Raw genomic sequence first — 72,089 nt, 5'->3', positions numbered from 1 at the left:
GAGTTACAGACAGAGAGAGGGAGAGAAAGAGAGAGAGGTCTTCCATCTGCTGGTTCACTCTTCAAATGGCTGCAATGGCCAGAGCTAGGCTGATCCAATGCCAGGAGCCAGGAGCTTCCTCCGGGTACCCCACGCAGGGGCCCAAGCACTTGGCCCATCTTCTACTGCTTTCCCAGGCCATTAGCAGAGAGCTGGATTGGAAGTGGAGAAGCCAGGACAAGAACCAGCACCCATATGGGATACCAGCAACACAGGCAGAGGCTTAGCCTACTACACCACAGAGCCAGCCCCAGTTATATTCTTAGAATTGTATCTATGAATTACACTAAATTTGTTCTCTTTGTCCTAATATCACATTAACATGAGAACTGATGAGAATTGCCTTGCTATAATTATTATGCACTTGTGGTGATCCTGAGAATCTAACGTATTAATAAACTCCTTTAAAAAAAGGAAACAAAAAATAAGATCAGACATTTTGCATTTTGTCAGAAAAAAAAAAAAAAACATTTAAAAGGAAGGCCCAAATCTTGAAGCAAAGAAGAAAAAGCAGAGCAGATTTGAAAGCCACTTTAAATATTGTAGGCATGGTTTCCTCTAATGGGTAGTGTTATGGTTCCTCCCTGCTGTGTCCTATTATCCTTAAGACAAAGACTTCCCCAACTCCCACACAGGCCTAAAGTGGTTCTCCACCCACGGGCTCATGAAAGTTTATAAAATTATGTAGTGTTGGGTTATCACCCAAAACATAAAAGAAATACACCAGTGAATACTGATATAAGTAAGTGAACGCATGAGTACATTGGGAGGAGAGACAAACCTTCCCTAGGGGAGAACTCCAACTAACATCCCTTTGAGAGGAAGAGAGTAATCTCCCTCCTCCAGCTGCCTACAGGCTGGACTTGGTGACTTGCTTCCACGGAGTCAGGTGTGGAAAGGGAAGATAGTGACATTAAATTAGACCCCGGAAGACACCACTGACACCAAATGATTGAAGCCAGCTGCAGAGTGATGGGCCAGGTCGATATCCTGTACCCCTGATATGATGTACTTCCATCATGTACTTTTCCAAAATCCATGCTCCCAGTTTAATCACTAAACCACACAGAAAACCCATATTCAGGTACAGTCTGTAAAACACCAGTTTTTAACCAGTACTCCTAAAAACTGTCACGTTTCTGAGAAACAAAGAAGGATGGCTGAGTAATCTTGGATGATTAAACGGGTGATCCTAGGTCGGGATCTTGGAGTAGAAAAGGAACACTAATGACAACACTGGCAAAAATCAAATAAGGTTATAGAATTTACTTAGCAGCAGCTTACCAATGTTAGTTTCTTAGTTATGACAAACACACCATAGCTGTTAGGGGTAGCTGGGTGAGGCATGTACCTGAAATCTCTGAACCACCTTTGCCACATTTCCATCAATCTAAAATTATTCCAAAATACTATTAATTACTAAATGCAGGGTAGGATCTCAGAATTAGCCTTTCATGTTTCATAATAATGAAATGAAGCACACTGAATAGACTATATAATATGTTATATATACAGTAATTATGATGGGTTATATTGAAGAGGAAGTGCCAGGTAGAGAGCTGGAGAACCAGAGAGAGAAGACAGGCTGTGATGTCACACAGCGATCCCATGGTCTGGTGTCTGTTTCTATGGAGTGAGGAGGAAGTTGGAGTGTTTTCCCAGTGTTCCCCACATGTCACAGGTTGGGCACAGCACCATGGATCGCGCTCTCCCGGGACTTCCTGTCTGCCTCATGCAGGTGGAGAACCATTCAGAATCACTCCTGGCCTTGGTGGACAACCATCAGCACGCCCGGATAGGGAAGAAATGAGGAGGGCAGAGCACCCACAGGTCTGCCCTGGCAACACTTAATCACCAGGGACCAGAATTGCTTTGTGACTGTCCATACCTAGAACTTAAGACAGGGTGCTTGTTGTGATGCAATGGGTTATGCCATTGCTCGGGACACCTGCATCCCACATCAGAGTGCTGGGTCGAGTGTCTCAGCTACTTGGTTTCAGATCCAGCTTCCTGTTAGTGCACCTGGGAAGGCTAACAGATGATGAGCCAAAAACTTGGGACCCTGCCACCCGAGTGAGATACCTGGATGGAATTCAGGGCTCCTGGCTTTGCCTGGCCCAGCCCTGGCTGTTGTGACCATTTGGGAAGCGAAACAGAAGACGGAAGATAACTCAAGCCAGCTGGCAGAAGTCAAAGCAAAAATCCAGGGGAGGGTGAGGACTTGGAAGGCAGAGGGCCTGTTATGATGGCAGGACACAGAGCGATTGCAATAGGAGGTTTACACTGATTGGAAGAAGCAACAGAGCTTGGAACCTGGTTTCTCTCATAGTGCTGGCTAATTAGGCCTGTGCTCTCTAAGGAGGTCCCTAACTCCATGACACCTCTGCTTGCTCAAAAAAACTGCATTATAATCTCTTTAACCTCTGTATGTCTCTGGCATGCTAGGATCCTACGTTGCTGAGGGCAATTGGAAACTCATATTTCTAAATAGAGTGCTGAACCATTCTCACCAAAAATAAATAAATAAACCAAAAAACCCACAAGCTGCCAGCAGGGTTTTAGGCCAGGAGTCCTGGGAACAGATTCCCTTACACACTTGCACGGTGCCCTCAGATGGGAAATGTGCTGAAAGTATTACGGCTAACACGAAAGGGCCAATGCTTGGAAGCTATTTCCTTCATTAAAATCAGAGCTCATTTCAGACATTGTTATACGAACATGACAACTCCACCCAACTGCCATGTCCACAAATGCCAAGAACAGGTTGAAGGGGAGACCCATCCAAGGCTAAAGCAGTCCAGGCACCAGGCAACCCTTTAACTTGTTATTTATTTATTTTTTTGACAGGCGGAGTGGACAGTGAGAGACACAGAGAGACAGAGAGAAAGGTCTTCCTTTTGCCGTTGGTTCACCCTCCAATGGCTGCTGCAGTCGGCGCGCTGTGGCTGCCTCACCATGATGATCTGAAGCCAGGAGCCAGGTGCTTCTGCTGGTCTCCCATGGACTTGGGCCATCCTCCACTGCCTTCCCGGGGCCACAGCAGAGAGCTGGCCCGGAAGAGGGGCAACTGGGACAGAATCTGGCGCCCCGACCGGGACTAGAACCTGGTGTGCCGGCGCCATAGGCCGAGGATTAGCCTATTGAGCCGCGGGGCCGGCCACAACCCTTTAACTTGTGCACCCAAGGCTAAAGCAGTCCAGGCAGAACCTCTAGCTTGGGCCTATCATAGAGACCACTGCACCTGGGGCCAGGAGCTGCCCATCAATGGCAGGGATGCACCAGACAAGACACGGTGACGAGAGTCCAGCACCTGGGTCCTCTACAGAATCCACCAGCTCACAAAGCATGAGTAGAGGGCATCCCTCCATTCAGAGCCGGCACAAAGTCCACCGTCCTGGGTTTCCAAGGAGCTCAGGGAGACGCTGCAGATCCTGACTACTGTCTCACGCTGAGACTTGCTTGAGTGGGTGGGAGGGTGGAATCGCCAGTGTTAGGCATAAACACTGACCAATTCCCTTTCCTGCTCAGACTTTAGTTGACGTGGTCTTGCACTTCTGTCACAAATCAAGTGGTAATTGCAAATGATCGCAGTGTTTACCGGTTTATGAGATCTGAGATTGTTTTTGCCCATTGGAATGGGTCACACTTGGAACCCTTGTCCCACATATGTGAGGCTATAGGGAAAGATGATCTTCTGTGTCTACCATAAAAAGGGGATGGTTTTCTGCACTGCAAGTGAACACAAAACTCAGGAATGGAAACTAACAGCTCAGGGCCAGCACTGTTAATAAATAAATAAATAAATTAATTAATTAATAAAAATAAATCTTTTAAAAAAACTAACAGCTCATCTGTTGTACGGAGAAGTTATATATATATTTTATCTTTATTTGACAGATAGAGTCAGACAGTGAGAGAGAGACAGAGAGAAAGGTCTTCCTTCCATGGGTTCACTCCCCAAATGGCCTCCATGGCTGGCACTGCGCCGATCCGAAGCCAGGAGCCAGGTGCCTCCTCCCAGCCTCCCATGCTGGTGCAGGGGCCCAAGCACTTAGGCCATCCTCCACTGCCCTCCCGGGCCACAGAAGAGAGCTAGACTGGAAGAGGAGCAGCCGGTACTAGAACCCAGCGCCCATATGGGATACCGACACTGCAGGTGGAGGATTAACCTAGTGAGTCACGGTGCTGGCCCTGAAGAAGTTATCTAAGAGCAGGGAGAAGAGAGGCCTCATCTATTCCTTTCTATTTTTTTAAGATTTATTTATTTATTTGAGAGGCAGAGTTATAAACAGAAAGAGGGAGAGACACAGAGAGAGAGAAGTCTTGAATCCGCTGGTTCACTCCCCAAATGGCTGCAATTGCCAGAGCCCTGCCGATCCGAAGCCAGGAGCCAGGAGCTTCTTCCGGGTCTCCCACATGGGTGCAGGGGCCCAAGGACTTGGACCATCTTCTACTGCTTTCCCAGGCCATAGCAGAAAGCTGGATTGGAAGAGGAGAAGCCAGGATTAGAAGTGGCACCCATATGGGATGCCGGCGCTTCAGGCCAGGGCTTTAACCTGCTGTGCCACAGCACCGGCCAGATCCATTGTCTTCTTTATCCGGGAGCTCTCCCCTCCCTGAGTGTCCCGTGCACCCCAGTGCACCATGACAGGCTGCTCACTGGGAGGAGTTTGCTGGTGGGCACTCGGTGGCAGACCCCACTGGAGCCCCGCTTCCCCTTTAAAGCCAATTTATTTGAGAGGCAGAGAGACAGAGAAAGGCAGACAGACAGGCAGAGAGCTCCCCTTGGCTAGCTGATTCCCCAAGTGCCTGCAATGACCAGCGCTGGACAGGCTGAAGCTGGGAGCTGGGAACTGAACTCAGGTCTCCCATAGAGATGATGATTTGAGTCCACGTCACTGCTGCCTGCCGGACTGTGCTTTAGCAGGAAGCTGCAATCAGGAACCAGACCAGGAAGTAAACCCAGGCACTCCAATGTAGAACATGCATACTTTAACTGCTGGGCTAAACACTTGCTTCAATGTGGGTGGTCCAAGTGCCGCTGGAGCACCGTCAGATCTAATCCTCACCACCGCCAGCCCCTACGTGGCAGAAATGACTGGATCGCAGTATGGTGTGCCCAAGCCACAAAGCGCTGGGTGATAGAACCAGAATCCTCACCTCTTTAAGTTGAAGAGTTGATGGGAAAGACTCTTCTACTTTGGAATCTGGGTTAAGATATGATGGGCTCTCATCAAAGAATTAGAAATTCGGTGGGGCTGGCTCTGTGGCGTAGTGGGTAAAGCTCCCATCTGTACTGCCCGCATCCCGTATGGGTGCTGGTTCTAGTCCCAGATGCTCAACTTCCAATCCAGCTCTCTGCTATGGCCTGGGAAAGCAGTAGAGCATGGCCCAAGTCCTTGGACTCCTGCACCCATGTGGGAGACCTGGAAGAAGCTCCTGACTCTTGGCTTCAGACCAGCAGATGGAAGATCTCTCTTTCTCTGCCTCTGCCTCTCTGTAACTCTGCCTTTCAAATGAATAAATAAATCTTAAAAAAAATAAAGACATGCAGAATTGACTTATGAGCCCTCAGTGGTTTGGACAGGTAGGTAATCCAGTGAGCTTGATAGTAAATTCAGGACAAAGCCCCTGCTAGGCACTGTTGCAGACACAGGGAAGAATTAGACTTCCATAGTACAGGTAGGTCCTTTTGCTTCTACCACCATTTTCTTCTAGGGTTAATTATGATGATATTATACATGGCTGTAAATTTGCATCAACTCCTTCACTCATAAATATGATGGAGAATTAAAGGGAGAGGTATTTGGGATCTGAAAAAGATGCATTGTTAAAGGCAACAAACATGTACATAAATAGCACAATCTTTCAGGAGACTCACAAAGGACAACATATTATCTATGGCTTGTCCATCACCTGCCAGCCAAACACACTCCACCCAGTATCCAAGTCATCCATTCCAATAGGCAAACATTTTTTTCAAACCCATTGCTGGTCTTAATTATGAGGATTTATGGATAGCAAGGAAGAATTACATTTCCTTCAGCAAAGTTTTTATGATGAAGGAGGTTTACTATTGTTCCAGTGTGTAACTAATCAAGAAAGCCAGTTAACCAGAACTCCATACACTCCAGCACAGTCACAAGATGCCTGTAAACACACACACACATACACACACACACACAGAGAGAGAGAGAGAGAGAGAGAGAAGCATGGGACATAAAATCCATTCCAGGATCAAGGATTCTATGAGTCTATTGCCCTTATTGTTTTCAAGCATAAGTACTTCTGGATCTCAAATATAAAAATATTATTCAAATTCTACAGTGGATAAGAAATCCATAGAACTTGTAGCTTACGGCAAAGAGTCCTTCCAGCCGCTGTAGCACCTGACACACACGAAAGACAAACTCGAAGGGCGTTCTTGCTTGCCTTCAAGCTGTTCAAGTGATGTTAGCAGACAGTTGACCGATGATGTATGTTCAAGATCACAGAAGAAAATAGGTGAGGATTTTGTGCCATTCTACTGAAGGTCCTTCCAAATTGGCCCACTAAAATCCTGCTCTGTGTCTTTAGAACTGACCACATATCTCCAAGACTGGAAAGTTTACTTTCGAGGGGAGACATCCAGTTCACACAGAAGCGTAGAGTTTTCTTCCCTCACTTTGCTTCTAGTTGTTTACTTTCTCTAATTTGTAGAAGACAGTCTATCTGCCTCCCTTTCCTACAGGAGTGAGTGGACAATCTTAGAAAGAAGCATGTTTCTAATGCATGGCGTTAAATCAGGAAGAGAGAAAAGAAATAGTGAAAAGTGTTTGCACTGCCATGAATTAGACAGGTAAAGCAATTACAGTCTGGCAAAGCAAAACACCCCATCATTGATTTCTCATCATCTGTTGGAAAGCTGCAAACAGAACCAGTGTTTCTTTGGGAAAAAGAAAAGAAAACATTATTTTAAAAAATGCAACATAGGTCAACTATTAGAATTAACTTGGTAGTATCAATGATTTTGTGAGTGTCTGGGCATGCCCAAATGCATCAAATTGTGTATCTTAAAAACATGGAGTTATTTGATATGTCAATTATACTTCATGAGATGGTACAAAGACCTAGACAAGTGGACACACTTATATTTGGAGAAGACTTGGCTTGAGTCATTTGGCAGTAAGCAGATGACAGGCGGGACATTTGTAATCCACCTGCTGTGTGTGGCTGCAGCTGATCCTGTTCTCAGGGTCTTCTCGTTTCAGCCGCACAGTAGCCTGTGAGTTCAGTATATTGGTGCCTCTTTCATAAGTGAGGAAGTCACAACATGCTGCTACCTTCCTACCACCAGCCCCTGTGTCTCTTCCTTACTTCCCTCTCTGGTCACTGGATTGTTCTGCCAAGTAGGGCAGGCGGAGAGTGCTGGAGAATTAATGGCTCTGCAGAGTTGTCCTCCAACCAATGGCAATGGAGGTAGTGGATAAATCATCCAGTTCCCTCTTGTCTCAGATGAGACAGCTCCAAATCGTGGGTTCAGCCTGGCCCTTCCCTCTCCAGCCAATACTTCTTGGCATCATCTCCCAAATAAACTGTGTGTTTGTTAAGCTATGTCTCAGGGCTGGCTTCTGGGGAAACTAGAAGACCATGCTCCTGCCCTTCTAGAAGAAGCAAAGACTTGTCCCAGCTCACAGAGTCTTTATGTCACCTGCAGTGGTAGCATGGGGACTCTAACTAGTATTCTGCCACTTCTCTTCCACAAGGATCTGTAGGCATAGAGCCCAGCACAGCTGCTGTCTTTTTCCAAGGCGTCATTTTTCCAAGGCGGCTGTGTTCAAATCCTTCAACTCCTTGTAGCTGTAAAAGCAGAGTGTGGCTTTTACCTTGGCCTGGAGAAGAAAGCAAGCCAAGGTAGAAATCTGCAAGGGAAAGAAGAGAATAGAAATACAAAGGGCTTAGCTTGGAGCCCTTCGCGTTTCTCCATGCCTGTCTCCCTGAGCTGTAGAGGTGAGTGTGAAAATGTGCCAGGGGCAAGACGGGGGTGGTGCCGGCAAAGTTTTCTTTCTTATCTCCATGCAAATAATTTTCCTTTTATGCCTGAAAAACAGAACTTGGCGTGAGCGCGGCTGATCTGTTCCTCTCAAGTATTGCCAGTGCTGAGCAGCAATGCCAGTCTTCTCTCGCCTCTCTGGGGGATTGGTTCCTGTATCCCCTTGGCTAGCAGAGTCTTCAGATGCTCGCATCCCTGTGGAAAATGTCATAGTATTTGCATAAAACCCACACATATCCTCCCGTATGTTTTAAATCATCTCTGCATCACTCATAATACCTATTACAATGCGAACACTATGGAAGTAGTTGCTGTTCTATGTTGTTTAGGGAATAATTATAAGAAAATAGTCTATACATGTTTGCTAGAAATGCACTTTTGAGAATGTTTTTGATCTGCAGTTGGTGGATATGTGGCTGTGGAGGACTGTCTGCATAAATCAAGGGCAGCTATGAAACCCCAGCACTCCATCCTCTGGTTGTGGAACCCTTTGTGTGGATTTCAATGAGAAAGTTGGCGATCTTTGAGCTAAATCCCCAGTGCAGTACTCACTGGACCTGGTACACCACCATACTGTAGCTCAGTAGGAGGCAACCGGCATGGACTCAAGAATCACTTAGGAAGAAGAATTCTAGCAAATGTGATGGGGAGATATGGAGGGAAAGTGAATTGACTGTAAAGACAGACTTATAAACCCCACAGTTCAGATGTGAGCAGATATCCGTCCAACGGGTGAACTGACAAAAAGAATCTAAGTGTAAATTGAAAGTCATAAAATCTTGGGTTGGCAGCTGTCAAAAGGCAAGGATTCAAGGGAACACTTGTTCTCTGCCCTGTGGATATGGAGGATACAGTTGGCTGTGACGTGGTTCATCTAGATGCAGTGAGTCTCGAAAAGCAACCATTTATAGACATAGCATTACTTGATTTAGTCTATTCTGGGCCAACTTAATTTCATAGTCTTTATATGCAGAGTTACAGAGAAAGAGGGAAGAGACAGAGAAAGAAAGAGGTCTTCTCTTTGCTGGCTCACTCCCTAGATGGCAACTACGGCCAGTGTTGGGCAAGTCCAAAACCAGGATCCAGGAGCTTCATCTGGGTCTCCCCCATGATTGGCAGGGGTCCAAACACTTGGGCCATCTTTCACTGCTTTTACTAGGCCAGCAGCAGAGAGCTGGATCAGAAATGGAGCAGCTGGGACACAAGCCAGTGCCCATATGGAATACCAGCATTACAGGTTGAGGCTTTACTCACTATGCCCCAACGCTGGCCCCAAATTTCATATTTTTATATAAATGAGAATATGTATTAATTACTGAAAACGCAAGAAGTTTGAGATGAGAAATTTCAAAGCATCAATAATTGTGCTCTTGGGAATAACTTTGAGTTGTTCATGTCTTCAATTTCCCAATGCTTCCATGTGGATGAGACCAAGCTATGTGTGTCTTGCTTTTGTCTCTCATTATGAACATGCTTAGTTCTTCCCTGGATGTTAAGGACCTGTACACATGTCATACTAGGACACACAGAGAGAATACAAATGCTACAAGGCCCCAACCCTCTGGGAGCTTCCAGGATGGCTGGGGAGGACTGTCAACCCCTCTAGCATGAAGACAGACCTGTGTAATGAGAGCACAGCATGGGAGGAGGATGTTCCAGAAAGATGTACACAAGACCAAATATCCAAGCAGCCAAGCCTCAAAGAATGAGGAAGAGCAGGCATTGGGGGGGTGGGAGCAGAGTGCTTCCCACAGGGGACATCACATCTCCATGATAGAGTGTGCTTCCCAAACACAGCTGCCACCATATTTCCCATCCTGCTCTCTGTTTACTGTGGCTCTGACACTCATTTCACTGAGAGACAGGGTCTCCGTCTTCCCTACCTCTCAAACTGCAAGGGATTGCATATGTATTTTGGCCATGAGTGTGGCAGAGGTGACTGAGGCTAGATCATTAAACACAGTTCAGCTTCCATCTTGCTACTCATGAACAGAGCCTGGAGAAGCCATGAAACCATCCTACTGCCTTGAGGCCACCATGTTGGAAGGAAGCCCAGGTGATCCAGGGTGGAGGGACTGCATGGAGCAGAGATGACATGAAGCACAGAGAAAGAGCTTCTTGCCCAGCCCACAGCTGTTCTCGACTCCTAAGCCCCTCAAATTTTCCAGCTCTAGCTGTCCACAAGCAGACAAGAGATTCTGAGCCAGAAAGGCCTGCACAGCTCTTTCCAAAATTTAGAACCAGATGAGCAAGACTAAAATGATTGTTGTTGTTGAAATCCGTAGATCTAGGGGTGATAAGATAACATGTGGAGAGACATAGGGCACCCTGACCCAGCCACAGCCCCCTGGAATCACCCTCTGGCCTTCCTTCTTCAGCACAAGTGGTCTGGGGAGACATGAGCTTGAGTGAGGGGCCAACTATAGGTGTATGACCCCATGCTGACACATCTCGGCTGATGTTCTAGAACTTTCAGCACTACTCAAGTAGAGAAGGAAGCCTGAGACAAAGGCAGAGTAAATCGTGGTATACCATGGCATGCAGAGCTAGTACTGGCTTCCTTCTACAGGAACCACAAGTTATGGGTTGCTAGGAAAGGAATGATGGGCATGGTGCATCTTGGGAAGGAGGCCATGCTCTCACAGGATGGCTGGAGGCCACACACCAACTTTTCTCTGGGGTGCATTGGACTTTTCACTCGCTCTAGACCTTCCATAAGGATTCGAGCCATGGAGGCCACTTGTACATTTGAAATGACATGTGGTCTTTTGTTAAATCATAAAACAATCTTTGCTAGTTTTTAGACACTCCTTGAAGTACACGACAAATAGTAAGAAATAAAACATGGTCCTTAATCCCACAACCCATTCTAACCATTTTTGCATACTTTTTTACAGCCTCTTTTGGTGTTTATATACATGAGGGGGGAAATCAAACAGTTCACCAAAATGCACATTGTTTTTCTGAAAAGGATTTATTTATTTAATTATTTATTTATTTTTAAGGCAGATGTCAGAAAGAGAAGTGACAGAGAGAGGGAGAGACAAAGAAAGAGAGCTCTTGCATCTGCTATTTCACTCCCCAAATGTCTGCAACATCTGGGACTGGCCAGGCTGAAGTCAGGAACCAGGAACTCCATCTGGGTCTTCCACATGGGTGACAGGGGCCAAAACTCTTGGGCCATCTTTTGCTGCCTCACAGGTACGTTAGCAGGAAGTGGATGGGAAATGTAGACCAGCCAGGACTCAAACCAGGCACACCGATTTGGGATGCAGGCACCCCAAACAGCAACACCACTCTATACACCACGACACCCACCCTCACCTTATCTTTAATTCCATTTTTCCATGAACACTTAAGATCCCTGTACAGTGATCCAATTCTGTTTAGAGCAATGAATGGTCTGTACCCAATTATAAAACATCTTATGTAACATGATAGGATATTCTCAGAAAATATATACAGTGAACTAGGACTACTTATTTGACAAATTGCTTTGCAAACTAAGACGCATATAACTTAAAATTTTCCATTTTTGTCATTTCACATTAAATCATAAGCACTGGTATAGAGTGAGATCATGGAGGAACGGAGCATGGGAACTTGGCCAGTAAATCCCTGATTTGAAGTCTGCTCATGCCTCTCTGGCATCCTGAGTTTGTTCAGTTGTGAGACACGATGGTCCTGCTTTACCCTGGGCTAGTTAGGATGAAAACTGAAAATCCAAGGGATCCTGAGTTTTTCCTGATTGCTGTTTAAAACAACTTCAAATTAAAGAGGCCTGGGTAATGAGAGTGAACTCACAGTCATCATCACTCACCTAAACCCCAAAACTGAAAGGGGGCTGGAGTCAAGATTTGTAGGCTTGTAGGATGTCGAGGGGGCAGCTTGTGCTATTCAGGAAGCAGAGTGCAGCAGGAGAAACCTACGGAGGAGGAACTTACAGACCTGAGAGCCATGGAGAACGCAGCTCTGCAATGGAGTTTCTTGATGTGGGGAGTACTGCTCTGCCCTCACTATGCCTGGCACCATGCCCACACCCAGGGTGAATGCCAAAGCCTGTGTGGGACGGGGCCTCCCGAGCAGGCTACGAGGAGTGCACATCTCCAGGGAAAGCCACTGAATTCCACTTCAACCCAGGGTTGCCACTTTGGCTCTGGTCCAAACACCAGCAGAGAAAACATCCATAAATCAGATGCCACAATTAAATTTTTCATATTTTGGAGGAGGGCTGGATTGGATTTATCTAAGCAAACCAGCATGTGGAATAATTTAAGGAGGTGGCGTAAGCAATACCAGAGAGCCTGCAATCTTCAGAATACTGGAGATGCTCTGTGTATAGACACTGTGTTGTTTGTAGATCACTCTTGCTTACTGGTGTGTGTGTGTGCCCCAGAAGGATTCTTGCTGCCGTGTGGTGGATGGATTCCTGGAAATTGGATATGACCAAAAGATGCAAAGCCACACCATCGGAGCTGAATTCTGCAACTTTCCATCAAATTTAATCAAGTGCAAGGATTCCAAGTTTTCTCTGTGTGACTGCCTTGAAATATAACTGTAGATGTTCAGATTTAGGAGTCCATTTTTTAGGGATGTGTTGACAGTGGCGTCATTCCTTGTACCCCTGTACTCGCTTAAGGATAGGCTTACCTAAGATGTATGGCATGGAGGGGGGGTGTGTGTGTGCTGTAAGTAGTAGGTTAAGCCTCTGCCTGAGATGCCGGCATCTCATATGGATGCTAGTTTGTGTCCCAGTTGTTCCTCTTCCAATCCAGCTCTTTGCTTTTAGCCTGAAAAGTAGTGAAGATGGCCCAAGCGCTTGGGTTCCGGCACCCATATAGGAGACCCAGAAGATGCCCCTGTCTCCCGGTTTTGGATTGGCCCAGCTCCGGCCAGTATGGCCATTTGGGGAGTGAACCAGCAGCTGGAAGACCTCTCTCTCTGTCTGTTCTTCTCTTTCTCTCTGACTCTCAAATAAATAAATAAATCTTTAAAAAAAAGAATTATGGCTTGGACTTGGTCCTCCCAGAAGCACACCATGATATGTGACTGACAGGGGTGGGGTTGGGGATGTAGTTTATTTGACAGGTGCTCTCAGGGAGCCTTGTGAGATAAAGGACAGTGGAGGGGAGTCGTAGGCATCCAGCCAGTCCTAACTGTGCCTTTGGAGTTTGGTACCAGTAGGGAAGCCGTCACAGGACACGAGTGATCTCTCCGAAGGGTGGGGTGGGCTCTCGAAAGATTTTCACCATCAGCTCCCATTCTCGTTGCCTGGGGCTGAGTCAATGCTACCTGCGTGGATACCTAGTGCTCTATGTCCATCCTGTACCCCATGTCCTTTAGTGGAACAAAAGGCTTTTGTTGTTTTTCTGCCTCTGTTCTTACAGCAATTCAATCATGCCCAGGCAGTCATGTAGGGCTCTCTGGGGGTTGCAAGAGTACTTCTAGAATTTCAAGATATCCCCTTCCCCGAAGTTTTCTTGGTGTAAGAAATAACAGAGAAATAATCAAACTCAGACTCAAAGCTTGGAATGATTTTCTTGCAACAGAAAGAGTTCAAACCAGAAGGATGGCATCCGCCATGGACAAATAGCTTCACTGCATTCCTGAAATCTGAAATCAATTGCACAGGCAGAGGACAGGAAGTGTGATGTGGCAGGACCTTGGACTTGAGCCAACCGTGACCTAAACAGAGGTCTCTGTGGGCTGCTGTAGATGATTCTATCTAAAGAAAGGAACTGGCCACCTGAGCTGATTTTTGTTTTTAAGATTTATTCATTTATTTCCTTATTTATTTATTTGAAAAGAACCAGTGGGTTAGAGATGGAGAGGAAAGCACTTCCATCCACTGATTCATTCCTTAAATACCCCCAAAAGCAGGGTCTGGACCAGGCCTAAGCCAGGAGCCAGAAATTACCTCCAGGTCTCACACATGGGTGGCAGGAAGCCAAGCACCTGGGCCATCTTCTGCTGCTTTCCCAGGTGCATTAGCAGTGAGCTGAACTGGAAGTGGAGCAGCCGGGACTTGAACCGACACTCCAGTATGGGATTCCAGGGTCAAAAGCATCAGCTTAACGCACTGCACCACAGCACCCACCTTACCTGGGCATGTCTTGTTAAGGAACTAAGGAGCTAATGCACTCATCTCGCTAAGCACTGAACAGTCAAGATGCTGGAAGGGGGTGCCATTTGCAAGGCAGGTGGACCAAATAAGCTAGTGTGCAGTCTAAGAAACAAGAGGACATAAAGAATTACCAAAGAGGTAGAAAAATCTTTTTTTTTTTCCCTTGGGAAAAAAAGAGCAATATTCCTGGGAGTTCTAAAAAGTTCTGATATTGGAACAGCTGCCCTGTGACGAATGGTGGCCAGGGGCTTCATGTAGCTGCAGAAGGCAAATAAGGATGAGCTGGGAGGCCACACAGGTGTGGGATTAGCAGGAGAGAGGCTCTAACTCTCAGAGCTGCAACATAGAAAGTGTGAGTGTGGTGTCACTAAGCTTCTTCCTCCGGCTCCCCAAGGGTCGTGCTGGACACTGGGTGAGCTGCTCTTCTCCCTCACTGGTGTCTGAGCACTCACTGGAAGTCAAGGCCACAGAGGTCCCTGCAGAGGTGTTTATCCTACAGGTGATAGAGGGGTGCAAATCCAGGGCCCTGTGTGCCCAGAGGAAGTGTCCCAGGATTTCAGTGAGGCATCCTCATGGCTGTGACAGGGAACAATCCCAGATGTCTGCATTCTAGCTGCTGAAAATATTTCCTCAAATTCCCAACATCCCATCAGTGATGTGTCGCATTCTGCCAAAGTGCCATGGAGCCGAGATGTACCTGGGCCTTGGTTGGCAGTAGGTACTGGTGATACCAGGTGAGGTGGGCTTGTTATCAGTGCATGGAATGAAAAGTCCATGCAAGAATGGGCCTGGGCTTCAACAGTTGGGACCCATAACTGCAGTGGGTGGAGGGCCACAGAGCTTCCTACCCTGCAAGATTCCATCATAAGAACAAGAGAACCTTGAACTGGGGCGAACACGGATTCTTGGTCTCCCAACCCCACTGCATCCTACCAAAGAGGGACCCAGATGATATCTTTTCAGTTGAGTTTTTTCAGCTGTGGTCTATTTGGTAAACACACCTACAAGACATACCCAAGCGTGGTAAGGTGTAGAAGTAAAGCTAAAACCCACAAGCCCACCACCCACTGTAAGGACTGGATGTTCTACCTGAGCCCTCCCCAGAGTAGCCACTGCCCTGGAGTCCATTACACTGGTGGCTTCCAGCGCTTTTGCTCTTAGAAAAAGTGCTGCAGTGAACCTTCTTGAATGAATGTCCCAGGGTCATCAGAATGCTTGTCCAGGTCAGAACTGCTCTGTGGCAGGGCATGTGCAGCTTACCTTACTAGATAATGCCAAATTTATACTCCGACTCATCATTTATAACTGTTGCGTATTGCTCTCCAGCCTTGCCAGTACTGGGTGTGATGAAATATCTTAACTATTTGCCAACACACTAATATGCATGCAATTGCATTTACTCTTGGCTCTCTCTGGTAACTGATAAGCTTCTGTTTTGTTCTCTCTCTCTCTCTCCCCCCCCCCCCAAATCCCTCCTTTCCTCCCTCCCTCCTTTGACCTTTGTTTCCATTTACCTGTGTGGCATATGTTTTCACTTTCTCTTGATGAAGAGAAATTCTCAGTTTGAATGCACCTGCATGCGTCAGTATTTCCCGTGTAGCTCATATTTTTGTACCTACTTTTCTAAATAGTTCTTTCATTTATCAGAGAGAGAAGGAGATCCTATTTGCTGACTCACTCTCCAAATGTCTTTGTTGGACAAGACCAAAACCAGGAACCAGGAACTCAATCCAAGTCTCCCACAAGGTGGCAGGAACCCTATTACTTGAGCCATCACCAATGCTAGGATCCACATTAGCAGGAAGTTGGAGTCACAAACCAGAGCTGGGGATCAAAGCCCAAGTATTCCAATATGAGACAGGAGCATCTTAACTGCTAGGCTAAGTGCTCACCTTATATTTTTTATTTTAACAAAGAAATATTTCCTGACTCTGAAGTTCCAAAGGTACATTCTCATATGTACTCAGAAGCCTGCAGCATTTTACTTGCTATATTGAGGTTTAATCCACTAAGATGTGCGGTGTGAAGCAGGAACACACACTCGCTGTCTGTATGGACATGCAGTTGTCCAAGACTCTTCATGAAATACACAGGTGTGTGTGGGTCAGAGCTTTCTCTCTCCATCTGTCCCATGGGTTGATTTCCCTTTCTCTCTATGCTGACATGCAGCTCCTGCCACCATAGCTTCAGACTATTTTGATATCTGGGAAGGCAACTGTCTCCCCCACTTAGTTCTCCATTTTCACGGGGTTGACCTCAGCACTTGCAGCTGTTAAAACACAAGGTCCGGGCCTCCTGTGAGCAGCAAACTTTCCACGTCAGCTGATGGCTTTTGCACTTGTTTTTCTCCTGGGACTTCTGCTCTCACTTCATTCCTGGCATCAGAGTGTTTCCCTACTTTCTAGAAGGGCTGCCATGCATTTAAAAGTGTGCTGTACAAGATTTTTCCAGCATGTATGCACTGTTTATTACAGGCACTTGAAGTCTAATCTTGGTAGAAATCTCACTTGATTCCTAATTCCCCACTACCAGGAGATAGATATTCTTGGAGAATTCTTTTGGAAAAACATAATTCTGCTTCTCTTATAAGGGGCCTGGTGATGCGTGGTACAATGCGTGTTACATGAGTTCTAGTTGATGCTGAGAGTGCAGTGGCACCTAAAGGCGGTTCTTGAGTTGTTGGTTCTTGTTTTTTGATCACATCTCCAGACCTAGGATCAGCCCAAGCTTGGAGGAAGGTAGATGATTCTCCCAGTACTAAGTGTTTAATGCCATCTCCGTGTACTGCCTTAGCAAGAGAAAATGGTTAGATGTCCCCTTACGCTTATCCATGCAATCATGTCCACTGGCGTCTCCACTTGTCTAGTCTACTGCTTAGGGAGTAAGAGCAGCAATTTGCATACACGTGAGGTGACCTCCGCTGTTGCCATGAGACTTGTCACCAGTGTGCCCGAGCACATGCGTAGCCAATGCAGTCAGGTGATCACCAGTGACCACAGCATCTGGGTCAGCATTGGGGAATGTGTAAGAACATGTATCACGGTTGAACTGTAACTCAAGAGGCACCCCATCACCTGCCAGGAACTCACCAACAATACCCAGAACGTCGAAGTTTCAAATCTGGTAGGAGCCTTGTGATCAGATCAGTCTCAGCTGACAATTGCTGTAGATTCTCATGATCTCTTTCTAGATCCAAAACACTGGTTTGCATAGACAATGAAGGCCTTCTGGGGACTTAAAGTGCCAACCTGGTTCCACACTGAACAATCTGCCAAGGCCAGAACACCTGCTCAGAGACCTAACCCGAGACTCCCTGGGTCCCTGGGAGATTGTTGCCTTATGGGCTTTCTCTACCTTGTTGGAAACTGATAAGAAAACTTCCTTAAATAGTTGTATAGCCTTCCATCCTGGAAATATTCCTCTGCAAATATGCTATGCTAATTTATTTTCCTCTGTACAGCTTCCCATGCAATGATGGATTGAGGTCATTTGATAATAATAAGCATTGCTTTCTTGTGGTCTTTTTTTTCCTCTTGTTGGAAATGTTTAATCTTCCAAATGAATCTCTGCTTTATAGAGTTGTGAGGTTAATAATCTAGGAACACTCTTCTGAATGCTTATAAAATGAAATGCCTGTGCATTTTTTAGTTTCCTACAATTGGTGTCTTGAAGCCAGTGTTGACAGTGGCTATAGCTTCAAGGTCAACCCTCTCTCAGAGCTGGGACTAGTCCAGTTCACTATATGAAGGGTCTTTAGACAGTTCATGGAAAATGCATATTATGAAAAAATTTCCAAATCTCAGTTTGCACCACAATAACCTTAACTTTTGATTCAATTTTTCATGAACTTTTTGAAGTCCCCTCCTACTAAGAGGTGCAAGACACCGGCCAATGCCCAAGGACGACTCTCAACTTTTCTCCTTGAGGGATCACACATCCAAAGGGCCTTGCTTCGGCTCTTCTGGTACTGCTGAAAATAATGATCTTGTGTAAGTCAACAAATGCTGCTATATATGTCACATCCTCATTAACCTTTTCCATTACCTCAAGGCCTCTTTGTAAACTGACAAAACCCAACAGGGAGATGAAGGCACTGACACCTTTATTCTCGCCAGCTGAGGACATTCTTGAGTTTCTGACTCAAAGCTACTCCTCTGCAGCAACCAGTCAAAGATGTCCCAAATCCAAGCTCAAATGCACTGATCCAGCTCAGCATGTCCATGGGTTTGAATTCATGGCTGTATTCCTTCAGCACCACGACTGTGGAGGAGTCTTAGTGCCACAGGATTCAAAGATAATGCTCTTAAAAAAAAAAAAAAGATGTGTTTATTGATTTGAGAGGCAGAGCTACAGAAAGAGAGAGGGAGAGACAGAGAGATCTTCCATCTGCTCGTTCACTCCCAAAGGGCCTCTACAGCTGGAGCTGGGTCAATCTGAAGCCAGGAGCTTCTTCCAGGTCTTCCATGCAGGTGCAGGGGCCCAAACACTTGGGCCATCTTCCACTGCCTTCCCAGGCCATTAGCTGAGAGTTGGATTGGAAGAGGAGAAGCTGGGACTTGAACTGGCACCCATATGGGATGCCGGAGCTGCAGGGGGAGGCCTAACCTACTACACCACTGTACTGGCCCTGGATACCATGCTCTTAATCAGCATCTCTTCAATGTATTCTTGCAAGCTTTGGATTTTAGGCAATGGTGTCCTCTTAGACTTCTCTGGCAAAGGTTGTTGTGAGTCTCCCTTGTCTGGCAGCCTCCGCCTGCATGGTACTAATTATGGGAGCTGGAGATTATGTCATGCCTTTGTTAATAGCCCTGGGTTAAATTTCCTTAATTACCCTTGGAGGATGTCATCTTCTTGTATTTTCTGCTGTGGCCCTACCTGATACAGGTGTCTTCCAGCATGGCAAGACAATGAATCTTCCCTATTGCAAACAGACACTCTAGACACGATTTTTCTCCTTTGCTAGTGATGCTTCTTCCAGCATCAATATCTGTGAATTTGCAGCATACCTAATTCACTGCCGTGGGGTACCACACAGTGTTGCTTTGGATGAAGGACTTTAATTTATAATGAGACAGGTGGGAAGGGCTCCATTATTCCCATGTGGCCCCAACACTACAAAGAAGTTAGCCTGAAAGAATCCTAGAATGGCCTATCACAGACCATTTTAGCAACAGCTGTGTCTTCAAGAACTTGACAGTAGAGAAGTGTTACCCCAGAAGATGCCTTTTGCTCCGAACCATAGGGCAACAAATAGCCTGAATTCATGGCTGGGAACCAAGGAATGGATCCTCTCATTACTTCTGCTAATAATCTACTCACAGAATTCTTGTTTCAATCCAGAAACTTTGAATCTATTGCTTCAGGGCTTCAGAATTCAAAGGAGGAATGCTTCAACCAGGAGACATGATGGCTCCGTTGAATCAGAGGCTGTTGCTCGAGTCTCTTCTAGTCACAAAAACAATGAGGAAATCGGTGTTTCCTTTTACAAACTGGGATGTGTATCCCTGTCAGCAGCAGGAGTGGAGGAGGGGTGTGCCTGGAACCCATGGGGTATGGGGGACTCCTCATCTTAGTGCCCCCGTATCTATCAGAAAAAATCAAACAGATGACACCAACCCAAACTGTCAGGAGCACTAATCTCCCAGCCCCTATAGGGTGAAATTTTGGATTACCACAGAGACAGCTGATGAACAAAAGGAGCATGGAATGGTCAGTGACAGGAAGAAGTTCTAAGTGTGAATTCTAGTCTGGTGGCCAGGACTGGAAACACGTGTTAGAGGGGAAATGCCAATTTTCTTCTCTGCATTCCTGCATTTGGTTTGCAAGGTCATCAGTGCTGTGTCATACTTGGAGTCATGGCTTGGGCACCAGACATCGTGGTCTCCCCCAAAATTCACAACCCCACTGAGCATAAGAAAAGCATGAGATAAATCCAAATAAAGGGATATTCTACAAAATCTCTGACCAGCCTTCCTCAATATCAAGGTCAACACAAACAAAGGCAGTCTAAGAAAATGTCACAGTACAGGGGAGACAAATGAGAGATGATGACTAAATGTACCACGGTGTCCTGAGATCCTGGACAGAAAGAGGATACTGGGGGAAAGCTAATGAAATCTGAATAAAATATGGAGTTTAATTAATAACAGCACATTGAAATTGGCTCACTGTAACAAATGTGCCATTCTAATATAAGGTGTTAATAATTGATTGAGCAGATTTGGAGTGGATGGAACTCTCTGTTATGTCTTTATAACTTTTCCACAAACCTAAAACTATTCTAAAATAAAAGGGGAGAAAGTCACTCTTGTTCAAGGATGGTACATATGCAAGGACATGTCTTAAACATATTTGCATGTTTGCTTATTTTGAAAATGGAATAACAATGACCCTAGACATAAAATGCAAAATAATGAAGCCATCAATTAATTGATTCTTGAAAGCAGAAGGGCATTGCATGGGACAGCAATGACGCTGCGTATGCTTGAACAAAGCCCTCTCATCAACTCAACTCTTTGTACCAAGGAGTGGAACTTTTGGGTGCAAGGGGAGAAGAGCTTAGAGATTTTCACCCTACCCCGTCCCCTACTTGAGTGGTGCTAACTCCTTTCTTCATAATGATTTGAGCATTGAAATGGAAGTAAATAAAACTGCATCAGTTTTGAATCTCCTTGTGCCAGCAAAAAACACCATGCAGGGTAACAGTAACACCTCTGCTAACCACTGTCTTCGACTCTAACTAAGCATTCCCACTTTTCACACCGCTGATAGCTATAGCCATTCAGGGTGAGCTTAGGAGTGGGAAGAGTGAAGGGAGAGAGCGTTGACTTCCAGAAGGAGTCCCTATGAGTAACAGTCCCTGTTGGATCCAGTACAGAGCAATCATAAATAGGTCATCCCTTCAAGTTCAATGTCCAGACTCTCAGGACCATGTACACATACGCAGTAAATCACTTTTTCTGAAAGCTTAGAGCTATAAAACACACAGTCTTTGCATAACTGATGTTCATTTTTAGTTGCATTTCTTTCTGATGAAAATTGGCTCAAAAGAATAAGTCTCTTATTTTCTTAATTCCACCTCAATTTGACCCTTACATTTTCTGGTTGTTTTGTGATTGCAACTTATGAAACAAGAAATGACCTTTGCAAAGAAAGGGTTATGTGGTAATTGGGCTTTGTTTCAAACTTTAAAAATAAACAGTTGTAAGCTAAAACCCAATTCTCAAATGAAGCTCTCAGAAAATATTGAGTAATTTTTAAAACATTCTGTTTCTTAAACGCCTTTTAAGCTATACAGGAAGTATAGAGAATTCCCAGAAACCTGTTCCTTACCTGCACAGTTTCTGCTATTAAGATGCTACCTGCGGGGTTGGTGGTGTGTCGTAGCCGGTAAAGCCGCCACCTGCAGTGCAGGCATCCCATATGGGTGACAGTTTGAGTCCCGGCTGCTCCACTTCCTATCCAGCTCTCTGCTACGGCCTGAGAAAGCAGAAGATGGTCCAAGTCCTTGGGCCCCTGCACCCTCATGGGAAACCTGGAGGAGGCTCCTGGCTCTTGGCTTCGGATCAGCACAGCTCCAGCCGTTGTGGCCAATTCAGGAGCGAACCAGCTGGTGGAAGAACTTTTTCTCTCTCTCTCTGCCTCTCCTTCTCTCTCTGTGTAACTCTTTCTTGTACAGGTGCTGATTTGAGTCCTGACTGCTCCACTTCTGATCCAGCTCTCTGCTAATATGGCCCAAGTACTCAGCTCCTTGAACTAATATGGGAGACCCAGAAGAAGCTCCTGGCTCCTGGCTCCAAGCTGGCCCAATCTCAGCTGTTTTGACCATCTGAGGAAGTGAACTAGTGGATAGAAGATTCTCATTCTCTCTCTCTCTCTCTCTCTCTCTCTCTCTCTCTCTCTGTAATTCTGATGTCCAGATAAATAAATCTTTTTTAAAAAAGTTACTGTAAAACTATGGTGATCAATAATATTGGTGAAATAGTCAGACAGATCAATGGAACAGAGCAAACACAGAAATACACCCACCAAATAGAGTCAACTGATCTTTGCAAAGAAGTAAAGACAAGTCAATGGAGAAAAAGTAACCTTCTCAAGAAAATGGTAGACCTGGCCGGTGCCGCGGCTCACTAGGCTAATCCTCCACCTTGCGGCGCCGGCACACCGGGTTCTAGTCCCGGTTGGGGCGCCAGATTCTGTCCCCGTTGCCCCTCTTCCAGGCCAGCTCTCTGTTGTGGCCAGGGAGTGCAGTGGAGGATGGCCCAAGTCCTAGGGCCCTGCACCCCATGGGAGACCAGGAGAAGTACCTGGCTCCTGCCATCGGATCAGTGCGGTATGCCGGCTGCAGCGCGCTGGCCACGGCGGCCATTGGAGGGTGAACCAATGGCAAAGGAAGACCTTTCTCTCTGTCTCTCTCTCTCACTGTCCACTCTGCCTGTCAAAAAAAATAAAATAAAAAAAAGAAAACCTGAACATGGCAGGCAAAGCTTAAAACTTCTAGACAATAACAAAGGGGATGATCTTAATCACCTATTCCTGATAACTATAATGTTAGTCAGACCTATGTGTGATGCTATAATAACAATACCAAAGAATACTATATGAAAGATAAAAATGATAAACTGGACTTCATTCAAATTAAAAGCTGTGAACAACATTGCTAAAAGAATAAGACCATCCCAAACTGAAAGAATACAATTGCAAGGGAATATCTGATAAAGGGCTGTTATCCAAAATATACAAAGAACTCTTTTTTTAAAGATTTATTTATTTATTTATTTGAAAGACAGAGTTACAGAGAGAGGGGAGAGAAAGAGATCTTCAATCCACTGGTTCACTCCCCAGATGGCTGCAACAGCCAGGACTAGACCAGGTCAAAGCCAGGAGCTTCGTCTGGGTCTCCCATGTGAGTGCAGGGGTCCAGCCATCTTCTGCTGCCTTCCTAGGTTTGTTGGCAGGGAGCGGGATCAAAAGTGGAGCAGCCAGGACTCAAGCTGGTACTCATATGGGCTGCCTGCAATGCAGGCACAATTTAACCAGCCACACCACAGCACCAGCCCCCACAAAGAACTCTTAAGCTCAACAACAAGAAAAAATTTCAACTAAAAGTTGGGTCGGGGATGATGTTGTGAGGCAGCAGGTTAACAACTGCTTGCAATACTGATATCCCATATTGAAATGCAGCTCAAGTCCTGGCTGCTCTGCTTCCAATTCAACTTCCTGCTAACATTCCTGGAAAGGCAGTGGATGCTGGTCTCCAGTACCTGGGTCCCTGCCACCCATGTGGGAGATGTAGATGGAGTTCCTAGCTCCTGGTTCAGCCCCCGCTATTGTGTTCATTTAGGGGGAGTGAATCAGGTTTTAAGATCTTCATCTATTTCTCTCTCTCTCTCTCCCTCTCTCTCTCTCTCTCTCTCTCTCTCTCTCTCTCTCTCTAACTTAGCCTTTCTAATAAATAAGTAAATCATTAAAAAAAAAATGGGTCCTAGAGCTGAACAGAGATGCTTCACTAAAATGATACACAGAAGACAAATAAGCATGTTTGTCTTCTGCAGATGCTTTGACATCATAGGTCACTGGGAAATTACAAATTGAAAAAGTCAGTGAGATACTGCATGCCTCACTTATTAGAATGGCTAACATCCCAGATGTTGATGGGACCAAATACTGGCAAGGATGGGGAGTAATAGGAACGTTCATCTGCTGTTAGAGGTGCAAAATAGTACATTTTGTAAAATAGCCAGTTTGATGGTTTCTTCCAAAGCTAAACCTAGGCTTACCACACCATTCAGCAATCATGCACCTGTGTCGTTAGCCAATAAGCTGAAATCTTTACAGCCACAAAAAAGTGAAACCTGTAAATGAATATTTATGGTACCTTCGTTTTAATCATCAGAACTTGGAAGTAAGCAAGACGTCCTTTAGCTGGTGTGTGGATAAACAAACTATGGTGCATACTATGACATATGCATTCCATAAAATGGAATATTATTAAACGATAAATGGAAATGAGCTATCAAGCCATCAGAAGACATGGAAGTCTTCAATGGTTATTTCTACGTCCAAGAAACCAGTCTCAAAGGGCTACCACCTATAGGGCTCGAACTCAGAAACATTCAGGGAAAAAACCGGAGACAGTTAAAAAAAAAAACACGCAGTGATTTCTGGCACTGCTGGGAAGGGGGTAGGGGTGAACAGGTGGCACACAGGGAGGATTCAAAGCAGTGAAACTGACCTACAGGAGACTGTAATGAGGAAGCATTACACGGTTTTTCAGATTCATAGACTAGTGCAACACACAGAGGGAAGCTGAATGCAAACCACAGGCTCTGGTGAGCAAGAACCTATCAATACTGACTCACCCATTGTTATTACACCACACTAAGGCAAGATGGTAGCAATAGGGGATACTCGCATGAGGTCAGGAGGGGTGCATGGGAACATCACAGTGAAAGTCCTGGCCAATGCAATAAGACAGTAAAATGATATTAAAAGTGTAGGATTGGAGGGAAGAATAAGAATATATTTGTCCACAGATGACATAATCATGATGATTGCTGCAGAAAGCCCCAGATAATCACAAAATAAGCAGCCAAAAAATAATAATAAACTCTCAGAACTAAGACTCATGAGTATAGCAAGGTTTCAAGCTACAAGGTCAAAAGCCGTATGATAAATTCTCTCGGTTTTTCTTTGTTGGACTTACATCTATTTTTTTTTTTTTTACTTCACTGGACCCAGAAGCCTAGGTTGGTGCAGGACTTCCTTTTCCCTTCAAGGTTTTCAATATTCACTCCTCTCTCATCTTGATTGATGGTTGCTGAAAAAAATCTGATGCACTTCTTTCCCTTGTTCCTTTGGAGGAAGGGGTGCCTAAATAGCGCCACAGTTTTTGGATGGTCTATTCTTTCTAGAAATTGCCTTCAGTCTCACGGACTGAAGCCCATCCCAAGGGCTTATCTGTGGTATCTTTCCCTTTTGTTACAGTATTTCCATGTGTAGCATTTCCTGTCCACCCTCTGCTCATGGTTCCATCTCTGCCTGTCTTGCCCACTCGTCCTCACGGGTTGCTCACTTTTTATCACATCTCTTGGCATTGTAGTACAGTTACCTTAAATTCCTCATCTGGTAACTCCAAAATCTGCTATGGTTGAGTCTGGCTCTAATGATTATTCTGCTTCTTCAGACTATGATTTTTGTTTGTTTTGTTGTGTTTGGTTGTTTTTTTTTTTTTTCTGTCTTTTGATATGCCTTGTAAATTTTTGTGGAATGCAAACAAGATGTATTGAGTAAAAGCAACAGAGAGAAATAGACCTTTAGTGTGAGGGATTATTGATTATTTATTCATTTATCTAGCTAGAAGTTAGGCTGTGCTTCTATTTGCTGTAAATGTGGGGTGTCCAAGACTAAACTATCTTCTATTCTCTTTGTTTTGTCTTCCCTGAAGTAACTGAATAATTACTAGAGAGTGAGCATTTCCTTTTGAGGGCTCCAGCCTACAGAGGGTGCAGGCTTTTATGTGTTTATTAGGCGGAGGGGGGGGGAATGGAGAGAGGGAAGAGAGAGAGAGAGAGAGAGAGAGAGAGAGAGAGAGAGAGAGACTCCCAGCCACTGGTTCACTCCCTAAATGTCCAAACACCTGGGGCTGGGACTGAACCAGTTTGGACTCAGGAATCTGGAGCTCATTCAACCTGCTGCCTCCCAGGGTTTGCATTGGCAGGAAGCTTGAATCAGGACCAAAACCAGTGCTTGAACACCGGCATTCTGCTGTGAGATGTGGGTAGTCTAACTGACATCTTAACCATGAGGTCTAAAGCCTGCTCTATCTTTTTCTTGATATGAAAAATGGAGTGATGATTCCAAGCTCTTCACATGTCTGACCAGGAGGCATGTTCTTTTTAAGACAGGAAACCAAAATGAAAAACTCCTTTCACATTACTCATCCTTGCATAATCATTACATCCTCTGTGCATGGAAATCTGCGATGAATGTAAACAAATTACTGAGCAGTGAGATGGAGAAATTTGGGATAATTGGGTACACATTGCATCAATTTAGAATAAAATTAAATAGGAGATGATGCCTGAATTTTAGAAGATTAATGGCAGCAGAGAGAGGAGAGCTCAATTTCAATGGCCCCTGTGCCATCCCAAATATGAAATATCAGCCCTTCTCAACTTGGCGCGCAGGGAACAGACAATGGAAAAGAAGCTGCTTGAACAAGAAGGCAGCGCTGCAGCCACGTAGGCGCCCTGGCCTCTCACAGGCTTGTCTAGCTCCTAAGCAAACTGTGATACTGAATTTTAGTTTACATTTATTTTCATTGGGGCTGGTGTTGTGGCAAACTGGGTTAAGCCACTGCCACCTTTGGCACTGGCATCCCATAAGAGCATCGATCCGAGTCCCCACTGTTCCGCTTCCCATCCAGCTCCCTGTTAATGCACCTGGGAAGACAGTGGAAGATGGCCCAAGTGCTTGGGACCCTGACACCCATGTAGGAGACCAGGATGGAGTTCCAGGCTCCTAACTTCAGCCATTGCGGTGTGGCCATTTGAAGAGTGAATCAGCAGATGGAAGATCTCTCTCTCTCTCTCCCTTTCTATAATTCTGCATTTCAATTAAATAGATAAATCCTGGGCCAGCACTGTGGCATAGTGGTTTAAGCCTCCTCCTCTTCCTGTCGTGCCAGCGTCCCATGTGGGTGCTGGTTGGTGTCCCAGCTGCTCCTCTTCTGATCCAGCTGCCTACTAATGCACCTGGGAAAGCAGTGGAAGATGACCCAAGTGCTTGGGCCTCTGTACCCACGTGGGAGACCCGGAGGAAGTTCCTGGGTTTGGATTGGCCCAGGATTGTGGCCATTTGGGGAGTGAACCAGCAGATGGAAGACCTTTCTCTTTCTCTCTCTATCTCTACTCTCTACCTGTAACTCTGCCTTTCAAATAAACAAATAAATCTCTCTTCTTCTTCTTCTTTTTTTTTTTTTTACAAATTTGCTTCTGTTATGTATTTTTTAAAATTTATTTATTTATTTGAAAGGCAGAGTTACAGAGAGGCATCAGCAGAGGCAGAGAGAGAGAGAGAGAGAGAGAGAGAGAGAAAGAGAAAGGTCTTCCATCCACTGGTTCACTCCCCAGATGACTGCAACAGCCAGAGCTGCACTGATCTGAAGCCAGGAGCCAGGAGCTTCTTCCAGGTCTCCCATGTGGGTGCAGGGACCCAAGGACTTGGGCCATCTTCTGTCGCTTTCCCAGGCCACAGCAGAGAGCTGGATCAGAAGTGGAGCAGCTGGGACTCAAACAGGCACCCACATGGGCTGCGGGCACCACAGGTGGCGGCTCCACCCACTACATCACAGTTCGGCCCTACTTGTTATGTTATTGTGGTTTTAGGGATTCATGTGACGTCTTTAGCTGTCTATCTCACCTCTACTTTTTCAGCCTCCTTAACACTTTCCCTATAGATGCAAAAACGTTCTCTAACTTTTACTTTTATTGGAATAAATATCCGTGCCCCATCTCTGGGTTGTTTTTTCTCTCATCCCTCAGTTCACCCATTTGCCCAACTGCCCATCCCTATCTGCCCGTCTGACTGCCTCTCCATCTCCTAGTCACTTAATCCATCTCTTTTTCTTTTTTTTTCTTTTTTAAAGATTTATTTATCTACCTGAAAGTCAGAGTTACACAGAGAGAGAGGTCTTCCATCCAATGGCTCACCCCTCCATTGGTCGCAATGGCCAGAGCTGCACTGATCGGAAGCCAGGAGCTTCTTCTGGGTCTCCCACGGGGTGCAGGGGCCCAAGGACTTGGGCCATCTTCTACCTCCCTCCCAGGCCACAGCAGAGAGCTGGATCAGAAGAAGAGCAGGCGGGACTAGAACCGGCACTCATATGGGATGCCGGTGCCTCAGGCCAGGGCTTTAACTCGCTGTGCCACAGCGCCAGCCCCTGTCTCTTTTTCTACTTGTCTTTATCCACCCATCCACCCACCCACCCTTCTTTTCCCCCAATGGCTGGAGAAACAGACTGGAAAAATGGGTCTGATACAACTTCCAGTTCAAAGATTTAAAACATCACATCCGCCATCAAATGACCAGATTTTCTTAACCTGGGAGACCGGTTCTGTTTAAGAGAAATACATTTTTACCCTGCTTTGTTTTGTGCACTGGAACCAACGTGCACACACAGGTTGCTGGGGGCACGGCTAGTGTTGCTTAGACAGCAAGAGTCGCCCCCTTGGATTGTAGAGCTGCCTGCCACAGAAGGCTGAGGCTGCTCAGCCCTGGGTGACAAGCCAGCTTGGCTCCTGAATTGTCTGGTTCTTTTCCTTCCTGCTCAAACTGTCTGCATGGTGCCTGACACCTGCCTGCGACTCTCAGCACGCGGGAGTCTGGACAAGATCTGAGAGTGGATTTAGCTTTTTGTGGCGGCCATATCCACACCACCTGGGGCTGGTGTGCAGAAGCACACACTCATCTCAAGGTGCTTAATTCACACCTGTAAGTACTACCTATTGCAGCTGTAAAAACAAACAAACAAAAAGAGACCTTGTAACTAGGGGCAAAATGGATGGAACCGTAGGACATTGGCTCAGACACAAGTGGATGCTGCCTGTTCTCATTCACTCGTGGAAGCCACGAAGGCTGATTGGTAGAAGCTGGGACCAGAACAGTGGTGACCGCAAGCTGGGCTGAGGAGGCAGGAGGGAGCAGAAGGAGGCCGGATGACAGGTGCCAAAAAACACTCTTACACACAGGAGTGTATTCTGGAGCCCCACAGCGCAGTGGAGCAGTACAGGGTGCAGCGAGGTGTTTGTAGAGCTGATAAAGAACTGGAAGACAGCAGCTTGACAGCTCTAAATGTAAAGGAATAACATGTTTGGGAAGACGGAAATGCTATTTATTCTTGACTTGACCGTTATTTGGCGTAGACGTGTGTCACATGAGCACATGACAGTTCATCAATATGTACAGTTATTATAAGTCTGTTAAAAATAAATACGCAGGTGCAAAGGGTGGGGCACCAATCAGGGGTAGAGGTACGCCAGGGGCTTCCTTTGTTCCTCCCTTATGCTGGAGGTTCAGGTAACAGAGACTCCAAAATACAATGTGGTTCTTCAGGAACCTTCAGGGGGTTTGTAAACACACACCCACCTGCTGTGATGGCTACAAAATGATTACAGGCAAGGAGGCTATTGCAAAGGGAAGCTTTCAAAGGTGCAAAGGAGAAGTCTGCAAGCCGTTTTGAAACAATACTTGTTTAACAGGGATCACATTTCAGTTAATTTTCAACACTTAAGAATAACTGTGTGATAATTACAGAATTAAACCAGTCATATTAAGTAGAACAGACAAAAAAAAAATACTAAGAGGGATAATGTATTAAGTTGTCCATTAACAGGGCTATGCTGATCAAGTCACCATTTCTCATAGTGTCCATTTCACTTCAGGAGGTTTCCTTTTTGGTGTTCAGTCAGTTGTCACCGATCAGGGAGAACATATGGTATTTGTCCCTTTGGGACTGGCTTACTTCACTCAGCATGATGTGTTCCAGATTCCTCCATTTTGTTGCAAATGACTGGATTTCATTGTTTCTTACTGCGGTATAGTATTCTAAAGAATACATATCCCATTTTGTCTGTTCTACTTAATATGACTGGTTTAATTCTGTAATTATCACACAGTTATTCTCAAGTGTTGAAAATTAACTGAAATGTGATCCCTGTTAAACATGAGTGGGAATAAGAGAGGGAAGAGATGTATAATTTGGGGCAGGCTCGGGCTGACTTGCCCCAATTGGTAGAGTTGGAAACATACCAGGGGATTCCAGTTCAATCCCATCAAGGTGGCATGCGCCAATGCCATCTCACTATTCCAAGTGATCAATTTCAGTTCACAATTGATCATAATGAAAGGACTAAGAGTCAAAGGGAGCACATAAACAAGTCTAGTACCTGCTAACACTAACCGATAGAATAAATAAAGGGGAGAGTGATCCAACATGGGAAGTGAGATACTCAGCAGACTCATAGAATGGCGGATGTCCTAAATAGCATTCTGGCCTCAGAATCAGCCCTAAGGGCACTCGGATCTGGCTGAAAAGCCCATGAGAGTATTTCAGGCATGGAAAGCCAAGACACTCTGGCAAAAAGATCTCTGTGAGTGAGATCCCAGTGGAAAGAACAGGTCTTCAAAGAGGGAGGTGCCTTTCTCTGAAGGGAGGAGAGAACCTCCACTTTGACTATGACCGTGTCTAAACAAGATAAGAGTCGGAGAACTCAAGGGGCTTCCATAGCCTTGGAAACTCATGACTGGAGCATAGGGAGATTACTGATGCCATAGACAGGAGTGTCAATTTGTAAAGTCAACAACAGGAGTCACTGTGCACTTACTCCTCATGTAGGATCTCTGTCCTTAATGTGCTGTACATTGAGGCTTAATGCTATAATGAGTACTCAAACAGTATATTTCACTTTGTGTTTCTATGGGGGTGCAAACGATTGAAATCTTTACTTAATGTACACTAAACTGATCTTCTGTAAAAAAAAAAAAAAAAAGAAAAGAAATTATCAATTCCCAACTTGACTCTCACTGGGATTAAACATGACAATAGGTCTGATCTGATTTCATCATCATTTAAAAAAAAATCATCTATTATTTTTCACTTTATGTTTCTGTGTGGGAGCAAACTGTTGAAATCCTTACTTAAGGTATACTAAGCTGATCTTCTGTATATTAAGATAATCGAAAATGAATCTTGATGTGAATGGAAGGGGAGAGGGAGTGGGAAAGGGGAGGGTTGTGGGTGGGAGGGACGGTATGGGGGGGGAGCCATTGTAACCCATGAGTCGTACTTTGGAAATTTATATTCATTAAATAAAAGATAAAAAAAAAAGAAACAATACTTGCTGGTCCCGGAAGCTCCTGGCAGACGCTGGGGCTTGACAGTTGACAGTGCTGGAAGTTACTAGGGAGGTGCCTTCCTAGCGATGACCTTGGTGGCAGAGTTGAGGTTTAGGAAGGCTACTTGTAAGACTGCCCTTAGGACAAGAAAGGTCTTTCACCGCAGTTCCTGTCATTTGGCAAATGATGCATGAGAGCTGTGCTTTCCTGTCCTAGCTCCATTTTCTCAGTGTCCATTCTCTTCCTGACAACTGCCACACCCCAGAACATGCCCTTGGGGAATCTAAACGACCCTGAAACACAAAATGACAAATCCTTTGTATGCCAAGGGCTGTCCTGATGATACGTAGAACATCCAGCACCATGGTAGACACAGGTTATTACATCAATGGCATAGGTTGTTGATTAGTCCACCTGAAGGAAAAGGCTTCAGTACCAGCATCTCCAGGGCAGGTGCACAGCTCCAGGGCAGGTTGAATGTAGAAGAAAGGCGATGTATTTTGGAGATAGCACAGAAAGTACGGTGATGCTCTCAGTCCCACCCTGATGCATGCGATTCAAGGTTCAGCCAACTGATGACTCTTCATGCCAAGAGTTAACCAACGCTTCATCCACAGCCAGGATCGTGGCAAAGTCACTGCAACATGCTATGTCTTTGGCTCTAGGCAGTAAGTTCTAGAGACATCACTGACCTTTTGTGAAGCATTCGTTGGGAGCAAACCTCTGGAGAAAATGTGTTGAAAGCTCTGTGTGTGTGTGTGTTCCCCCAAAGTCAATGTTGAGTATGGTCAAGGTCACAGAACACAGACTTTTTTTTTTGCAAATCATAGGAATGGAACAGGCCAATAAAGGAGAAGGTGAACTAAGAAACACCTGAGATTGTAGGAATAAAAAAGGCAAAATCCAAAACAAGGGAAAAGCTGGCTGAAAGAAGGAATGAAGACAGAAAACATCCTATTGTCCGGGAAGAATGGAATGTATGGGACAGATCTCATTTTATGGTTGTTGGACATACTTAGGTTTAAATTAGTTAGGTTGAAATTTGGGTTGAAATTAGTTGTGTAACAAAAAAATACAGGGCATGGTTCCCAAATTCTAACCCTGTTGAGTGTGAGATAAAGATCGAATTTATTTATTTATTTATTTATTTATTTATAGATTTATTTATTTTATTTAAAAGTCGGAGTTACACAGAGGAGAGGCAGAGAGAGAGTGGGGGGGAGAGACAGGTCTTCCATCTGCTGGTTCACTCTTCAAATGGCTGCAATGGCCAGAGGTAGGCTGATCCAAAGCCAGGAGCCAGGAGCTTCTTCCAGGTCTCCCACTCATGTGCAGGGACCCAAGGACTTGGGCCATCTTCTACTGCTTTCCCAGGCCATAGCAGAGAGCTGGATGGGAAGTAGAGCAGCTGGGACTCAAACCAGTGCCCATATGGGATGCTGGCACTGCAGACGGCAGCTTTACCCACTGTGCCACAGCACTGGCCCCTAAACATTGAATTTAACAGCAGGTTAGGGCCCTGGCATTCAACGTGCTCCAGTGCCAGGAACACGCAGAATATAGGGAGTGTGTACCGGAATCAGGGAGTCACAGTCGTCGTATTTCTGCAGTGCTCGCTCAGTAATGCTCTACTTAAAGTTGTATTGTTCCACAAGACTCAAGGTCAAGAATACATGACTTGTTTTTCCCTTGCCTGAGTGTTATAAAAAGGATCCTAACGTTGGGCCAGGACAAAAGCAGGGTGGAAAAATCTCATTTTTCAAAGCCTATTCACACCAGGATCTGGCCAATGAGGTTGTGACTGGAGTCATTTTCATGTTTGGTCTCTTCACCCTGGCGTCAGGAAATTGAATTATGGAAAAAGAACTTGGACTTATGAGGTCCTGCCCCAGCAGTGGCGTCTCTCTAGGTCTGGTTTTCCAGGAAAAGTCATTCCAGGAGCCTGGATGTCTGAGCTTCCTGGAAGTGCCATTGTCACTATAATGTTGGGAGTCAGAGGCTTGCAGGCCCACATTCCTTAGGCTCAATTCTGACTTGGAGACTGTGTATTTCCTCAGATATCCCTGGGGGGTGGAATATTTATAACCATAGTTGGGCTATTTCCATCTGAAGGTGGCAGGTTCTTAGAGCAGAGGCAAAAACCAGGGAGTAACTTGGCTTCAGGAAATGGATGAGGCCAGCCTGAATTCAGCACTTCCTGGCTGAAATCTATGCACTGGTTAAGGTCCTGTGGAGTCGCAGCTCTCAGAATGGCTGCTGCTGCCTGATGCCCAGGCTTGGCTTTCACTGGAAGGGGCGGGTGGTGGTGGGGGAGACATCAGAGAGCATGGCCTTATGGGAAGATGCACACATGGGACACTTGCAAGAAACATCTCATGCCCAGAGCTAATTCCCACCGTGTAAATATTCCTTAAATATGCAGAATATCCTTGAAGAAGATAGAAGTTAAACCTTTTAGGAAGGACAAAGGGTTTGACCAAATATTGTTAATTTCTTGCTTGTTTATGATCACCTATACAACAACAATAACAAAAAATCCAGAGAATTTTCAATCCTTGTTATTGTGAACCCACATCCCTTTCATTAAGCATTTACTGGGAACCCACACCTGTCACCTACTCACTTTTTGGCCAAGATTTCCATGGAGAGGCAGCACTTCAAACATTTAGCCATGAACATCATCAGAGCCAGTGATTTCTTGTTCTAAGGCACAATGTTTGGCATCTGTTTTTTTTTTTTAAGATTTATTTATGTATTTGAAAGCCAGAGTTACACAAAGAGAGGAGAGGCAGAATCAGAGAGAGAGACAGAGAGAGAGAGAGGTCTTCCAATCACGGTTCACTCCCCAGTTGGCCACAATGGCCAGAGCTGAGCCGATCCGAAGCCAGGAGCTTCTTCCAGGTCTCCCATGCAGGCGCAGGGACTCAAGCATTTGGGCCATCTTCTACTGCTTTCCCAGGCCATAGCAGAGAGCTGGATCGGAAATGGAGCATCCAGGACTCGAACCGGTGCCAATATGGGATGCCAGCGCTTCAGGCCAGGGCATTAACCTGCTGCGCCACAGTGCCAGCCTCTTGGCATCTGTTTTTGTCAGTGCTGGACTTTACCCTGAAGCTAGAAGTTAAGCTGGTTACTGTCCATCTTTGTCCCTTAGCCCTGGGCAGCAGCAGAGGAGAGCAGGATACACTCTTATTTGCTGAGCTAGAAAAAAAGTGTGTGTGTGTGTGTGTGTGTGGGAGGGGAGGGAGGCCTGTTCCCATCCTTTTCCAAAGGGATATTGATCATATCCTCTTCCTTCTGTCATCATGGGACGGCTGTTCCAGGAAGTGCGGCTGCTCCTTAACGAGGCTCAGGAACACAACTCCCATCAGGGCACACCTCTTGGGGGGGTGCTGCTCCTGTTCCCCAGCTCCGGCTCCAGTGGTGCTCCCCAACTTCCTGTGGAGTCCACCAGAAGCCCCTCCTGTCCTGGGGATAAGCATGCCTCACCTTTCTTGTGTTTGTTGAAACGTTTAGCCAATTTTTTAAAAGATCTATTTGAAAGGCAGAGTTACACACACACACACATTTGTAGGGGAATCCACTCCCCACACCAGGGCAAGAAAAATTGTCCCCAAATACACACCTGTTAGGATGCCTTGGCTCAGGGGTTACCTGCTGCTCCATGATTTCCGATTAACACTGCAGGCCAGGAGTTGTTGGAACGAGGAAGGCCTGAGTGGACAGGTACAGCTCGTGGCTGACACCCTATGGTGTGGCCTTGCCTCTTCCTTCTGACGTTGTGACTGGCCTGGTCATGCTCTGAGCCACAACTTTAAGCTTCTAGCAACTCAGGCTTCATGTGTGTCCTTGCTGTTTCTCTGGGTCTAGGACTGGGGACAGCCTCAATGGAAGAGAAGGCAGGTGACCATGACATCAGTCAAGAGCATAAAATCCAACTTCCAGGTGTAGAAAACAGAAGGAGGGACAGAGAAAGCAGTTGTCTGGTTATTTTTACAAGCCCTTACATTGAGTCACTCTTATTATGCCTTGCTTTTCCACATGACAGCATCCCCTGGAAGCAAAATAGGTATTCTGACCTGGTCGTAGCTTGTTTTGATTATTAGGGGGTGACTGAAGATGTGAAGGGCAGCTTCCACTCTGGTGTCAGTAATGAGAAAGCCATGGCAATGATGTGTCATCCTGCTTGTTGCTGAGTCCCAGTAGAGGAGTTAGCATTCATCAAAGCACCCATTGGCGCAGTTTCCCAGCACAGGGACTTCTGGTCTCGTACCGTGAATGATGCGCCCATGATGCACCCACCATAAAGCAAACCAGATGGTGTTTAGTAAGAAGGCAGTGGTGCAGCGGATGGAAGAAACCTCTCTCTCTCTCTCTCCCTCTCTCTCTCTCTCTCTCCTCTCTCTCTCTCTGCCTCTACCTCTCTATAACTCTTTCAAATAAATAAATAAATAAATAAATAGATATTTAAAAAAAAAAAGGGGCTATGGTCCTCACATGGAATTTCCCAGTCCTGGTTCAACTGATCCTCCAGTGTAGACCCTTTATCAACACTCTAGGTCCCATCGATGGGGTTGTCCAGCCCGTCACCAGCCCATTAACTCATGAGATAACCAGAGGGAGGGAGCCGTCCTTGGTCCTGTGTGCTTGGTGTTCATCTTTTATCAGACAAGGTCCTGAGTTTGCAGTTCTTGAGTTGCCCCTGTTGACTTCAGCTAGTTTAAAGTGGTTGTTCCTTGAAAATGAAGGCTCCTACCCCAGCCTCTGGAAGTCCAAAACCACATGGAGAACATGATTTTGCTGGGTATGAGCAGGGGCACCTGCAGGCTAGTCTTGCCATTGTGTTGCCCACAAAAGTCCCCTCAAGCTGGTCCGGTCCTACCCTCCCATAAACAAGTGCCAGGAGTAGCCCCGGACCACAGAGCAGACTCATAGAATGACAAATGCCCTAAACAACACTCTGACCTCAGAATCAGCCCTTAAGGCTTTCGGATCTGGCCAAAAAGCCCTTGAGAGCATTTCAGGCCAAGACACTGTGGCAAAAAATGACCTACCTGAAAGATCTCTGTGAGTGAGATCCCAGTGGAAGGTAGGGGCCATTAAAGAAGGAGGTACCTTTCTCTGACACGAGAAGAGAACTTACACTTTGCTTATGGCCTTGTAATACTGATGGAGTTTGTGGACTCAAGATGCTTCCATAGCCTTGGCAGTCCACGACAAGAGCCTTAGGTAATCACTGACGTCATGAATAAGAGTTTCAACTGTTAAATCAACAACAGGATCACTGTGCACTTACTCCCCATGTAGGACCTCTGTCCTTAATGTGTTGTACTATGAGAATTAACAGTAAAACTTATCTTCAAACAGTGCTTTATACTTTGTGTGTCTGTGTGGGCACAACCTGTTGAAATATTTACTAAGTATAGAGCTGGTCTTTTGTATATAAAGATAATTAGAAATAAATCTTATTAAAGAATGGAATGGGAGAGGGAGTAGGAGGTAGGATGAGAGTAGGGGTGGGAGGGCACTACAGGTTCCTCTCTTCCATATCTTGCAGCTCATGACCCAGACCCTGTGAATTTTCCCTTTTCTACTTGTTTAGCTGATTTGATTATCATAGCTGTGGTCATTGAGCTGGAGAGAGAGAGAGAGAGAGAGAGATGACTGATAATAGATATAGAGGACAGGGGCCGGCGCTGTGGCTCTCTTGTTTAATCCTCTGCCTGCAGAGCCAGCATCCCATATGGGCGCTGGGTTCTAGTCCCAGTTGCTCCTCTTCCAGTCCAGCTCTCTGCTGTGGCCCAGGAAGGCAGTGGAGGATGGCCCAAGTGCTTGGGCCCCTGCACCCACATGGGAGACCAGGAGGAAGCACCTGGCTCCTAGTTTTGGATCAGTGCAGTGCCAGCCATAGTGGCCATTTGGGGAGTGAACCAATGGAAGGAAGACCTTTCTCTCTCTCTCTCTCTCTCTCTCTCTCTCATTGTCTATAACTCTACCTGTCAAATAAATTTTAAAAAATAAAAAATATTAAAAAAATAGATATAGAGGAAAGATACATAGAGAGAAAGAGAAAGGGAGAGAGACTAGGACCCAAGATCTCACACTTCTCAGTTCCTTCACTGTTCACTCATTCAACATATATTCACAATGATCCAGTTATGAACTTGCTATTGTCCCAGGTCCCAGGGACAGGGTGTAGAACAATACAGATAGGATTCTTGTTCCTGTGGAATTTCTACTCCAGAGGGTACAAGTATTAAAACAGTAGCTACCTATACATGATGGCAAGGCAACTGGAGTAGGGTAGAGAATTGGTCAGCTGGAATAATTCCCAAAGAAATGAAGCTCAGGGCTGAACTCTTACAGAGGTGCAGAATAAGTGGAGCCAAGATGTTTGTGCGGGGTGAATGAGTGTTCTGGGGGAAAAAACTCAAAGGCTCTGCAGGGGGAGGTGGTGAGGCCAGCACAGAGGAGAGGGGGACAGAATGAAGGAGACTGGGCTGGTGACAAATGCCAGGTGTCTAGGCCATTGTCCATGGCAAGGATTTTGAACCCAGAAACAATGATAAAAATAAAATCTGACCTCTTAAGCCAGAAGAATGAAGGGAAGATGTACTCCCTTTGAAATGTGCCGTGGTTCAAGTAAGGAATAATTGTAATTTCAATTAGGAGATCATAAATACGGTGTGGGAAGAGGGATTGGGGAGACAAAATGAATGGGATTTAGAAACGGGTGGGCTATGGGGGAGAAGGGAGGAAGAGATGTCAAAAAGTGTTTCCAGCTTCCCACTTGTAGGGATGACCCAAGCACCTCCTGGGGCTGCCCCGTCGTCCCCACCTCTCCTGCCACCCACAACTGCTTCTGAAAATACAATCTCCCCACCTGGCCCACATTTGAAATGAGAACAAAAGGAGGTCAGTGCACAGCCTCTGCTATCAGTTGAGACTTGTGTCCTGGACACTTGACCCCACCTGGACTGCACTCCCTGTGAGTCACAAAGACACTTGTGTGCCTCCAGATGGGACCAAAGGCAGACCACGTGGTCCCTGGGCCCCGTCCTCATGCCACAGAGCAGCCAAATGGTGGCCTTGGATGGGTTTCCACTCCAATGGCAGAAAGAGTGAGGAGATGTGAGCCAAGACAATCCCACTGAGGAGTTCAAGGAGCGATTTTTCCCGGGGACCTTCTGCAGCCTGTTTTCTACTGAGCTTCTGGATAGGGAGTGGGCGCTGGCTCTAGGGAACTTGGTTTAGTGCTTCCAACAGGACATGGAAAATTCTCCCCCAAGCCCATGGTCCAACTTTCGCCGGGCAAGGAAGTAAACAGTGCAAGAGGGGGTGGAAGGGGATTCTGAGTCCTTTGTCCTGTTGGAGGTGATGCCAGCACAGGCAGCCCCCCTCTCCCTGCCACTTAGGAAGCCACTAAGAGTGGATTTGGCAACTTAGAAGCCAGCTTTAAACTTAATCCTCTATGTTTCCCCACTGAACTAAACCAAATAAACACCAGCTTGGGAAGGCTCAGAGTTGAATATAAATACTCTTAGCTGATCGAGTTGCAAGCCTTAAAACATTTCCAGTTTGCTCACAATTCAGGATGTGGCTCTGAGACGTGCACAGATGCACAGGTGGCTGTCATAGAAGAATCAGCACCGGGGGAGGCTCTGAGAAGTCTAACTCTAGCATCTCAACCTGAGCCCAGGCTCCCCCACGTGTGCTCCCCTGATCCAGGACCTGGCACCTGCTCTCCCTCACCCTGCCATTGTTGACTTCCTGAGCAGACTAGCCCCTTTCCCTTTGCACATACTGTTCCCTCTGCCAGCACCCTGCCTTCCCCTCTTTGCACGTCTAACACCTTCCAAATCTGATTTCAGCTGAAAGACGCTGTCTATAGACTTTCTTTGGCCATCTTCCTTAGAGCAGCCCTTGCCTACACTCTGTCACCTTCCTTGACCTTAATTCTCTACCTTTATGTACAGAATGCCAATCACACTTATTTTCTCTTTCAGTTCATGTACTTTCATGATTGGTGTTTTTATGTTTAGATCTCACACAGAGAAGTAAGAAGAACATGGATCCTGCCTGCCCAACTCACTTTAAACCCACTATGCCATGACACTGGCCCCTAAAAACTTTTTATTTTAAAATAAATACAGATTCTGGGGCTGGTGCTGTGGTGTAGAGAGTAAGGCCACCACCTGTAGTGCTGACATCCCATATGGACGCCAGTTCAAGTCCTGGATGCTCCACTTCCTATCCAGCTCTCTGCTGTGGCCTGGGAAAGCAGTAGACGATGGCCCAAGTCCTTGGGTCCCTGCACTTGAGTGGGAGACCTGGAAGAAGCTCCTGGCTCCTGGCTTTGGATCAATGCAGCTCTGGCCTTTGCAGCCATCTGGGGAGTGAACCAGCAGAAGGAAGACCTCTCTCCCTCTCTGCCTCTGCCTCTCTATAACTCTGCCTTTCAAATAAATAGATAAAATAAATTAAAAAAAATACAAGCTCTTAGGAAAGGCAAAGAATGCACAAGAGAGGTTTGCAACCCTTTGCCAGCCTCCAGCAGTAACAACTTCAGCATCTGAAGGACAAAAGCAACCGCAGGAGATCAGCATCAGTACCATCCGCTGCGCTGTTAGTGCCTGCCAGTATCACAGGAAGTCATTTGCGTGTCTGTGTGCATTGTGTAGGTCGTGCGTGTGTAGGTCATGCAATGCCAGGCAATTTAGGGATACATACAGCCGCATTACCACCATGGTTCAGATGCTCCGCTTCTGCCCCCCGCAACCACCCCTAACCTCGGGCAACCACCTGTCAATTATCCCTCTCTAGACTTTCATTTCAGGAATGCTGCACAAGCAAAATCAAGCAGTATGTGACCTCTGAAGGTTTTTTTTCCATTCAAAATAATAATCTTGAGGTTTACCAGTTGTTGCATGGGTTAAGACTCTGCTCCCTTTTATTTCCTAGTAGTTTTTCACGGTAAGGATATTCCCCAATTGGTTGCACCGTTCGCTCATTGAAGGACACCGAATAATTTCCAGCTTGCAAATATAAATGAAACATTTGTGTTATAAATTTCTCTGTGAATAAATTATCATGTCTCTGGGACACGCATCCTAGAAGGCAGGTGCTGGGCCACACCCTGAGTCCACGTTTTGCTTTACAAGGAACATGAAAAGATCTTTCAAACTCTGCACAAACGTCTCTAACCTCAGGACCTTCATCTTCCCCACAATGTCCCAGAAACACCAGGGTGGCTAGCAAAGTGATCCTTGACATTTTCATTTTTTAAAAGATTATTTATTTATTTGAAAGTCAGAGTTACACAGAGAGACAGAGAGAGAGAGAGGTCTCCATCCACTGGGTCTCTCCTCAGTTGGCTGCAACAGCCGGATTTGTGCTGATCTGAAGCTGGGAGCCAGGAGCTTTTTCCAGGTCTCCCACATGGGTGCAGGGGCCCAAGGACTTGGGCCATCTTCCATTGCTTTCCCAGGCCTCAGAAGAGAGCTGGATCAGAAGTAGAGCAGCCGGGACTCGAACTGGTGCCCATATGGGGTGCTGGCACTGCAGCTCTACCAGCAACGCGATACCAGCGGCCCTGATATTTTCTTGGTTTTTCATATTTGATCCTGACAGCTGAATGCACACAATGCTAAGTCATTGCCCAAGGCTCTTTTATGTGTTTTTTTTTTTTTTTTTTTTTACAGCTTTTCCCTTCAGATCTCAGCCACCTTGACTAAGCTCACTTTGAGCCAATGTGTATTCTCAAAGGGTGCTTGCATATTTAAGATATAACTATTGAGGGTCTAAGGAGGGGTCTGAGCAGGGTTGAGGCACCTCTCTCCTGCCTGGACACCAAATTTGCAGCAGGACAAGTGACACAGATGGGAGGAAAGGGGGAGGCTGGGGGATGATGAAGTGTCCTACAAAATGGCAAAATACTTGAATGCTGCGCTAAATATTTTCTATGGTTTTCAGGGTCTCTTTGTAGGCTACAGATCAGCCAAAAGCTAAGCACAATTTCAATTATAATTTTCCAAACACATCTAGCATCTTTCTGATGACATCCATGAACCCCAGGCCTTTGTCCAACTCTGCTTAATTGAATCTTTTTGTCCATTAGTCAGTGGGATCCACTCTCAGGTATCAGGTCTGATGTTACGAGTTTTTAATTGCATTCCCTATCCGGTGCAGTAATTCCATTTAATGAGAATTTCAGAGTTACTCATCATTCAAAATTACAAACAATTATTCCCCCTGGATACACCGATTATGGTAAACACTGGAAATGCACATGAGTGAACACTATGATAATCCAAACACTACTAAGCCTTGTTCAGATCATTCAGCCAACTCAAGCCATAGGAGTAATGTCATTCCCATGACCATCAAAAGGGCTGGAAGCTTTGCGTCTAGCTGTAGGCTGACCCCTACCATCGGAGTAACTGATGACCTTTGCTTTCCATTCTTACCTCATTCCCCTCCCTCAGTTTTAGTGATGCATGATTGACCTTTTGCTCTAGCTTTGGTATGATGTGATTGGCAGATAAAAAGATTATGGGGGCCGGCACTGTGGCGTAGCAGATAAAGCTGCCGCCTGCAGTGCCAGCATCCCATATGGGCACTGGTTCGAGTCCCGGCTGCTCCACTTCCGATCCAGCTCTCTGCTACGGCCTGGGAAAGCAATGGAAGATGGCCCAAGTCCTTGGGCCCCTGCACCCACATGGGAGACCTGGAAAAATCTCCTGGCTCCTGGATTCTGGCTTCGGATCAGCATAGCTAAAGTTTTTTCAATAATTTTGTGACTGCATAGTCAGCTTGTGCAGATGGGAACCCCTGAATCTGGGAAGGCTCTTCGACAAACACATCCAGGGAGACAGCGATAAAGAGAGCTAAAGCCTTAGGGTATCTTCCCAATAGCCAGGGACACTGAGACAGCACATGCATGTTGGAGTGGCCCTAATGTTTTCTGTAAGTTTCTCCATGCCTTCCTATAAAGAAATTTGATGATTCTTCCCCCAAAAAAGGGTAAGTTTATTTTGGTGCAAAAAATTTTAAACTCATGCAATGTTTATTTTCATAATGCCATGATTTTTATATACATGAATTTCTAAACTCTTGAGGATTTATTTATTAAAAGTCAGAGTTACAGAGAGAGGGGGAGAGAGAGAGAGAGAGAGCGAGCGCAGATCTTCCATATGCTGGTTCACTTCCCAAGTGGCTGCAATGGCCAAGGCTGGGCCAGACCAAAGTCAGGAGCCACAAATGAGACATGCTCATGGGTTCTGGAGCTGGGTGACTTCCCTTCTGCCACACTGAGTAATCCTCTAGCCAAATATCTCCCTGGGGCCGGCACCGTGGTGTAGTGGATTAAGCCATCACTGTGACACTTGCACTCCATGTGAGCACTGGTTCAAGTCCTGAATGCTCCACTTCCCACCCTGCTCCCTGATGATGCACCTCAGGAAGCAATGGAAGATGGCCCAGTGCTTGGGTCCCTGCTACCCATGTGGGAGGTGTGGATGAAGCTCCTGATTCCTGGCTTCAGCCTGGTCCAGCCCTTACTGTTGGGGAGTGAACTAGTGGATGGAAGATCTCTCTCTCTCTCTCTCTCTCTCTCTCTCTCTCTCTCTCTGTAATTCTGCCTTTCAAATAAATATATAAATCTTTTTCTGTTTCCCCTGGTGAGTGGGTCTTCATTATGGAGAGGACTTTGAGTATATTTTAAGATTTATTTATTTATTTATTTGAAAACCAGAGTTACACAGAGAGAGAAGGACAGAGAGAGAGAGAGAGAGAGGTCTTCCATCTGCTGGTTCACTCCCCAAATGGCCACAACAGTCAGAGCTGTGCTGATCCAAAGCCAGAAGCCGGGAGCTTCTTCCAGGTCTCCCATGTGGGCACAGGGGCCCAAAGAGTTGGGCCATCTTCTACTGCTTTCCCAGGACATAGCAGAGAGTTGGATCAGAAGTAGAGCAGCTGGGACTCAAACCGGTGCCCATATGGGATGCCGGCACCGCAGGCAGCGGCTTTACCCGCTGCACCACAGTGCTGGCCCCTCTGAGTATATTTTAAATGGTCACTTTTCCTACTCCCTGCCAGGAACATGAGGGATATCCTTGGCTTTTCACCATGACAACCCAGTAGGGTTCCTGGAGACAAATCCACAGAAGCATAGGGACTGCTCCCAGGAATTTCTCGCTCTTACACTAGTCCACTCCCAGCCTCTAGCAAGTCATCAAAATCAAGTGCAGTGCCAGTGTGTCACTGTAGTAGCTCTTGCTAGTTGGAGCCCTGCTGGAACGCCCTGGATACGCCTGCCTCTCCAGAGATCAGAGTGCTGAGTTCTCCCTGGAATCTCAACCCCTTGATGGATCAAAGGAACGCTGTTCATTTTTCAGCGGGTTCATGGTTTTTCTTGTTTTGTGGTTGAGAGAGCTGGCTTCTCTCGCTTCATTGGTGCCAGTTGAACTGGAGGGCCTCCCCTCGTATGTTCCCTCTGGATTCCTTCAAAGGGAATAAGCCCCATTTCCTGTGGTCATCACATCCAAGGCTCTGGTCTCTGCAGGGAGCGGGCAGTAACAGCTCCCAGCTGTGCCATCGACTGTAAGCTCTCTAGGAGAATGAAGCAGAATTGGCTCCGGGAGAGAGGTACATTCTGTGCTAGAGGAGAGGGCTGCCTGGACTTGTGAGGGCTGGGAAGAGAAGCCACAATTCTGGACATACTCCAGGCCTCTCGTGGTCACGATGGGGCCGGACAGCACGCATGAGCCATGTCTGCTGGGCTTTGGCCGAAGGTGGGTCCAGCAGGACCCACTCCCAAGGCAATGGTGATATCTAAACGCAAAGAAATGCCGCCACCAATGGCCACCCGCACCACCAGTGAGTGAGGTGCCCCATACAGGCCCCTGGACTCCCGAGGCCATGAGCAACCCAGGAAGGAAAAGTGAATCTCAGAAAGGGCCAATGCAAGACAGGAACCAGCTTCCATCTGGTTTAGAAGAATAGAACAACGTGATAGCTCTGTGTCCCAAGTGGATGGCTCCATTCATGCTTCTACGTTCAAGTGGTGCTTGGGAAATGGCTTTTCTCTGCTATGGTTTGGCGCCAATCTCATTCAGGGCCTTGAAGCCCAAAGTCAGAACCTAATGATACTAAGATGGTGGCAACTTAATGCGATTGAGGCGGTCAGGAGGTTGCCTAAGCGGGAGAGTTCTTAGGTCACTGAGAATGTGTTCTTAGCTGATAGTTCTTGCAAGAGGGTTGGTCAAAAAGCCCAGTGGGACCCAGACTCTCCCCCTGCTTCCTGGCTCACTGTGTGATCCTCTTCCTTTGTCCTGATTAGGCATCAATCCAGTGGGACCTGCCTGATCTTACACTGTGAACCTCCAAAACTGTGAGGCCAGCAACCCCTTTCTGTCTGGTATTTCATTGCAGTAACAAAAGGCTGACTAATACACTTCCACATGCCCTGCCCTCCTTTACTCTCTCTCATCCAGGTCCTGCTTGGGGGTCCTTTCCTTATTCAGAGTTATGAAGGTGACAATTTAGACATAAGGCTATGCAGGAAGGGTCGTGGCTCTCAACCAGCAGGTGCGCACTCCTGTCCATAGTGAGTAGAATGGGACATCCATATGGGGAAGGACAAAGCACACAGAGACCATGTGATGACCCACCATAAAGGGGCCCAAGCACACTTGGGGTGAAGGGTTTGGGACAGTGCAGTGTGAGGAGATGACACAAAGAAAGAAGCAGGCTGGCTTTTCTCCCTGTTACACACCGGGAAGAGCTAAGGTGCCCAGAAGGTGGCCAGAGGAACAAACTCAGCAGTGGTTGATTTCTCCCCGTCTCTGCAGCAGAACACCAGCATCCCTCGTTCCCAAGTCAAAGTCATGGCCTTATGCTTGTAATATTCAGCCCAGCCTACATAGCACCCACCAAGCCCGAATGTCTTCCTCACAGCACTCTGGGTAAGCACACATGGTGGCCGAGGACGTATCGGTCCTCCACGTTCTTGTCTTCCTACATCTGCTTATCTCAACTCCAACCCTGTGAATGAGATGCAAGAAGATGTTGAGAAACTCTCCCCTTATTGCGGGGTGTGTGAGTGTGTGTGTGTGTACGCGCACGTGTGTGTGTTTAAAGCCCAGGATGCTCATCAGTGAGCTTTGCTTTTAGGAACTTAGATGGCAAATGCACTGTATTTGGCAGATGCTTCATTAATTCTGAAGGAAATTAAGAATTTTGAAAAGAACTCAGACTACTAAATGCTCCTAAATCTTGGCTTCCTCTTTGACAGAAGTGTAATGCTAAAAACAAAATTTAGGGGCAGGCATCTGTCAATGGTGCTTGGGACACCCACAACCCCTCTCAGAATCCTGCTTCAGGTCCCTGCTTTTATGTCAATCCCAGTCTCTTGCTAATGCAGATCCTGGGGTCAGGGGTGGACAGCAGGTGATGGCTTAAGTACTCGGCTCTCTTGTACCCATGTGGGAGACTTGGATTGAGTTCTGGGCTCCTGGCATCAGCCTGGCCCGACTCCAGCTGATGTAAGCATTTGGACGTGAATCAGTGGACAGAAGATGTCTGTCTCTGATTCTCTGTCTTTAAATTAAATAAAAATAAAATTTACATGAAACGCCTTAAATTTTTTTAAAGATTTATTTTATTTATTTGAAAGACAGAGTTACACAGAGAGAGATAGAGACAGAGAGAGAGAGGTCTTCCATCTGCTGGTTTACTCCCCAGATGGCCACAATGGCTGGAGCTGTGCCAATCTGAAGCCAGGAGCCAGCAGCCTCCTGCGGGTCTCCCACGCAGGTGCAGGGGCCCAAGGACTTGGGCCATCTTCTACTGCTCTCCCAGGCCACAGCAGAGAGCTGGATCAGAAGAGGAGCAGCCGGGACTAGAACTGGTGCCCATATGGGATGCTGGTGCTTCAGGCCAGGGTTTTAACCTACTGTGCCAAAATGCTGGCCCTGCCTTAAAGTTTAGTTTATCTGAAACTCCTTTAATTTTAGCATTAAACTCCTTAGATTGTACATGCTTATCTATAGCAAAGCAAAAATACACAACTTGAAGAACCACAGTAGTGTTCACTACAGAGTCTCCAAACTCCCTCCCTCCCTCTCAAACAGCAAAATGTCTTTTTGCTTTGAAATTGATGGTGAATAATTGGGAGCGTTGCAATGCATACTAGTCTAGCGGCTGTGTACAGAAACAGCTCATGTCTGCCTACATCAGTGTTTCCAGAGTGCTTTCACACATGCTTGCTAATCCTCTAATGGCATGACTGACATTTATTAGAAAGGTGAGCTTCATTTGTCAAAGTCACACTGTGTTCAAGAGTCTTGGACGAAGATCTCCTTCTTTCCAAGGAGGACTCACTGAATCTCACATGTCTTCTTCCTCAACAAGAACAACTACTTTTACGTGTATGATTCTTTCTAAATTTATTTATTTTTTTTAAAGATTTATTTTTATTTATTTGAAAGAGTTATAGAGAGATGTAGAGCCAGAGAGAGAGAGAGGTCTTCCAGCCACTGGTTCACTCCCCAAATGGTCGCAATGGCCAGAGCTCAGCTGATCTGAAGCCAGGAGCCAGGAGCTTCTTCCAGGTCTCCCATGCAGGTGCAGGAGCCCAAGGACTTGGGCCATCTTCTACTGCTTTCCCAGGCCATAGTAGAGAGCTGGATCAGAAGTGGAACAGCTGGGACTCGAACCGGCATCCATATGGGATGCCCACAGTGCAGGCAGCAGCTTTACCAGCTTTGCCACAGCGCCAGCCCCAATTCTTTCTAAATTTCAAACCAAACCTGTGTGCCTGTTTCTCCCACTTACAGATACGGATCCAGCCCTGAAACAGTAAGTGTGTTCCTTGTGGTCACACAGCTCCTGAGGGGTGGTGTGTGCTGCGTTTGAGTTCTCCTGGCTCTATGCAGATATTTCTACTGCAACACATTTTCTGTGTGTGTGCGTGTGTGTGTGTGTGAGAGAGAGAGAGAGAGAGAGAGAGAGATCCATCTGTTCACTTCTCAAATGACCACAATGCCCCAGACTAGGTGAGATCAAAGCCAGGAGCCAGGAACTCCATCCAGGTCTTCCACATGGGTGCAGGGACCCAAGGACTTGGGCCATCTTCTACTGCTTCCCCAAGCCATAGGGGAGAACTGGACTGGAAGTGGAGCTGCCGAGACTTGAACCGGCACCCATATGAGATGCCGGTACTGCAGACTGCAGCTTTACCCGCTATGCCAACCAGCCCTAAGAGCACCCCTTTCAAGCCATGCGATTGTCCTGGCCTCCTGACACCCTCAGCCAGGGCCCTTCTAGCATCCAGTTCTGTTCAGCTCAAAGCCACCTTAGGATCCACCCAATGCTCCCGGGGCGACTCTGGGCTTGCCTTCATTTCCCAGAACTGTGGGCACACGTCCTGTAGCAGGCGCCGCTCACAGTTCCCCGGCCCCTGCTTGTCATCTGAGCCTTCCAGGGTAATGCTGAGCCCCCTTCCCAAAACCCAGGAGTGCCTGTAACAGGGTGAGAAAGAGGAGCAGGTGGAGAGGAGCCGTGGGAAGGGATAGGATGGGAAGGAGGTGAAAGCTGGGAGTGAAACATGTTCCCATGGGGAAGAAAAACCTGGGTGTGCACTTGTGCTGGAGAAAGAGAAACTCAATTAGTCAGCCACGCCTGTGAGCACCCAGGAGCCCAGTTCATTGTTGCTGGGCAGGGGGCTTCTGCATGGAGCTCTTTGTAAGTGCAGTGCTTCACTAGTTACCGGAGCGCCACCTGCACCAAGAGCCCTTAGACAGCGGGAGGTCCACACCTCTTGTATAAAACCCTGCCCTGGACTGGAGAGAACTTCAGCAGACAGAAGCCTCACAGAACACATCTCATCTCCTCCTCCGAAGCAGTATTTTCTGTTTCTGCATAAGCCATAAGAAGAAATGGCTTTTTGCTTTAAAAGCCCTTTCTGCAGGTCCATGGCTAACGGTGTAAGCAGAGAAGGTGCTAGGGGTTACTTGAAGAGGGCATTTTCCGTCATTTCATGAGGGTTTGGACAAGTAGGCGATCACATTGACGTAAAAATAAGACACGTTTTCCTTCGGGAAAATAAAAAGCTTCGAACCTTTCCCTCCCACTCACAGCTCCAGGGCGTTTTTCTCTTACGGAGAGCTGACCTTTCTGGGCATGGTTTCTAATTTTTATGAATTGCCTACTTGAATTTTTTTAAAGGGCATGGCTCTGAGAAGGCTCGGTGCTTGCACGGAGCTCTCTCCAAAGAAACAAATCTCACCAGTTATAGCGTGCGGTTTGTCTTCCTAGCTTAGTCTTAACAGTAGAACGAGACCAAGTATGTGTGTGGCTTCTCTGGAGCCAGCGAGCAGAGGCCCAGAGACAGACGCTCACAGCCATAGCACAGATGAGGAGAGGAAATCAGAGACCCTTGCTGGCGTGCTGGCTTTCTGAGGGATTGAGGAGCCTTTGGCTTAAACAGCACCCTCCTGTTCTCAGGATGCAGCCCCCAGGCACACAGTCAACTTTAAACTACTGAGACCTTTGGACTCCTACCAAAGAAACACTCGGACCACGCCGATCCATTCTGAACTCCTTCCATACTGATCTCCACGTGCGTCACAGACTGGTTAGCATTTGCTAGCCCTTGGCCCTCTGCAGAATCAGCAGTTATCTTTTTTTAAAAATCTATTCATTTATTTTTAAGATTTGTTTATTTGAAAGGCAGAGTTACAGAGAAAGACAGAGACAGAGAGAGATCTTCCATCCTCTGTTTCACTCCCCAAAGGGCCACATCAGCCAGGGCTGCGCCAGGCCAAAGTGAGAAGCCTAGAATTCTATCCGGGTCTCCCACATGGGTGCAGAGGCCCAAGCACTTGAGGATCAGCCACTGCCTTGCCAGGTGCATTAGCAGGGAGCTGGATCGGAAGTGGAGCAGCCAGGATTCGAACTGGTCCCCCTATGGGATGCCTGTGTTGCAGGCAGCAGCTTAACCTGCTGTGTGCTAACACTGGCCCAAGTCTGCAGCTATCACGGGACATATTTTTGTTTGTTGAACAACTTAGCAATATGTCTCCAGCAGCCAATGGGAAGAGCACTGTCTCAGAGGTATGTGCTCTGTAGTGCCAGGAACTGTTAGCTGATAACGAGGTATTAGGACTCGGCACATGGGGAAAGATGACGTAGTTCTTCTCTGAAAGTGTGTCCCATGCAACTGCAGGCATGTCACCCATACAAAAGTCAGCTCTGTGCTTCCTGCAGGATGCAAATCACTTCTTGTGTAACCACGTTAATGAACACTGGCCAGCATACAGCCAAGGGCTACCGTCCATAAACATCATATGCAAGGTTTTGGTTGACATGTTTGCTTTCAAGTCCATTGCATAAAGATATTATGGGCTGGTGAGTGCTGAATTTATGAAGTAGTTATGTGCGAAACCTGAGGCTGGGAATGTACAGACTGTCGCCCAGAACAGTTTTTCTCTGTTCCCTCTGTCCTGCTGGGTCGATTCAAGATTCCAAAAACGGTAGAGGGGGTGTGCAACAACACTTCCTTGTGTGACACTCACTTGCCGTCACAGGAGCGCAGGGGCAATTTCTTTGTCATGGTTTTTCTTTGCTGTGGATTTCAATAGAAACTGATTCAGGTTTCTTTTGAAGTCATGGATCCTATTAAAAAGAGAGGAAAATGTAATTGTTAGAAGGGAAAAAAAAACAGTACTAGTCTCAGCAAGAAAGAAGCACAATAGTCTAATAGAGGGGCTGAGTTCAAGGTAGGAACTAGAAATTCCACTTGAATCTTTCAAAATTGCAAACTTCCACGTCTTTTGTGGTAGCAAGTCTAAAGAACCCATTCTGCTGGCTTATTTTCCCTCACTCTGTTTTTTTTAATGTTTATTAAAGCTTTTTGTGGCATTTTTCTTTCAACAACAATTTTTGCTTTGAGCAGGGAAAAAATAGCTTCTCTTTCTATGTTGCTGAAAAATTAACTTTGCGGCAGCTCAGCAGAGGAAGGCGCTCCAAAAGCCCACGGAAAATGGAATCAGAGGGTAAGTTGACATGCATGCAACAGACACAAAATCCACGCCTACGAGGGTCTTCAAAACTTCCGAAAAATATGCATGATGAAAACCTTTGCATGAATTTCAAAACTTTGCATCGAAATACATGTATCGTCTTTTTGTTTTGAAGTGTTCATACCCTGTTGAAAAACCTACAGCAGGGTGAAATTGACAGGGTGAGCAGGTGTTCCCTCTCAACCAAGCACTGTTGTGGCTCTTCCAGTGGGCACAGCTGAGCAGCGACTGAGACTGCATCCCCACAGATACTGTTCCCGTTGTCAGCTGTGGGACCGGTGCTGTGGGATAGCGGATTAAGCCTTTGCTTGCAGCACCAACATGCCATATGGGTGATGGTTCGAGCCCCAGCTGCTCCACTTCAACTGTGTTCTGTAGTGATCAACAATATTTAATAAATTTTTATTCCTTTTATTGGAGTAAAATGACAGTGGCCCTACTGTATGCTAGGTGGAGTGGTTTCATATTCATTGCCTCACTTAATTCTCATAATCCCATAATTATGATGGGATTATTATGGCATGACTAATCTGGTTCTACACAGTTTATCACTGGACTCAAAACTCAAAAAGAGAATCTAAATTCCCAGAACTCAAAGTGGCCATGACTTGTGTTGTAGCACAAGGCTTAAAAATGGAAATAAGGGCCAGCCTTATGGTGTAGTGGGTAAAGCCTCCGCCTGCCATGTCAGCATCTCGTATGGGCACCAGTTCAAGTCCCAGCTGCTCCACTTCCGATCCAGCTCCCTGCTAACGTGCCTGAGAAAGCAGTAGAAGATGCCCCAAGTGCTTGGGTCCCTGTACCCATGTGGGAGACCTGGAAGAAGCTCCTGGTTCCTGACTTCTTGGCCCAGCTCCGGCTGTTGCAGATAGCTGGGGAGTGAACCAGTGTATGGAAGATTTTCTCTCTCTCTCTCTCTCACTTTATCTTTCAAATCAATCCATCCATCTTTAAGTGAGAATAAATCACATGTTGCCAATATGTTTTTGTGAAAATTTTGGTGAGTTTTCTCCCCAGATTTGATAAGAAAGTGAGAGTGTTTTTACCTATCAGCTGTGAGCACTTCCTGGGCAGTGGGATGCAGGGAGCCTCACAAAGAGAAGCTGGTTGGGCTCAGGCTTCATCTCTGGTTGTTTCAAAAGCTCTAGGGAGGGAAGAGGGACTCCTGCAGATCTGAACACGCACAGCATCACCGCCATGGAGCAGCTCACCAGTGGCAGAGAGCAGCTGCGATTCAGAGAGGAGAGCGGAGGAAGAAGACCCGGGTTCCTCAGTCCCGCCTGCAGGCACACTGACACGAGTGCAAAGCTCCTGAACTGAACACATGTGCATGCCCTGCAATCGCTCCATTTGATAAACACTTCTCATGGTAGTGCAGTGGGTTGCCATAAACTGCTACCGGCTGCCTCAGAATAAAATCTAGTAACCAAAGTCTTGGCACTGTATGTCTGGTTTTTGTCTGGATACACGGCAGGATAGCTTGGAGCGGGAGGGTGAGGATGTAAGAGAGAGCTGGGAAGCGGACACGCAGCCCTGAAAGGTCTAGCCTAGGATACTGCAGTGGATTTTTTTTACAGCTTACAATGAAAGCCCATTGCACAAAAATAAAAAAAAAAACTAAAACTGTCACTCATTAAAACATTGCTAGAAAGTGTTTCACATCCAGTATTCAACACGTAATTTCAAGCAATGACTTCTGTAGTCTGTGGCTTTGTGTTATCCCAGGGCTTGTAAGCTGTCATCTGGATCCTTCCATCCAAACTCCAATGCATCCGACACCAGCCAGTTACCCAGTGGCCATGGGCTGGTTTCCATGGGACACATTCCCACAGTTCAGCCTAGGAAATGGCCCATATTCTTAAGGAGAAATGAGTCCAAATGGTGGGGGAAAGAAAGGCCAGGCACTAATTAAATACTGCATGAGAACTGAGTGACCACAGATGAACCACTGGTCAGGAAGGAGACGAGTGAGGGTGACTCCCTGAGGTCCGTGTCTGCGGTGGGTGCTGGGTGTGCCACCCAGAGCCACCCCCTCCCCCTGAGAGTGAAGCACATCTCTTGCCTTAGCTGTTGGCAGAGCTCCTGCAGGCGGCCACTTCCACAGGGCTTCTGCTCAGCAGCCGCCTCCTCCCCCAGCACATCCTTGTCCAAGGACTGGCAGCCTCATAAGTCGGCCCCATGTCCCATTCAAGACAATTTGGGGGGCCGGCGCTGTGGCGTAAGAGAGGGAAGGCCATGATGCAACAACTACTCATGGCCCAACCATACCTGTAGGAGGTACCCTAGACAGAGAGGCAGCATCAGGTACCTGGAAATAGATCGAGCTTTCGAGGCAAGGAAGAACCCAGCACAGGGAAAGATAACAGAGTCTGAGATTAGCAAGCAGAATGATCCTGTGTTTTTAATTTCACGTGCCACTTGTTCGAGGCTGGTGTACATGAAAGCAATTGACTTTTCCGTATGTCCCTTGCATTCTGCTGGCTGTAATATAACCTTACCACAATCATGTATTAGTCCTGAAGGGCTTTTGGTTGAATTTTTAAGAGCCATCTTACAGCTTACATCGGCAGAGACATCATGTCTCCTGTGAACAAATACAGTTTTGCAGCCGGTGCCATGGCTCACTAGGCTAATCCTCCACCTTGCAGCGCCGGCACACTGGGTTCTAGTCCTGGTCAGGGCTCCAGATTCTGTCCCGGTTGCCCCTCTTCCAGGCCAGCTCTCTGCTGTGGCCAGGGAGTGCAGTGGAGGATGGCCCAAGTGCTTGGGCCCTGCACCCCATGGGAGACCAGGAAAAGCACCTGGTTCCTGGCTCCTGCCATCGGATCAATGCGGTGCGCTGGCCGCAGCGCACCGGCCGCGGTGGCCATTGGAGGGTGAACCAACGGCAAAGGAAGACCTTTCTCTCTGTCTCCCTCTCTCACTGTCCACTGTGCCTGTCAAAAAACAAAACAAAACAAAACAAATACGGTTTTGCTTCTTCCTTCCTAATTAGGATGCTTTTTATTTGTTCCTCTTACTGCAACAGCTAGGACTTCCAGTGCAAGGTTTAAGGCAGTGGGGAGGGAAGGTATCCTTGCTTTGTTCCTTATTTAAAGGAAAACACTCCTAATTTCTCATCATGAACAATGATAATAACTGAAGGGTTTTTAAAAATAGATTTTCTTGATCAAGCTGAAGAAGTTCCCCTCTATTCCTTGTTTTTGGAGGGTTTTTGTCACAAACGCTTTTCACACGTGTTCATGGGGACACATTTTGGAAAACACATTTGCAGAACAAAGATGATTTCATGCTGTCATCTATGCCCAATGCCTACTTCGAAAAATCCTGGGCTGCCCCCCTGCCCTGCACCCATAAAACACAGCTCCTGGAGCCGAATTTTAGAAAGGGCATTGCAGCACCCCTCAGCCCAGTTTGGCAGTCTCTGAGGAAGTCCCAGGGTGAGGACTCTGTCCACATGGGTTTGAAGTCGCAGGGTGAGGACTCTGTCCACATGGGTTTGTTCCGCTGAGACCGGGGAGCTCCATGATAACGAATGTCCAAACTGCACTCCACCATGCACATTCCCGGGCATGGCTCTGAGCTCCCTCATGTCAATCATTATTCTTTTTAAGATGTATTTATTTGAAAGTCAGAGTTACACACAGAGAGAAGAAGAGGCAGAGAGAGAGAGAGAGAGAGAGGTCTTCCATCCACTAGTTCACTCCCCAATTGACCACAACAGCCAGAGCTGCACTGATCCGAAGCCAGGAGCCAGGAGCTTCTTCTGGGACTCCCATGTGGGTGCAGGAGCCCAAGCACTGGGGCCATTTTCTACTGCTTTCCCAGGTCATAGCAGAGAGGTGGATCAGAAGTGGAGCAGCTGGGACTTGAACCAGTGCTCATATAGGATGCAGGCACCGCAGGCAGAAGCTTAACCCGCTGCGCCACAGCGATGGCCCCCTGTTTGTTTTTTATCTACCACCAGGAAATTCTAGTGGAGGAGGTGGAGGCAGAATGGGAAACAGAAATTAAGGAGTTGATGTGAGCATTTCAGGCCACATTGTCAGTGTTCCTTCATCTCCTTGGGGCACAGATTTTTATTTTCATTTTTTTTTAAGGAAATGACCCTCAAGCAGGTGTCACCGATTCCATCACAAGGAGGAAGCTGGGTGTGTTGCTAGTTTGATGCAGTTCCTGGCATTAGCTTCCCGCACCACATGGGTGGGACAATGCCCTGAGCATGTTTATTGCCCTCCAAAATTGATGTAGATATCAGTTAACTGTCACCTCAATGAGGCTTTGCAACAAATTGTGCCAAAGGCCAGTCATGATCATCATGATTTCCCATAAGTCTGTGGGGCAGCAGGTGGGCAACTACTCCCCAGTATCAGGGAGACTCGCCCAGAGAGAAGTTCCTGCTACAAAGATGCATTTGACCTTGGTGCATGAGACCAGGAGTCAGGCATGCCCTAGGTTGGTGTTGCTGATATTTATAGCGCCGTGCACATGCCAGGAGCCCCAGAGCAGAATTGCATGGAGACAGAGGCCAGGCCCAGGCCCTTTCCTCTCTACACATGGTGCCATCTCAGAGGCGTGTCCCTGGGCCAGAGCAAGGAGCAGCTCCTCCCCTCCTGGACATGGTGGGCTGCAGCTGAAAGCTGACAGAGTCACGCCCAGGGGGACGAAGGAGGCACTCCACGTGCATCCAACAGGATTCCCTGTGTTCAGGGTTGGTGAGGGATATTAGAAGTGAGGGCAGCTGTGAAAGGACAGGCCACTACGGTAAGACACACCAAACACCAGAGTGAGGGAAAGGTTTATGGTCGGCCGACAAGGCTGCTTCTTTGTGCACAGGACAAAGAGCCCCCTACGCTACAAGAATGGGTCTTATATAGTCTAGCCAAAATGAGGGAGTGAGAAATTTACCCTATCCATTGGATAGGGTGAGGGCAATGTGTATGATCAGGCTATCCAGTCACCTGACTTCTGGTAAGTCAGGCTGGGCTTCTGGAATGGTGCCCAAGGCTTATGTTGGCACTTGGGATAAGACCGCACTAGTTTCACTAGCAAGCTCAGTCAGAAGAATGCAAAGTACATGGTGGGGGCGGGGCAGTGAGGCTGGGTGGGCAGCAGCACACCAGGGAACCCTGGCCCTGCTTCTCTGAGCTGTGGGGAGCCCCAGAAGGAAGAGACTGGTAGAAAGCAACTCGGCCACCATCAGCTTTCAAAGCATAAACCCAGAGGGCAGGGTCTGGTGTGCCATGAGATATGGAGAGTTGACCTCACATCATCCTAAAACTGGGATTCCAAGGCAGCAAGCATTGGAGCGGACGGTGGGTTTTCAGGGATGCCAGGGCACTCCCTGGCACTGTATGCCTCCAAGCGTCTACGTGCAGCTTCTCTGTGAATCAGCCCACACTACTGCTTCCTTCCTGGAAAGGGGCTGACTGGTACCCTCGCCCAGCGACATAGCACTTGACCCCCAGCCAGCCACTACTCCCAGCTCTTCATGTAAATCAGCACTTTTAAATTGCACAATAACCTCAGTGAGGTCACCCATAGCAGAGACAAGCACATTGAGTCCCCTAATAAGCAGTCTATAAAGGCCAGGCTGGGATGGGCAGGTGGGGACCCATCTATAGGCCCACTGTCACCTGCAGAGCCAGCTTCCCTGGAGCCACTCCATTTCTAGGGCCACTTCCTCCTTGCACAAAGCTTGCTGCTTGACCTCAGAGCCCTAATATATCTCCCAGTCTAGGGGCAGCAGAATTGCACCTTCCTCACCAACAGAATAACTTCCAGTTAGCCTTAAACTGAATCAACCTGCAGTCACATTGTAGCTAAATCTAAAGGATCCCCTACAGCTATCCCGGCATTGTAGGTGAAGTACCCAATGTTTTAGAAGGATCGTGAGGTGCAAAGCATCAGTAGCAAACTGGCAAGGGTTAGAGGCATCATTTAGAGACCAGGAGGGAACTCTGAAACATCCATGGAGAAAATGAAATTTGGGGCCAGCACTGTGGCCTAGCGGGTGAAGCTGCCGCCTGTAGTGCCAGCATCTCATATGGGCTCTGGTTTGTGTCCTGGCTGCTCCACTTCCAATCCAGCTCTCTGCTAGGGCCTGGGAAAGCAGTAGAAGATGGCCCAAGTGCTTGGGCCCCTGCACCCATGTGGGAGACCTGGAAGAAGCTCCTGGCTCCTGGCTTTGGTCCAGCTCAGCCCCAGCCATTGCACCATTGCAACCATTTGGAGAGTGAACCAATGGGAAGATCTCTCTCTCTCTCTAACTCTGCCTTTCAAATAAATGTTTAAAAACAAAACAAAACAAAACAAAAAAGAAGTATCATGTCAAAAAAAAAAAAAAAAAAGAAAGAAAGAAAAGTGGGGATTGCTTACCAAGCAGGATTTTGGGCTTCAGGGTCGAGGCTTCAGGGTCCCAGGGTCAATGTGGAGAGTGGGTGGCAACTCAACACCAGCATAGCAGGGGCCTGCACCTGCTAGGGGGCCACTCATTTCTCTGTTGAGCTCTAGTGAGGCCCCCGAGGCCCACTGTCCACTTCCAAGCCCTTTTCTGAAGGTGGACAGAAAGCAAGGGCAGCCCGCCTAACCCAGCCCACCTGACCCAGAGTCAGACCAGCTCAGTGACGATAAAGGAGTCTGTCCCAGAGCCCCCGCCTCCCAGAGCCCCGTGACCTTGTCCTGATCTCAGGCTCCAGGAAGTGGCCGAGCAAATCCTCCCAACTCTGACTCAGGAGTGTGTTCAGGGCTGAGCTGCTGGGTGGGAGCTCAGTACCGCCCACCTCGTGGCTCCCCGGGGAGTCCCTCAGCAGGGACCGTGGCATTTCAGAAAGGTTAATGAAGCTGAAAATAAAATGAAGTGTTCTTTTCCGCCCAGTTACCCGCTTGTGCTTCCTGTCTGCCAGCATAGTCCCAGGCGGGGACTCTAACAGGACTCCACCCTGGCTGAGAAACCTCAGTGGGGGCTGGAGATCATTGACCCCCATGGCTCAAGGCTGACTCTAGAGAGCCTACACCTAGGGAAGCCCACACCACTGCGGCCTGACACTTAGGTCCCTGCTAATGCTCCTGGGGCTTTCCTCTGTCCCCCTGGAAGATCCAAGCACATCTCTGCCTGCTCATGGGGAGGGTGGGGCATGGAGGGCCGGGATCTGCCAGTCACAGCCAACACCTTCCTCATGTGTTCTTCTGTGCTATTGACACTGCAGCAAGGAGCTGAGGATCTGAGTGACAGCCACTGCACCTGCTGCCCTGGTTGTCCGATCACAGTGTCCAGGAGGGAGCAGCAGGTGAGCCGGCTCCTTCATAGGCTCCATGGTGGTGTTGGCCTTTTCTCTCCCAGGGGTGTCTGAACAGCTTCTCCTCAGCCTCCAGCAGATTCAGAGGTTTAGGGCGGGCTCAACCCTGTCTCAGCCGGAAGGGGACATCAAGCCCAGTGCCAGCACCATGTCCTGTTCTCGGGGCCCCATCCACCTTTGGCACAGGAAGCAGAAATGTAAAGTGGCCATCCTTTCCCATGGTCAAATGCACTGCAGAATTAGTGTGTGTCCCTGACGAGAGGAATCAGTGGGGCCAACAGGGGTTTGGGGTGCCTGCTGGTGACCTTCTAAGGGCGGGATGTGGATGGGGCTGGAGCACTTACTCTGCCCTTTCTCTCAGACCTGCAAAGACATGGTGGCAAGGTGCAATGTGGGAATTCAAGCACCAAATGGTGCAGTTACTGTGTCCCTAATCTGTCACCTCTCTGGACCTCAGCACTGGGGTTTCCAGTGAAGAACAACACAGAAGAGGCAGAGCTGGCTCTGGAGGGGACCCGAGGGGACCCAAGTCAAGGTCACCAGCGCCAATCCCACCCTATCTATGTGGGATCACCTCAAGCCTACCCATTCTTTTTATGTATTTATTTGAAAGGCAGAGTGAAGAGAGGGAAGGAGAGAAAGAGAGAGAGAGGGAGAGAGGGAATGAGAGAGAGAGGGAGAGAGAGAGAGGGAGAGAGGGAGAGGAAGAGAGGGAGAGAGAGAGGGAGAGAGAGAGAGAGAGGGAGAGAGAGATCTTCTATCCACTGGCTTGCTTCCCAAATGGCCACAATGGTTGCTACTAGTTAAGTCCAGGCCAGGAGCTTGGAATTCCATCTAGGTCTCTCATGTGGGTGACAGGAGGTCCAAGCCTTGGGACCTGCCTTCCCAGGCACATTAGCAGGGAGCTGGATCAGAAATGGGGTAGCTTCGAAAGGTGCTCCAATATGAAATGTCAATATTGCAGGCGGTAGTAAACCTGCTGTACCACAACCCCGGCTCCAGCTCACCAACTCTTTAAGTCCCGGTCAGTCCTCCTCTGCCATGGAGCCTTCCAGGAATGTGCAGTCCACAGAGCTGTCCCCACTCCACACCCAGAGCAGAGCTGGCAAGGAGGCTCCTGCGTGGCTGTGTGCCCAAGGGGTGGACAGCAGCTGCCTGGAGTCTGAGGTCATTTGCTGGGGCATGGCGGGAGGTAGGCAAAGATGGACTCAGGACACATCCAGGAGGGTCCTGTGGTTTGGACAGTGTTCATCTCCTCTGAAACCTCGTGCTGGAGTTCAAGCCCCAGCGTGAGGAATGAAGAGGGTGAGAAAACTCAATCTGAATTCAGTGTTTAGAGGGGAGGCCTTCGGGAGGTGACTACAATTCAATGAGGCCAGAGGCCAGATTCCCCATGACCGAAGCCTGTAAGAGATTTTTAAGGGGACTGGCACTATGACGTAGTGGGTAAAGGCGCCACCTGTGGTGCTGGCATCCCATATGGGTGCTGGTTTGAGTCCTGGTTGCTCCTTTTCTGATCCAGCTCTCTGCTATGGCCTGGGAAAGCAGTGGAAGATGGCCCAAATTCTTGGATCCCTGCACCCATGTGGTGTGGGGAGCAACCCGGACTAGACTAAGTTACTGGAATTAAGACTTATTCTATGCATCTGCTCTCCCACAATATGGCGCTGAGAAGGGAGAAACAGCTTCTACACAGCTGCCTCCAGTTCAACCAATAAACAGCAGGACCTGCTCCTGATTGGAGGAGAGCAGCGTACTCGGCGTGTGGGTAGCAGAGTTGGGATTGGTGGAAGAGGACTATAAAGGAGGAGAGACACAACATGCACCAGGAACATCTGAGGGAACACCTGTGCAGCCCCCGAGAGAGCCGGCCGGCGGTGTGCTGCTCCCCCGCGGAAGTGGGGAATGTGGCAGGGGGAACCGCCCTTCCACGGAGGTGGAAGGGACGGTAGCCAACCCGGGAAGAACCAGCAGCAAACCCGGGGAGGGCCGAGCAGACAAAAGAACAGCGCAGGGTCCTGTGTCGTTCCTCCACGAAGACGGGGAGCGACAATGTGGGAGACCTGGAAGAAGCTCCTGGCTCCTGGGTTGGGATTGGCCCAGCTCCTGCTATTGCGGCCATTTGGGGAGTGAACCAGCAGGTGGAAGACCTCTCTCTCCCTCTCTGCCTCTCTGTGACTCTGCCTTTCAAGTAAATGAATGAATTTGGAAAAAAAAAAAGATTTTTTTTTTAAGAAGGAGAGAGACCAGAATACACACACACACACACACACACACCTGTGCACACCTGTGCTCACTGTCTCTCACCTTGTCATGCCCTAAGCCGCCTCGGGCCCCCACCCATCAAGCCATCCCTAGGTCCTGCTAGGCTTTCCCAGTGTGTGGTGTTGTGCTGTCAGCAACAGAAAATAGACCGAGACAGAAGGCAGGACGAAGGCGGTAGAGTGTCCACTAAGGACCTGACTCACCACTTCCTGTCCAGAGAGCAGAGTGCAGGGCCCTCACACCCTACACACATTCAGGGACTGTGGGGAAAGGGACACACCTGGTGCAGGCGCCCTGAGGTCAGAGATGCTGCTGTACCCCAGGCCAGCGCAGCCCAGCCCAGCCCAGCCCAGCCCTGTGAGGAAGCTGCATGGTGTGGCTTTGAACAGAAGCAGATGGGCTCCAGAGGAAAACAGCAGGACTCGAGCTCACAGCTCCGGCCCCTGCTGACCCCAAATCCGAAGCCTGTAGGTTACTCCCCACCAGCCGCTTTTATCAACCCCACCGTAGGCAGCGGGGAGAGGGGAGAAAGCTAACTGTACTTCCACCAAGATACATGAGAACCGCAGGCAAAAATCTCCTGCCAAAACCGCGGGTCCTGCTCGCTTTGAAAACACAGCCAGCGCCCTGAGACCAGAGCAGGACGCACACTCCACTCGGGGGCAGCTCCTTCAATCCGAGGGAGGAAGGATCCGCCTGTGACACAAGTGGAGGGGCACTCTGCAAAGCTGCCCTGGGAGAGCCCCCTCCCACACCCAGCAGGGACACAGTGGGGCAGTGGAGGGGCGGGGTGGGGGTCACTGCTGCTGGGTACAGGAGGGCTAGGAGACCTCGGCAAGGGGCAGGGGGCTGTTGGTCTGAGTTGAGAGAATGTTCTAGTTTTGCAGGAACACACACTGAAGGACTTGAGGATAAAGGGAAAAGGAGAGAGAGAGAGAGAGAGAGAGAGAGAGGGAGGGAGTGCAGATAGTGAAAACGGTCAAGTTGGGGGTATCTGAGTGAAGTTATCTGGGAACTCTTTGAAACGTGGAACAATTTTAAAACGTTTGAACAAGTGTTTCAGCGTCCAGATTGCCATTTTTAATCCACCGTTCCCGTCTGGTTTATCCTGGACGCTCTTCCCAGAAAGCATTTTGGAGCGACTCTGCCCATGCAGCCCACCCGAACTGACAGAGGGAGCGTTCTGCCAATCCCACGCCTCCACCCCACTTCAGGCCCCGCCCCTTCCCCAGGGTCTGCCGCTGCCCCCCAGGAGCTGGGCTCTGCCAAGGCCACCATCACCTCCAGGAGAGGAGCTAGAGAGCAGGGCCAGGCCAAGCGAGGGCCACCAGGCCCTGGTCACTGAGGGCCCCCACTCCTCACTGCTGGCTCTCACCAGGCCTTTCTTGCTTCCCCAGGGACTCTGAGCTGCCTTCCTCCTCCAAGGAGGCCGCCGTGAGATTCTGATGGGAGGAGGAAGCTACTAGACATGCCTGATGTTTGAGTGTCCTGCTGGCTGTATGCGGACGTAAAGACCCCTACCCCAGGGGCCTGGCGGCCTCGCCCTGGTCCCAGTCTTGGGGACTGCTTGAGTGTGGGAACACACTCTTGTGTCCCTGAGACTTTCGCCTTTTCGCATGGGTCTGTGCAACTTGCACGTCCCCTCCTAAGCTGCCGCGCCCTGGACTGCTCTCGTTAGGGTCTCACACAGGGCCCGGCCAGCCCTTGCCCGCGGCTGGGACTTTGTGAGCTCCTGGTGTTAGTATCTGCAGACTCTGCCTGGGTCTCGCTTGCCTGCGTCTCCCACAGCCGTAGTGGACATTACTCGCTGCCCATCCTGCCTGGACCCTGTCTCCTGCCCAGGCTATGGCCAGAGCCCTCCCTGCCTTGCTGTCGATTACCCCGTCCCACACTCTGTCTGTCTGCTGTGGCCCTCCGGGAGCTTTTCTGAGCCACTGCCCAGAGCGCGCCTGTCATGACCGCCCAGAAGGTGTGGCAAGGCCACACAGCAGAGGCTGCACCATGGCTGCGGTTGCAAGGCCGGCAAGGCTGATTGAATCTAATACTTGGTAGCTCTGGAAGTTTCTCCCATGCACAAGCTTCGGGGCAATCTGCAGCCGCTGGCTCCAGGGCTGTGGGACAGTTTGCCTTTGGAACTACTCATGCCGTGGGGGGAAATTCCAGCCTCCAGGGGTCAGTGAAGTGGAGACCCCACTGTCTCCTCTGCTTTCCCGCTCCGCAGACGAGGGTCAGTCGGTCTAGGGTGGGGATCAGCCCCAGCAAGCATGGGACAGTGGATGGAAGCTGCCTTGCTCTTTTCCCACACGAGCCCTGGAGGAGGCTCCACGGATGGGGGCTGTTGGCCCGGCAGCCCTTCCCGTTTTAGGTTTTCTGTGTTGTCTCCAAATGAGGTGACGTGAGTCCTCGTGGCTATGCCTGTGTTGAACATGACCTTCCAAGCCAGCATCTGGGATAAGCCACACATTTACAGTCTGACGTCTGCTTTGATTCATCCTCAGAGAACTCTTGGAGCCCTGAGGGATGGAAGCGGCCCAAACCCAGGTAAGCCTCTGAGAAGCTCAGAAATGTCCACACACATGGGCACATGCTCACACATGCACACTCCCGCACACATGTGTGCACACACATGCACATGCTCGCTCTTCCACATGGGCATGCACATTCACTCATGTGCACACACTCACACACACACACCCCAAGCCCAGAAGTGCACACACGTCCACATGTGAGCATGCACAGTCGTGAACTCATGTGCACAAATGCAAACATGGGTGCACACACTCGTGTCCACCCACGAGCATGCACAATCATGAAGTCATGTGCATACACGTGCACACACAGACATGCACTGACATGTGTGCACACACACGTGCACACACTCATTTCCACACACACAGGCCAACACATACTCACCTGCCCACGCACAAGCACATGCATGCACGGCCCTCCTTGGTCAACTTCAGGGAGTTCTTATTCTCCCAATGGCACAAAAAAGGGCAGCAGCTGTTCCTCTCTCGGCTTCATCCTCAGTTACGAGACTCCCAGGCAGGGCCTGCCTGCTGTTCCCTGCGTGACGCCAGGCTGAAAGAGCAGGCATGTGTTTAAAGGCAGGAACTTTCAAACAGCCTGCAGGGCGTCTTCTCTTCTTTCCATACCACTAAACCCATCAGAGCCTGCACACGATGTCACTTGGCGACCTCGGGAGAGTGACATCACTCTCTGCTGGCAAGGCAAGCTATCCAACTAGGGGCAGACTTCCCAAGGCGCCTACCTGACTTGCAACCTCTGATGGGTGCTGCTTTTGTTATCCAGGGAAGGGCTGCAGGTTCTACTGTAGCCTGTGTGTGTGTGGGTGGGTGGGTGGCAGGGGGTGGAGGCTTGCACAGCGGCTATGAGTCACCAGCCCACACATCAAGACTAACACCTGGATGGCCTTTTCCTGGCTGCCCAGCTTCCAGAACGCAGTCAGCAGGGCCCCTCTGGCTGTGGCTCCTTCAGGTCTAGCTGTCCTTCCAGAGCCACCCAACCCAAAGCTGCCTGCCCCTGGGACACCGTGAGGCTGGTATAGTGTCCCCCACCCTGACACACAGATACACAAGGACTGAAGCTGGGAAACGAATGTGGATGCGGCATCAGTGTTCAGCAGGGGTTGGTAAGGTCAGGTTAACTCACTGAGAATCAGGACAGAATACTAATCATAGGGCCCAGTGTTGTAGCGCAGCGGATTAAGCCGCTGCTTGCAACACTGGCATCTCATATCACAGCTCCGACTCTAAACCCAGCTCCCTGCTAATGCACTTGGGAGGCAGCAGATGATGGCCTAAGTGCTTGGGCCCCTGCCACCTACATGGGAGAGTCAGATGGAATTTCCCGTTCTTGGCTTCTGCCTGGCCCAACCCTGGCTGTTATGACCATTTGGGGAGGGACTCAGCAGATGGAAAATCTCTCTCCCTCCCTCTCTATCTCTGTCCTGATGTCTTTGTCACTCTATGTCAGACAGAGAAAGAGAGAAAAGGAAGGGAGGAAGGAGGGAGAGAGAGAGAGAGAGAGAGAGAGAGAGAGAGAGAGAGAGAGATGAATAAATGCCGGTGCTGTGGCGGAATGGGAAACCACCACCTGCAGTGCTGACATCCCACATGGGCCGGTTCTAGTTCCAGCTGCTCCACTTCCAATCCAGCTCTCTGCTCTGACCTGGGAAAGCAGTGGAAGATGGCCCAAGTCCTTGGGCCCCTGCACCTGCATGGGAGACTTGGAGGAAGCTCCTGGCTCCTGGGTTTGGATCAGCCCAGATCCTGCCATTGTGGCCACTTTTGTCTTTCCCTTTCTCTTTCTCTGTCTGTAACTCTGCCTCTAAAATAAATAAATAAATAAATCTTAAAAAAAAAGAAACTCATAACCCTATTCCCAGTGGAAAAAACCTATTAGAGTATCAACGTATTTTCATACAGTTCTTGTCACGCCTGTTTGTTTTCAGGCCTGAAATATTCCCCATCCATAAATGTGGATCTTGCTGTTTGCCCTTAGCATTCTAATGAGCATTTTCCCATGGCAAGTGGCAGATATCTTACTGGGGCTGAATTCTGGTCCAAACAGTGATGCAGAAGAAGTTGGGGCTTTGCAAATGATGGTATCAGAGAGGCTTTGCTTCCCGGTCTGCTCGTGCCCAGCACATAGCCGGAGTCCACCGATGCGTGAGAACCTGTGGTGTGGAGGGAAGAGCAAGGCGCTGGGGTGGGCATCTGGAGCCCTCGCTCCTTCCTCCACTTTATGGCTCAATGAGCAAGTCAACCTGCATTTCTTTCCTCGTTAGCTGCCTCTGCAAGGGGTCGACCAATTGCCAATTCCCTAAAGCTCAACAGAACACCTGCTCTCGCGGCTGGTGCTGTGGGGTGTGGGATAAAGCCACCTCCTGTAGTGCCGGCATCCCATATGGGCGCCAGTTCGAGTCCCAGCTGCTCCACTTCCAATCCAGCTCTCTGCCATGGCCTGGGAAAGCAGCAGAAGATGGCCCAAGTCCTTGGGCCACTGCACCCATATGGGAGACCTGGAAGAAGCTCCTGGCTCCTGGCTTCTGATTAGCGCAGCTCCAGCCATTGCAGCCAACTGGGGAGTGAACCAGTGGATGGAAGACCTCTCTACCTCTTTCTCTCTCTCTCTCTCTCTCTCTCTCTCTCTCTCTCTCTCTGCCTCTCCTTCTCTCTCTGTGTAACTCTTCCAAATAAATAAATAAATCTTTTTTTTTAAAAAGAACACCTGCTCTCTTAGGTGTTCTCTCATTCATTCACTCATACACTCAGAGCATATTTGTTAAGACTTCAGCCTGTCCCAGGGAAGACCCCAGGTGCACTGGAGAGCAGACTCTGTGCTGTCCTCCAATAAACTATTTTTTTTCTCTAAAAGCAGTGTCCTCTTGGTCTATCCTGAACATTGCCACAGAGAGAGAGAAGGAACAGGAGCTCTAATGCTGCCTGTGTGAGCTGACCAAAATGTCTCTTTTCAGAGGCAGGAACTGAGAACTGAGGAGCTTGGATGACTTAGCCCTAGTTCTCTTTCCTCGCAACTCAATCTTCTGGGTGACAGTCAATGACTTGTACGTCGTGAACATCCCTCATCTATATAGGGTATCTACCACGTGAAAAATTGCTTCTCCAAATGTGCACCATGCTGGTGGCACTAGTTGTCAAAAGGCTTGGTGAGCAGATAAATCTGGCACTTGTCGAGTTTCAAAAGTTTAACAGAGGGGCCGGCATTGTGGCACAGCAGGTTAAACTGCTGCCTGCAACACTGGCATCCCATATGAGCAGTGGTTTGAATCCTGGCTGCTCCACTTCCAGTCCAGCTCCCTGCTAATGCACCCTGGAAAGCAGCAGAAGATGGCCCAAGTGCTTGGGCTCCTGCACCCACGTGGGAGACCTGGATGGAGTTTCAGGCACCTAGCTTTGCCTGGCTCAGCCCCAGTCAGTGTGTCCATTTGGGGAGTGAACCAGCAGATGGAAGGTCTCTCACTCTCTGTCTCTCTCTCTATCTCCCTCTCTCTGTAACTCTGCCTTTCAAATAAATTAAGTCTTTAACAAAATGAAAGGTTGAGCAGGGTTCTGTGCTGTAGGGCTTACAAAGATTTTAACGTGCAATAGGTTCTGTGAAACTCCCGAGGGCAGGAAGCTACATATCTGCTACAGAAAATGACTTCACAGGATGTACGTATCCCAGCCCGGGAAAACCCTGGTCTGGAGCTGTGTGCGGTGTGCCTTTGCAGCTAAGCCACTATAATTCAAGCAGAATTGCTGAAAGTGCTGTTCAAATGGCAGATCGCTTCTCATGGAACCCCCTATTATTTCTTTTTTTTTTTTAACAGGCAGAGTGGACAGTGAGAGAGAGAGACAGAGAAAAAGGTCTTCCTTTGCCATTGGTTCACCCTCCAATGGCTGCCGCGGCTGGCACGCACCCATGGGGTGCAGGGCCCAAGCACTTGAGCCTCCACTGCACTCCCTGGCCACAGCAGAAAGCTGGCCTGGAAGAGGGGCAACCGGGACAGAATCCGGCGCCCCGAATGGGACTAGAACCTGGTGTGCTGGTGCTGCAAGGCGGAGGATTAGCCTAGTGAGCTGCAGCGCCGGCCCCCCATTATTTCTTATTTATTTATTTGAAAGGTGGAGTTACACATAGAGGAAGGAACAAAGAGAAAGAGAGAGGTCTTCTATCCACTGGTTCACTCACCAGATGGCCGCAACGGCCAGAGCTGCGCTTATCCAAAGCCAGGAGCCAGGAGCTTCTTCTGGGTCTCCCATATGGGTGTAGGGGCACAAGGACTTGGGCCATCTTCTGCTGCTTTCCCAGGCCATAGCATAGAGCTGGATCGGAAGTGGAGAAGCCGGGACTCGAACCGGCGCCCATATGGGATGCTGGCACTACAGGCAGCAGCTTAACCCGCTACGCCACAGTGCTGGCCCCAACTGCATTTTCAACTACTCACATTCAAGGCTTCAACACATCTCTCAGTGCTCATTTTCTCTTTCTGCTTGCTGTTCACAGACCCCTCCATCCCTACACATCTCCCAGCCTCTCTAGCAGCTCAGTGAAGCCAAGAGACAACTGTGCTGGCAGATGGAGCCAGCCAGCATTACCACGCACAACGTCCAAGTCGCATCCTTCCCAGGGGAGCTGTTGCCTCCCATGGGGCCCTTCCCTTCCCACTGGAAGGAACAGAATCATGGCGATGTTGGACCAACTCTGAGCATGCAGTGGCAGCCACATCCCAGGGGCAACATTGGAAGGAACCCGGTGAACCCAGACTGCTAATCCCTTTCCAGTATCCATTGGTCCTGGTTCCTTCTAGTGATTAAAATGCATCTCAAACCCTGTCTTAGCACATGGCTCCCCAGCTTGGGGCTGCATTTTCTGGACTCCGGCAGCTCAGGATGATCACGTGGCTGTGTGGTGGCCAGTGGTCTGTGAGCTGCAGTCCCCCGTGGGACTTCTGGTGTGTGCATTTTGAAGCAGGCTGCATGTTCCACCCCAACCCCACCCCACCCCGGCCCTGCCTTGTCCTTCCCACCGCCTGGAATTGGCTCTAGGAGTCCCAAGTCATCTTCAACTGCAAGATGAAGGCACCGTGCCGGAGGCTGGGGCAGCCAGGCCACACGGCTTCTGAGTTCCTGGATCACTCAGTGACACGAGCCACCCTAGTTCACTGGATCACCCGCCCGACTCACAGATGAGAGAGAAGCAAGCTTCCGTGTTATTTCAACCACCCCACTTGCTCTCCTGTAACACAAGCAGACTATTCCTTAACCGATGCATCTCCCTTATCTTTGACACGTTTTTAGATTACGGAAATGCTATCCCTGTCTGTGTCCCTCAGATTTGACTTACAGATATTATCTGGAGTTATTTAAAAAAAAATAAAGAAAATCCTGAAATCTTATCCCTGAAATCTTCACCACAGTGCAGTGTATTTTCACTTCAACTTAAAGTGTGACCATCTGTTTTTTTATTTTTTATTTTTTTTGAAAATCACATTCAGGGCCAGGCATTTGGCACAGTGGTGAAGATATTGCTTGGAACATTCACATTCCATTATCAGAGTCCTGGAAACAAATAAATACTTTTAAAAATTGTATCTGAGCTGCTTTGTATATAGCAAGTGTGCATAAAATCATATCTGAGCCACTTTGTATATAGCGAGTATGCATTTTAGTCCCTGTGAAGTACTTTGTAAGTGTGACCACAATTTAAGAGTAGGCTTTTCTTTGAAAGTTTCCCCTGCCCTTCCCCCCTCCCTAGGTCTCAAAAGAGGTTTAAATGTTACAAACTGGAGCCAAGCACTAATGAGAGTCCAATTGAATTTGCCTTCGTTTGTTTCTTAGCCAGCCTGTCCTTCTTGCTAACAAACCCTGACTCGCAGCTCTCCCTAATAGCTGGTTCATATTCCTCAAGTTCTTTTCTCGGCTTGTCAAAGTGAACGCAGGCTGCTGGACAGCTCATCGTTGCCCTCACCCTTAGCTTCTTTCTTCCTTTCTGTGCAGTTTCCCCAGAGCCTGGTTTCATCCTAAAGGTTCCCTTTGATTTGTGTGTGTGTGTGTGTGTATCTTTCAAATGACAGGCATTCCTGGTTGCATTTTTTTGATTTTTTTTAAAGATTTCTTTATTTGAAAGGCAGAGTTACAGAGAGGCGGAGGCAGAGGCAGAGAAAGAGAGAGAGAGAGAGGGAGAGAGAGAGAAAGAGAGAGAGAGAGAGTCTTCTGTCTGCTGGTTCACTCCCCAGATGGCCACAACTGCTGGAGCTGCGCTGATCTGAAGCCAGGAGCCAGGAGCTTCTTTTGGGTCTCCCGTGCAGGTAGGGGCCCAAGGACTTGGGCCATCTTCCACTGTCACATCTTCCACCCATCACAGTGGATGCTGGGCTGTGCCTAGTGGCCGAGAACCTCAGCTCCAGGCGGCCGGGCGTGCTGCTGCCTGGCAGGCTGAACCATTCTGTGGTCCTTCCCTATCTCTACACAGGGCAAGGCAAGACTTGCAGGCTCCCTCTGAGTCCCGCAGGCCCCAGGCTTGCTGTGTGGTGGTTTTCCCTTCTCTGCTTCTCTGAAGACAAGCACCCGAAGTCGGTGGGATCCTTCCTCTCCGGCATATCTGAATGGCCAGCATCACCACTCTTGTGCTTTGGGGCCATTGTTTAGTAAAACAAAGGTTGCCTGAACACACGTGGGCTGGCCCTTGGGCAAAGTGATCTGTTACCTGAGGTGGCTGCTAAGTGACTGTGGGGAGGCTGCAGATACCCGGTGCATACGACCTACATCCTGAGTGAGATGGAGCAGCACAGTATCAGATTTTGTGATGCTATTCGCAACTGTGCCCCATTCAAAACTCATGCATTAGGGCCAATGCTATGGCTTAGCTGGTTAAGCCACTGCCTTCAGTGCTGGCATCCCATATGGGTGCCGGTTCTAGTCCTGGCTGCTCCACTTCTGATCCAGCTCTCTGCTATGGCCTGGGAAAGCAGTAGAAGATGGCCTAAGTCCTTGGGCCCCTGCACCTGTATGGGAGACCCAGAAGGTGCTCCTGGCTCCTGGCTTTGGATCAGCGCAGCTCTGTCTGTTGTGGCCACCTGGGGAGTGAACCAGCAGATGTAAGACCTCTTTCTCTCTCTCTCTCTCTCTCTCTCTGCCTCTGCCTCTCTGTAACTCTGCCTTTCAAATAAAATGAAAAAAATCTTAAAAATATATTTATTTTATATATATATTTTATATATATATATTTATAAAGTCTCATGCGAAGAAAGGGTGGACTAGGGGACTTTTCCCACAAAACGACAGTGTAGGGACCCACTCTGGTCCGTGTCAGGGTTTGGGCTACTCTGTCGGTCTCCTTTTGATACCTGTAAAGGGAGAAGCCGGGACAGGGTGACCCCCGGTGTGCCTGGTGACTTCTGCTCATCCTTGTACTCCCAGTTGTTTTGTGCTCCCAAGTATCCACTCAACAAGTGGTGAAAACCACAAGGTCCTTGGGGAAGAGCATTTAGCTACTGACTAGGAGCAACAAACGAAATATACATAAGGAGAATCTTCAGCCCAGCTAAAGAGGCTGAAGAACAAAACTGACCCTTAATAAATGCTGGTAGCCTGCTACCGTTAGCTGAGGGAGACCACTGTACTCCCTCTCCCCCTCCCTCTCCCTCTTCTTCTCCCTCCCCCTTCCCCTCCCCCTCCCCCTCTCCCTCATAGGAGGAAGGTCTGAGAGGGCTGCATAGGGTGGTCTGAGAGGGTTCCATTCATTTAAAATTTTTTTTAATTTGTAAATAATCTTAAATTTCCAGAAAACTTTCCAGGTCAAAATTAAGACCTTTTATTTATTTTTTTTCCCTGAAACGTTTAACAGCAAGTGGCGGGCATGATGCCTTAATTTCCACCACCCTCCTAACCACAACACAACCGTCCGTTAAAATTACATCAGCGTGGGGCCGGCACTGTGGTGTAGTGGGTAAAGCCACTGCCTGCAGTGCCGGCATCCTATATGGGTGCTGGTTCAAATCCCAGCTGTACCACTTCCCATCCAGCTCTCTGTTATGGCCTGGGAAAGCAGTAGAAGATGGCCCAAGTGCTTAGGACCCTGCACCCACGTGGGAGACCCAGAAGAAGCTCCTGGCTTCTGGTTTCGGATGGGCGCAGCTCCAGTAATTGTGGCCAGCTGGGGAGTGAACCAGTGGATGGAAGACCACTCTCTCTCTCTCTCTCCCTTTCCTTCTCTCTGTGTGTAACTCTGACTTTCAAACAAACAAATAAATCTTTTTAGAAAAGTTGCATCATTGTAAACATCTCCCTGCCACTCAAGTGTCTCCAGCTGTGCCAACAGTAAAGGCTACAGATCAGAATCACAGACGCCAGTTAGCTGTCGCGGGCCTTCTGTCGCTGTCAAGCTGTGAATTCTCCTCCATCTGCCTGGACTTGTAAGACCTCAACACCTTGCAAGCAGAAGGGCCAGTGACATGGTGAGGTGTCCCCCAGTTGGAGTGTGTCTGATAGTTCCTTGGAATCCGATTCGGATCATGCATCACCGATGAGGACATCCCACACATGACACTGGTCCTTACTGCACTTCTCAGGTGACACATAATGTTGCCTTACTCTATGGCAGTTGGCAACATATATTTCTGGGCTTGGTGCTCAAGCCTTGAGCCAGGCATGCAGCCCAGGCCCAAAGCAGTAACTCACATAACCTGTCTCTTACACATGTGAGGGAGCAAATGGTGGGGCTTGAACATGCTCCGCCTTTGGTCTCCTAGCCCAAGGCTATGGGCTCAAAACCCCAGAATGAGTACTGTTCACAATTACTTTTTAAGGCTTTTATTTATTTATTTGAGAGGTAGAGTTACAGACAGAGAGAAGGAAAGACAGAGAGAGAGAGGTCTTCCATCCACTGGTTCACTCCCCAGATAGCCCCAACGGCCAGGGCTGGGCCAATCCGAAGCCAGGAGCCAGGAGCTTTCCCTGGGTCACAATACATGTGCAGGGGCCCAAGGATTTGGGCCATCTTCTACTGCTTTCCCAGGCCATAGCAGAGAGCTGGATCGGAAGTGGAGCAGCTGGAACACAAACCACTGCCCATATGGGATGCCTGCACTGCAGGCGGTGGCTTTACCTGCTACGCCACAGGGCCGGCTCCACTGTCCACAATTTAAATCATAGGAAACAAGCAGATGTGCACACTTCACATTCTCCCAGGCCTGGTTGTCTCAATAATGACAGAATAACGGTGACCCGATGCATGCTGTCAGTTTGTCAACACTAAATTTTTTTTATCTTTTTCTTTTTTAAAGATTTTTTAAAATTTATTTTGGAGGTCAGAATTACAGGACAGTGGGAGAGACAGAGAGAGATCTTCCATCTGCTGATTCACTCCTCAGATGGTCACAACAGCCAGCATTGTACCAGGCCAAAGCCTGGAGCCAGGAACTTCTTCCAGGTCTCCCATGGGTGGCAAGGGCCCAAGGACTTGGGCCATCTTCCACTACTTTTCCCAGGCCATTAGCAAGGAGCTGGATTGGAAGTGGAGCAGTCGGGACTTAAACTGGCACCCACTGAGATGCCACAAGTGGTGGCTTTCCCCACTACACCACACCACACCATGCCAGCTGCAACATTTAGTTTGTTTCTGTTGATTCACTTTTGTAGCAAAAATGTAGATAACTATTAGGTTTATCCATTAAAAAGAAGAAACTGTGCCTTGAATTTAAATTGAGAGGGCTCCTTCCCAGGAGTGGAAAAGCTGAATCCAACAGAACTGCCCAGTTCTGAAGTGGAAGGAAACCAGCAGGAGCCTACACCCATGAATTAACTTTCAAAGAAAACATTTCC

General features: G+C 48.0%; 1 long non-coding RNA gene across 1 annotated transcript; it reads right to left on the bottom strand.

Moving 5' to 3' along the window:
* Window positions 1–48,773: 48,773 nt before the first annotated feature.
* Window positions 48,774–56,852, bottom strand: LOC138844206 (uncharacterized). Its single transcript, XR_011379765.1, has 2 exons — window positions 56,555–56,852; window positions 48,774–49,769 (listed from the first exon to the last, which is right to left on the bottom strand). It is a non-coding gene; the product is annotated as an uncharacterized lncRNA (long non-coding RNA).
* Between the last annotated feature and the right edge of the window lie 15,237 nt (window positions 56,853–72,089).

This window comes from Oryctolagus cuniculus, chromosome 11 (genome assembly GCF_964237555.1).
Source record: "Oryctolagus cuniculus chromosome 11, mOryCun1.1, whole genome shotgun sequence".
Lineage (NCBI taxonomy): Eukaryota > Metazoa > Chordata > Mammalia > Lagomorpha > Leporidae > Oryctolagus > Oryctolagus cuniculus.
The sequence above is the reverse complement of the archived record's forward strand: the minus strand, read 5'-3'. Positions and strand labels throughout refer to the sequence as shown.